Source organism: Glandiceps talaboti, chromosome 14 (genome assembly GCF_964340395.1).
Source record: "Glandiceps talaboti chromosome 14, keGlaTala1.1, whole genome shotgun sequence".
NCBI lineage: Eukaryota > Metazoa > Hemichordata > Enteropneusta > Spengelidae > Glandiceps > Glandiceps talaboti.
The window spans coordinates 13,244,961-13,317,049 of record NC_135562.1 but is presented as its reverse complement, the minus strand read 5'-3'; the positions used below and the strand labels follow the sequence as shown (position 1 = coordinate 13,317,049).

Here is a 72,089-nt window from a genome sequence, read left to right as displayed (position 1 = left end):
AGTCCAATTATGTGTACAAACAAGATCAGCTACGAACTGCACATAAGCTTATATGCGTATATGAGATAACTGACGACACCTTGGTTACATTGGTATGTATATACAAAGACAAGGCACTGTCTGTGGTACATACTGAACAGTTTATGTATAAGTCGTACTTATTCCTAATATATTATTGTAAATGATTGATTCCACATTTTTGACTGTCGATTTACTTTTGTTGTCGATAATTACCAATTAGCCAAATCCAGCTCGATGGCTAACCTCACTAGTGATACCAACTTTGCCTTTTTAGCCTCGCAACACAATATACCGCGATCCCGCAACACCTTCATTAGCTCAACTACTTTCATCTTTTCAATATCTGCAGCATCCATACTTATTATTAGTCTTGTATGGACAACTCCAAAAATCAACTCCACACTGCAGACAAAATCGAGATCTATTCGATGATAGAGGGCGCTGCGTCGCATAGCAACGAACGAAGAGAACCCGGAAATCAGCTATTTATGCCATTGAACCAGGTCGGGATTTCCCCGCCGCGACCTTCGAACATATTGTCGAATGTCGTTCCATGGTAACTATCCTTTGTTTATGTGTGGCGTAATAAACGGCGCCTTATTTGAGTTTGACGCCGACACACATAGTAGTACTCGTAGGCGAATAGCTAGTGGACATTAGGTGCGGGTTAAACACTAAAACTTAAAGGAACGCTGAATTTATAAACAATATTTTAATTGAACACGTAGATAATTGATATAAAACAAATGACAGCGTAAGTTTCATACTTTAGAAGATACTTTTTCATTAAATCATTACCAAAGTCGTAATTTTGACGGATTTGGACAGTTTCTCTGTTCATCGCCATTTTGTTTTTCAAAACGAGGCTGAGGAGCCACGGTGACCCCACGAGTATGTACAGTGTGTACCGTGTATTACTATTAGCTTAGTAACAGGTCAGGTAATCGTGACAATGAATGCCGGTCTTCAGCCCTATCAACGTGAACCAAGACGACGGGCGACAGATTCACAAGACACTTGTGAAGAAGTTGTTCTTGTTGACAATCCCGATACTCTGGAAGACAATGAATGGCGTACGGGTGACATTTCGTGGTGCCGTTGTGGGGAATGTAACCCTATGGCCACTGTTGAAGAGTGTATTTGTTGTCACGAGATCAGTAACGTCTATGCAAAGATCGATGAGGAAAACCTTGTATGTGTTGTCCAACACCATGATTTTGATTTTATTTGTTTGCATCCTGGAGTTTTAAGGACTGCAATTATCGCTCGTAGCGACATTCGTCGCAGTGAATTGTCAGAACCACTTTTGAACGAGGCATACCGCCATCAAGCCTATAGACAGTTCACTTATTGGGTACACAATCGCCTTGGAAAAGGCGTTCGTCGTGTGATCCCTGCGTGTGTCGTCCTTAGAATTCGACAAGAGTTTCCAAGCCCCGATGGCAACTATGTTGGCTTCCTTGAGTCATTTGACATCAACTGAAAGAAGTACATAAACGTGTTGTGTCTCCACTACGACCCAATCTGATTAAAATCCGATGTAGACGTCGGCTAATCGTGCATTGCTATCTTAGCATCGTTATTTAGCTTGAATTGACCTTCGTAGTACATGTTTACGTTTTTAGCCTGATCGCCTCCTCTAGAGGAGGCGATCAGGCTAAAAACGTAAACATCTACTACGAAGGTCAATTCAAGCTAAATAACGATGCTAAGATAGCAATGCACGATTAGCCGACGTCTACATCGGATTTTAATCAGATTGCACTACGACCGTAATGGCTGACACAGGTGGTCGCCATCTTGATATTGCAGAGTTCACCGAGTGTAGTCAAAACATTGACATGACCCTCGGCCCTCCACTATCTAATGTCAATACCAAACAAAAACGGCCCTTTTCAGGGCCACCACATTTTCCAAAAAGAGATATGACATGTTCCTAATTTCCACAACCACTTTAGTCTAGTTCCTTACGACCATGAACAGGCATGATTGTCAGGAACTAGCTAACACACGTACATTGGCATGCAACCCCTGTCATTTTCACACTACTCGTCATACAAATTATACGGGTCACACAACTTACATTTATAGGGTTGGAATATTGTTTCATCTTTTTTATGTGATCGATTATTGACCAGACAAGTTTATGGACTTAGTAGTCAAATTTATGGAAGTGAATTGTTTCAACTACAATTTTCCATTGATCTAACCACCACATAATACAGTTGGCAGTCAAGATGTATGGTAGTATATATGACCGTGTACTGCAAATTTCAAGCACTGGTCACCCTGAATTTTCTGTTCATTATATTTTTTCATAATATGAAAGGTATGAACTCTGCCAAATGTGCATGTTTATTATTGGCAGGTATTTTTGTTTGTTTGTTTGTCAATATTTGATTCTATTTTAAAATAAAACTACCAATTCAACAATGATTATTACAAACATTCATTGTCATATTTTATTTAAATAAGTTAGTTCCATTACAGTGGCAATAAAACATAGCCAATACATCTTAAATCCATCACCAGTAGAGACCTTCAAATGCTATGTTTCATAACCTTCATTAGTGATTACAGTAACATAAATACTACTGTAGTATATTTCCTTATATTTTTCACGTTCACTGTCATCTTGAATATTGCTACATTGTTTGAAACAAATATCGACCAACTTGAGTGGGTATGACAAAATTTGTAATGTATCTAGGCTGTAAGTGCAGATTAAATTATGAGAGTAACAAGTACATAGAGCTGTTCCTTTTTTCGATTGTTACCATTGTACAACAAAGCATAAAATACATAAATTCATGGTTTTGCATAAATGTGCTAATAGTATATAAATTATAATAGTTCTTACATTTTATCAAGGCTTGATTTCAATGCTCCAACTAGAATTTTACGGAATCAAACTGTTTTCAGGGAGAAGGTAAGTCACATAGTAAATAGCCACCTCATAATTTGGAGCACGAGTTGAGTCATTATTGTAATGTAATGTAATACATGTTTTTATTGTAGGTGTTATTTTTTGTCCTGTCTTCCCTTACAAGTGAACTTTTATTTAATGTATGTAATAGTGTTTGTTTTGTATAATGTTATTGTTGGGGCCTGTTAATGGTACTCATCAAGCAGGCTATTCTTTTAATAAATAAATAAATAACAAAATATTTTCAAATAAAATACATTCATACTGTCATTTTACTTTACTCATCAAATTTGTTATGATCAATCAATATTTTTGACAAATGGATATACTGTATATTTTTATCAGAAAATATTAGTTACAAGTCACTGCACCAATTGACTAGTACCCTCCCCCCCTTTATGAAAGAGTGCTTCCCAAAGAGTGATACATGTATATGTATGTATGCAAAACATTTAGTAGGCAAGTGCAAAATGAAATGTATCCACTATAATCAAACATAATTGTTGTCTTCAATAACATGCTTTCGGAGAATATGGTAGGTACTGGTAGAAAGGGAAGGTTTCTTAAATTAGTCAATCACATGAACAATGAACTCTTTGATTAAGAACAGAGTAATTACAATAATCAAGACAAATATGTGTGTAATAAACCGACACAATGTGTAGATGGTACAGTACAATTTCAACTTTTAGTCTGAAAGACTTTCGCCATAATTTAAAGAGTTAGTAGAACACAGATGTGGTAAAAGACTAAAATACACGTAAATTCTGTCCATTTTATGAAAAGAAATGCCTAAATATCCCATAATTTTAGATGATGAATACACTCGTACAAACTATGCCTTTCCAGTAAAAAGGTCAACCGATCAAGTCACTATAATTGTATATAATTAGACTGTATTGTAAAACATGTATCTGTACATGTATAAGACAAACCTTAAAATATCATTTTTGTTATTGAGGAGACACTTGCCAAGGAACATAACTTATTCTGAGAGACTTTAAGATACTGTATTTCCACAGTTTAGTTTTTCATAAATTAACAAAGGTTTGGGGAGAAATTAGGGGAATTGATGGGACACTGTGACATGCATCATATGTATGTTTGTAAAATGAATGATTGTGTTAATCTTTCCACATTAGTAGTACAAGGATCAAACCAATACTTGGGGTATCGACTTTCAAATATCCAACTGTAGTTTGAAGTAAACTGGCAGAAAGTCTGTAAATGGTACATAAACGAAATGTCTAAATTTGACATTTTCTATGAGCCCAAAGTATACTAAAGATTTCTGAAACTTACAAATTTATAGACCAACTTAGTAAATTTATGGATAATTGTCATTAGCAAGAGGAAACCCAGATACAAAGGAAGTAGTTCACAATCACACTACAAGACTCTTCAAAAAATCCCATCATGTTTAGTTGATGATAAGAATGAACTATTCATTTCTATTATTTACAACAAAATTCAACCAACCGTATCTCTTAGCCTATCCCAAGCTGTATTATAACTAACTACTAGCAACAACTTTCTCTATTGATCACTGTAATTTTTTTCACTCCCTATTGTTAAACTAGTGTACATCTCATCATACAAGTTTCCAGTAGAGTCTTTGGGATATGGACACTGTGGAGTTTCTAATCTGGTACAATAAACAAAATCCTAAAGTTGTGCTGTATTCTAGTTGTTAATTTAACATCAAATGCTGTTTGTTTGCCGTCTGATTGAAGCAAGTGAGAGTATGTGTGTCATTTTAACTGTGTAGTGATCAGCCAGTCTTGGTCTTATTACAACTTATTTACGATGAAACATCAGGGAGTGAAAGATTACATTGTGATCAATAAAGAAACTTGCTGCTGGTAGGTAGTTTTAGCAGAGCTTAGGACAGGCTAAGAGATGCAGTTGATCAGACATTGTTTTAGATATATTGTCCAGTACACCATTTCAAAATAAATTAACAATATTGTGTTCAAGATAATCCAGGATGTGAGAAAGAGAATATCTTCCCCTAGAAACACAGTGGATTCATTTGCATATATTTGTATTAATTTAATTCAGCCTGAATCTTGTAGTGTAATTGTCAGCTACATCCTTTGCATAAGGCCTGTCAGAATGAGCTATGTTCTTTGGCAAGTCTGGATTTGTCACATAGTGCTTCCCCAGTATGACACTGTTGTCTTCTCTGCGAGACAATATCATGTCCATTAATTGTTGTCTAAAATTATAGGTCTTGTCTTTGTACATTTTCTTGACTACCCATTCTCCCTTTCTTTTTGGGTAGGAAAGTCCAAACTGAAGAGTACCTGTCGGACAAACAAAACTACATTAATGACACAGTACAACAACTGCAATAACCAAAATGATTGTTAACTTGATCAGTAGAAACCACACAACATTAATGACACAGTACTATAACTGCAATAACCAAAATGGCTGTTAACTTGATCAGTAGAAACAAAACTTGCATCAAATGGCACATGACTTGGTTTGGTGTAAAGAGTTATTAGTGTACAGTGACACCAAAACAAGTCCCTGCTACAGACTTACCGTCTTTGGTTGTAGCCTGCTCCCTTCCCACATTCTCATTATGGTCTAGCACTGCTAACTGGAGACGTGCCCTCATTCCTTCGTAACTAAAGTGATCTCGTTTTGGACAATACTTCAAGAGCATCCCATGAAACACTTCAAGATTACCTACAGAAAGATACAAGTGAGCAAAACATTAACATACTCCATTTTAATACTCGACTACTTACAAATGATCATACATGCCCTGATGCATGCTATGAACAGTGAGCAATAGAACTCCCTGATAGAAAACAACTTTGTACATCATATAAACTGTGTCAAAACCATGCCAAAATGGACTAGTTACATTACATAAAATGACACTATAAATACTGCCAAGGTTTCTTTTTTCTATTTTTGTTAATCATAATTATAATGCTTGTACTTAGTACCTGTATGTTTAAACAATACCATCTTCTTCATGTCCTTCAGAAGTTTTTTATCCAGTATGATAGCCCGGATAGCGTTGTGAGGTGGTGAGTCTGGTTTCAGCCACGAAGTTTCTGTTTCATCTTCAAGTGACAATTTACCATGTAAACACTTATGAAACCTCTCGGCGCTGGCCCACTCATGGATATTGCACACATGGTGCAATACAGATATCCACATATCTTTCAGCATCTACAAACAAGATGAATAGGTAAACATATTAAAACACTGGCAAAATCCACCTGTTTATACTTGTATTATTTCATCAAAATTTGAGAAAGCTTACTATACCAATGAAAGCGGGGTTATATACTTTAGTGAGGTTCTGAGAATGTGTCAAAGCCAGTTCACATTATCTGTAACGCTGTGTCTTTCTTTATGAAATTATTATTTATCAATCTAATGAATTAAAGTATACTTTACATTGAATCAGGTAGTTATGATGGCTGACCTTCAACATATGACATGACTATATCAAATATTTATATTTAAACAGAGCTGATTGTAGCAATTTCAAATTCATAACACATTCCCATACTTAAAAGTTCACTCTCCTGTTTGGTTTACAATGCTACCACACCAAGACAAGTCTACTAGCACTAACAATTTTTTTCTTATCATTACACTACCACAAAGATAATGTAATACACTCACTTCATAATCACCATTACAGGAGGCACAACACCACCAAAAATGATTGACAATTGATGGTCTCCATGGGCCAACATCTTCACACCCTTTTGTTTTTGCTTTCTGTCGGAGTTTCTTGTCAACATTCTTTGCAACATGAAAAACGTCATACTCATGTGACATTGATGGATACAAAGTATTCATATCACAGCTTATTTGGGGGTGTCTATCTGTAATCATCCCATCTACCTTTACATCCTGTTCATCTAGATATGTGAGACCGCGATTGAAAGCAACCCGCTCCATATTTGTAGAAGCTTCTCCTGGTGCCTCCGTCACCTGGACCAGTTCAAAATGCAGTATGAGATCTGTCTCCTCTTCCATGAAAGAGTACGAGAGATATTTAGCACAATGGCCTGGAGAATCGCTACGGCCATCTCCACTGACAAACACGTGTTGAAATCTCAGAGCATCAATTAGTACATTGTGTTCATAATCATACAGATTTTGAATTACAGGAAAGAGATATGTTCTCTGAATGTTCATAAAATGTCTTTCTGAGAGAATGTTTAAATTGAATGTCTTGGCAATGTCAAATATTTTCTGATACGTTCCACCAGCAAACAGAATAGAACCAGACAGCTCCAAGTTGCCTAGGGGCATGTTCCTTAACATGGGTTGCGACTCCCATCTCCCAGAGTGACTATTTAGACAAGTCCAGTTATAAACAACCATTGTACCGCGATATGTTCTTTGAACATGAACAAAGCTCCCACATTCCTGACACTTTTCAAAAAGCTTGTCTAATGAAGATTTATACACAAGGAACACTGGGTTTTTTCCATCGTCACCTGTGTGCATACTTTCATCAAGATCAGTATAACAGGATTCAATACTATAACTTGATAGGTCAGCATCATATGAGGTATCATCATCATCATCATCATCACTACCAACCTCAGAATCTGTAAAAATTAAAAAAAATATCCACCTTTTACTATGTGCTGAACTTTTGTTGAAGCATTAGGAAGTGAGTTGATGTTAAATGGATAAACATTGTAATTTTTAATGAATGAAATTAATTATTATGTATCAACCTGAAAAACATAAATACACAAATAAGTAACAACATTCAGGTTTATTTGTAAAAAGTAACTGATCGATGATAATTGATGAAGTGATTCTACTTATCAATATTATGCCAAGTTAGGTTGTACATCAAATCAAGATAACCACACATCAACAATGCATATTTATCTGAGTTCATGTTACCTGTAGTATATGCATCACTTTCAGCTGTGTCACATTCAAACTCAGGTAGGAGAACACGTGCAGTCTTCTTCTTTGGGGTTGACGACATTGGCATCTGTTTTTTCCTTTTTCTTGATCCAGGTTTTGTGGGAGCAAAACTGTAACAATGGTCATGTTGCACTGTCTCTTTGTCTGGAATTGGGTCAGTCTAAAAATAAGATACATACTATTATTAGATTAAAAATAGTCCCAATGGCATTGTATCACAACGCCATACAGTTTTTAAAAATGTTTATCAATATGGCGAGTCATGCTAGGTATACATGTTCATTTGCTGAATGACTATCCATGACAGGAAACAAAGACCGTCACACGGTCTGAATCAAAATCACTGCAGTATCAGATTAGTTATGCTATGTTGAAGTTGCTTGTTGCTAGCAACCTGTATTTATGAATATATAATAAGTGATTTTTTAAAAGGATTTTGACATTGGTCTTTTTCATTGGGTTAGTCAGAATGTGATGTATCTAATTGTTCATTGCTATACTGTTGTACATATGCTAATTTTGGCTGAAAGTTATTTTGGAAAATGGATACTACTATAGGCCAGGGATTATGTATTAGCCATGTATACTACCCAATGCTACAATTATTTCAAACTAAACGTCAAGAGAAGAGTAGACTTTAAAAAAAAACATTAAAAAGTTTGTGCACAACAGGGACGTATACCTACATGGTGTCGCATCTGGCTGAAATCTTGTGATACTTACATGTACCATACTTAAGTTACTATGGAGGACTTCAAAAACTCACAAGATTTTGTGACGTCATTACATGTACCCACCATGTTGGAAATTTGTATGCAGTCGCCCTTGTCAAACTCCACAAAATACAATGGCCAACTATTAACCTATGTACTATAGTGGTCTGAGATTGTGCTTACCTGTGTGGACGTGCTCACTTTCAGTACAGTACATTTTTTGCAGTGGCATGGATTCGACTCTGACTGATTTGTGGGACCAACACCTGATACTGAATCACTATCAGACAAATCTTTTTGAGTTTCAGTTACAGGAACTTCACTTAAAGCTTGTTTGCACCCTAAGTGACGTTTTGGAGCTATATCCTGCAAAATATAAACCAAAAATAATAAATAAAAAATAGTGCAGGCAGACAAACACCACACCACATATATAGCTCACTTCTACACTTCATTAGTTCAGTTGTGCTAAAATATGTACATGTATGTAATAAATGAAAAGAAAATGATGTTACCTTACAGAAGGCTCTTATACTGAAAAGTAATGTAATTAGTTGAAATCCTAGCTCTGGATGTATATGGTATGAGGTTCGACACGTCTTCCCTCTACGCTATGGTTGCTTCCCTATTATGAATAGTGAAACTTTGAACAGATTTCATTCACACTGTTTGGGAATAAAACGAACACAAACCCTTGCTAATGACAATACAAAATACTAAGAACAAGTTTACATTGTATATCATTAAATGCAACCTATGTCTTGTCTATTCTGTCGTTTCTTGTCTTAACATTCACTAAAGCCGTAAAAAGTGCAACATGACAGAAAAGTTTGTGCATGTGTACAATATTGAGCTCATCTATTTGCTTGACTTACCATTTTCTGTTTCGTGGCTCTAGCGAACAGAAGGCAAGAATTGACAGAATACACAAAACGTAGGTTGAGTTTAATGATTTAAAGTTAATTTCTGTATTTTACATACTGATTAGCACTGGTATGCGTGGTTTTTATTATGAAAATCTATGAGAATGAAATCTCACTATCTATAATAAGGAAGAACCATAGCGGATAGGGAAGATGTGTCAAACCTTATAGCATATACATGTACATCCACATGATCCAGAGCTATTGACATCCTAATTTTTCTAAGGCAGAAAATAATAAAATTGCCGAAACATGGACACCAAAACTAAGAGTATCCATCAAAAAGTTTAAACATTGTAAGACATGACACTATGATGTTTCAATTGACAATCAAATTATATAACTGTACATAGTATATTAGTATGCAGATACAGCTGATCATTATAAAATATGCTGACTCTGCAGTTACCTGAATTGTATGCTGAGGTACTCATGGATGAAAAATATGGTATTATATTAAAACATTTGTCAAACTACCTAGTTGTAGTGACACCTACAATAATGAATTTCAAATAAACTCTTGACATGAAAAGTGTAATTTGAGGCCTCCGTTTTTTATTTTTTTCTTCTTGACACAATTCGTCAATGTAACACACTATGTACATATGGTTTGGCGCCATTTTTTCCGTCTAACACGCGATAAGTTTCATTATATAACTATCATAAACACGAACTGATGTATTACACAGGCCTCAGCTTCCGACAAAATAAAAGGTAAATATCTGAAAGATATCTACATATACAGTTCTAAACGATAAGTGATTGATAAATTTGAGCGAAATCTTGCAATGTATCTGCATGCACCGTACGGTTCGACACATGAATATTACAACTAGGTATCTTGTCAGGCTTTTGGCCAAGGTTAGAGACTAAAAATAAAATCAGTGTAGTCATGTAAACTGGTAATTGTTGGCAGTATAAGATATCATCTTGTTATACGTGTATCCGTATTCGGAATTCAACCCCGGGCAGTCAAAAGTTTGCCTCGGGCAGCTGGCAGGAATAAGTGTTGAAACGCTAATAAAAACAACGCAATTTCAGAATTAAAATACAAAATAAGCAGAAAACAAAATCAAACCATGCGACCATCGAAACTAACACTACTTTCTCTCATACTTATAACGATTTCCATGTCAATACATATTTTTTTGGATTGTAAAGTTCAAAAATGAACATCGCAGTTAGTAATAGTAACGTGAAACATACCTGCTCTTGTTCGGCTGACCGACGCTTCCACCTCTCTGTGCGGCTGTCATTTTTTTCTGCACCGTTTCCTTTGGTAGTAAATGAAAACTTTGTTGGAACTGATCCCTGTTTGAGTTGTCTTCGGTTTTGTGCGCTATTAATTCCACGGTTTTCGTCATCGTAACAATTTTCATCAAAATGGTCACTACAAACACGAGAGTGTTTGTTTACAAGTGGCTTGTCAAGCCTCATTGCAGATAACCATTTTGATAGTAAACACTTATTGTTCAGGGGAAGTCGATGAAAACTTACTACGCGTGATTGGGGAACACCTCTGTTTCTTCTGTTTGTGCGATTAGCACAACCAAAAGCCATACAAAAGCCCATTTTCCACGACTCCAAAATAAAACAGTATGCCAAGGACACGGTTGAATATGCCAAGTACCCGGATGTTGGGAACTTCCGGCCCGCCAGCCCGCCCAACTTCCGGTTTATACAGCCAAGATGTCGCCGCCCATTATGAAGGGGTATAAAACGGCATTTTATTCACACACAAAAGAAAAACTAGGGGAAAGGTATATAAAATATTTGTTCTAACAACACTAGTAACTCATAGATAAAATATTGTTTATAAATTCAGCGTTCCTTTAAAAAGTCACCAAAACAGACGAAGCGAAAACACTCTCAAAACCGCAGCAAGACGCTACAATTATTGCAGCTAGTGGACACTTCTGATGACCATAATTTTTCATGGACGTTTTCCTTTTTGGTGAAGAATGTCTCATAACCTCGACTTTCATAAGTATGTACTGAGTAATAGTTGTAGAATTTGTGGTGACAAAATCCGGTGTACTCCCATATTTCATTGTGTTGATTACTCCAAAGAGTTATTAACGTATTTTGGTGTTACTGAGTCCAGTGATAGTGATATATCCAAACATATTCTGCCACAAACAAAATGCAAGAATACCATAGGGCTACAACTTCAGGAGTCAGGACAATGTTTTAGTTCTAAACTTGTAATACAAGTAACATATTGGTGGTGTAGGCATACCGGCATCCAAGATTGGGTGGATGTGAAGTTTGCACAAAATTTAGTAAGCGTGGTAAAAAAAATTTTTTTAAAATAACCACATGCACAGCAAGGAGAATGTTTGTAGACAGTCTGCTGTGGGTGGGTTGACACAGCAGAAATTGATAGTGGTAAACCAGTGAAAGTGAAAGTGTTGTATTACTATCAGGAATAATTCAGCAAATTAATAAGCATGCTGTAAAATCAATAGCCCCGACTACACGCCACTAAAAATCCTACCTGAGGTAGTTTGAAGCCCGTGTAGACACAAACTTGTCCTGAACCTGTCCTGAAACCGTCTTGACTTAGGACACCTTTGAGAGGTTTCCTGAAACCCTCCTGAATTCGTCCTATGTACTGTGTGGACGCGTTCCGTCCTGAAAGCCTCCTGACCCCGGAAGAATAGATCTACGAGCATGTCATGTGATACGTTATCAGCTGATACAACGTGGCCAGGTTTTTACGGTTTCATCTCCTAAAAGGTTGTGTTATGACTGAAACTATCGTTCACGTCAGTAATGATGTACATTTTTTGGCATATTTCAATTCTCTGTTGTGTAAAATTTACTATAGGTGCAAAATATAATGGTAAGGGGTGGACCATTTGATATCCTGGGGGGAGGCTTGGAAGATTTCGGGGGGGGGAGATGACAAATGGAGTTGCTTGAAAAAAAAATCTGGATCTGAGTGACGTGGGTGATGGAAAAATAAGATGGACCACTGCTGCTAGAAAAAAAATGTCTTGGCAGGGAAATGATGCACAAGTTCGAGTGTACTGTTCAATCTGCTAGTACCTCTCCAACCAGGACACTTTCAAACATTTTCAAACACATGTCAGGGACCAGTCAGTTTGTTGGCCTGTGGTACATATATATATATATATATATATATATATATATATATATATATATATATATATATATATATATATATATATATATATATATATATATATATATATATATATGTGTGTGTGTGTGTGTGTGTGTGTGTATATATATATATATATATAATTATATATAGTTGTTCTTGTCTCTGTTCCTTTCATAATTTTTTTTTAAATATTCCATCATATTCAAACATAACTATACATAAAATTACACATATACATGTATTACCTAGATAACCACACTAGTTACTGTACATACCATGTAAATGTTTGTCTGTTTCAAAATCAGTGCTTCACTTATCTTAACTTGAAGGTTTTGTAATGGCAATCTTCATACTATTAGATAGTTTATAAAAGAACTTAATCTAAATTGTTCTAGTCTCTTCAGTATGAATTTGTCAGAAGGGATGAATATACTTCCTATTTTGGACACTACATGTATCGACACCACAACTCAAATTCAAGTTTCCATTGTACACTAGGTATGACCTCCTAAAGTGCTCTAACATACCCGTGACTTTACTATACATGCAATATCAATGCCCCTATACCAATGTTACAGGCCCACTTTTATAACATGGAAAACTTATTTAAGTTATATATTACTTTAGCTTTTCGAAGCTTGGCAATATTACCACATAGGCTATGAATAACGTAACAATTTCCTTTAAAATAGAAACAAAAAATCCAGATCTGCCAGGGGGGAAACCCTTTGACTCCCTCACCCCAGAGGCTACTCATTCGTTAAACAAACAATACGATTCACCAAAATTGGTTTAAAAAAATTTAAAAAAAAAAAAAAAAATGCTTCTAGGGGAGACCCCCTAGGACCCCAATAATAGGTAGACATGTCCCAGTCTGGAATCAAAGTTCTTCCCTCCACCTCTTACTGTCAAGATGCTATGAAACTTTATTTCAAAACTGTTTCAACGATATGTAGTTGCTTTTTACATGTTAGAGCTGTCTTGTAAATCTTGCAAATTATTCGCTGAAAGTGTCTGTGAATAGCCTGAAAATTGGCTGTAGGACTAAAAATCCTCCAGGGTTTCTAGGGAGAGAACCTCTAGACCCCCCCCCCCTCAATGCACACATTCACACAAAAGAGGTGGACATGTCCCAGTCTCAAAAGCTCTTCCCTCTACAGCTTACTGTCAAGATGCTATGAAACTTTATTCACAGGGTTCAGTGACTTTTTGTCAGCCCAATGGAAAAAAAACACTGCCAACCCCTATTCCCCCAAGCTGGAGAAACTGACCGGCCTGTCTGAATGTTTGAGTTCACAATCAAGTTTCCAATTTGCATTTCCAGAGTGTCATCATACCATGGCATAACAATTGTCAATGATATTTATTTAGTTGAAAATCAAACATGTATTGAAATATGTAGTTTTCTAAATATAATCTGTGTGTGATAGAACAACATCTTTTTACTCTCTGTATTACCCTGTGCGAAAACCAAATAGAAAATAGTGGCAACAAAAGTAGGTGTTCAACATAGGCGTAAAAAAAATCCGGATATCTCAAAGAAGGAAAGAAAAGAAAAGTTGCCAGCATAGGCGAAGGAGAAAAAAAATATTCACAGGCAAGCAGGTGGGAAAACAATAATGACTCTCCAGAAATCTTCAACCCCCCCTCCCCAGGATATCAAATGGTCTACCCCTAACCCGATAACATTAATGCATTTTGTGTAGATTTTTCGAACGTTGTGTGTATGTTCATGAACGATTATTTGTCAAGTTGCCGCGAAATCGTGACGTAAACGGACATTTAAGTTCGTAAATTTCTGATTTTTTTCGTTCATGGTTTTAATGATCTACATATGAACATGTTAAAAAACCCATTTCTCAAAAAAAATGTATGTGTGTACTTTGTTGTAAATGAGTTGAACGACACTTCATACAATTATTGATTTCCAAAATTATGGGTCAGAGGTCAGAGGCCTCTGTTACAGAGGTCATGCACAGAGCTCAGATACTACCTCAGACCCTAGATGATTTCGCCCAAATGATTCATTTTACAGTCTGAACCGATCGCAATCTTGATGGTCTTTCATTCTTAGTGAAAATGTAGTCAGATATTAAACATATCTCTGTATGAAGTGCACATACAGAGTATGCAATGCCGAAAATGGCGGACAATTCAAGGTTACGCTAATACTGAAACAAATAAATGAGAAACGACCTGTCTTTCAACACAGGCACCAAGTGACTCTTATATTTATAAAGTAGGTAAAGCACTGGCATCCCCGTAACTGTTAGACTAATGATGAAAATGTGTAGTATGCGTAGGAACTGGGATGCTAGGATGCATCCATGAAAATAGTCTGTAACTCGCCATCATTAGGGGTAGACCATTCGATATCCTGGGGGGGGGGCTTGGAAGATTGGTGGAGAGTCATTATTTTGTTCCCACCTGCTTGCCTGAGAATTATTTTTTTTCTCCTTCGCCTATGCTGGCAACTTTTTTTTTCTTTGCTTCTTTAAGATATCCGGATTTTTTTTACGTCAATGTTGAACACCTACATTTGTTGCCACAATTTTCTGTTTGGTTTTCGCACAGGGTAATGCAGAGAGTAAAAAGATGCTGTTCCATCACACACAGATTTTATTTAGAAAACTACATATTTCATACATGTTTGATTTTCAATTAAATAAACATAATTGACAGTTTTTATGCCATGGTATGATGACACACTGAAAATACAAATCGGAAACTTGACTGATGAGCTCAGACATTCAGTTTCTCCAGCTCGGGGGGGGGGGGGGGGGGGCAGTGTTTTTTTCCATTGGGCCAACAAAAAGTCACTGACCCTTGTGAATAAAGTTTCATTGCATCTAACAGTAAGCTGTAGAGGGAATTTTATGTATAGTTATGTTTGAACCCTTACATGAAGTAATATTTAAACCATTTATGAAAGAAACAGAGACAAGAACAAATATATATATGTACCACAGGCTAAGGGACCGGTCAGTTTCTCCAGCCTGGGGGGGGCGGTGGATTCTTAAATCGGACCGACAAAAAGTCACTGACCCCCCCCCCCCCCCCCATCTGTAAAACCAAAAACAGGCTGACCCCCCCTATCACTTAATTCTAAAACATGATGACCCCCCCCCCCCCCATATATAATATTCGCATGACAGGTATTTTTTTTATCGTGACTCAGTGTGGACTGCTTGACTGTCTTGCATCTACTTTATAAGATCCCAGGTTATCACTATCATATTTATAATTATTGACTACACAGGGTAAATATATTCGAAAAGGAGTTTAATAGCATCTTGGCAGTGAAGGGTAGGAAAGCTTGAGAAGGGAATATGTACATCTCTTATGGGGGTCTTAGGGGGTCTCCCCCTAGAAGCCCAGGAGGTTTTTAACTCTGAAAAGTCAATTTTGAGACTATTCAGGCATTTTCAGAAAATAATTTCCAAGATTTCAAGACAGCACCAACATGTAAAATGCAACTACATAAGGTTGAAATATTTTTGAAATATAGTTTGATATAGGATCTTGACAGTAAGAGAGGTAGGGGGAAGATCTTGAGACTAGGATGTGTACACCTCATGTGGGGGGGGGGTCCTAGGGGGTCTCCCCCTAGAAGCCCTGGAGGTTTTTAACTCTGAAAAGTCAATTTTGAGACTATTCAGACCCTTTCAGACAATAATTTCCAAGCCTTACAAGACAACACCAACATGTCAAAAGCAACTACTACATAGGGTTGAAATACTTTTGAAATATACTTTGATAGCATCTTGACAGTAAGAGGGGAAGAGCTTGAGACTGGGATATGTCCACCTCATGTGGGGGGTCTGAGGGGGTCTCCCTCTAGAAACCCTGGAGGATTTTTACTCTTAAAGCCAATATTTAGGCTATTCAGACCCTTTCAAGCAATAACTTAATCCATGCTTTACAAGACAGCAAGTATCAGAAACTATTCTTTATAACTTACACTAAGGGTTGAAATATGTTCTTAAAAAGTTTAAATGGCATCATTATATACATGTAGTAAAGGTCAGCACATCTATAATGGTAGTATCATTGGTAGGGGAGATTTGGAGTTTAAGGCAATTTTAGACTATCTTGGCAAACATTTCAGATCTTGAAAAGACAATATCATATCAAATTAGAATAGGGTGAAAATATTTAAGAAAAGTTTAATACCATTATGACAGTAAAAAGGTTGTTGGTGCATCTGATTGTTGGTTGAATGTATGAGTGACCTCTGGGGGTGAGGGAGTCCTTGGGGTTTTCCCCTGGCAGATCTGGAGTTTTTTGCTTGAGATACTAAGGCAATGTTTAGGTTATTCATAACCTTTGAGGTAATATTTCCAAGCTTCGAAAAGCTAACATAAAACTTTTTTAAATGTGTTTCTCATATCACATAAAATGGACACGTAACATTAGTATATAGGGGCATTAATATTGCATGTATAATAAAGTCACCGGTATGTTAGAGAACTTTAGGTGGTCATACCTAGTGTATAATAGTAACTGGAATCTGATGAGATGTGGTGATTTGTAGTGTCAATAGCATGATGAGTAGAACAATTTAGATTAACTTCATTTATAAACTATCTATGAAAATTACCATTACGAAACCTTCAAGTTCACTTTTGCCCCAAACTGCAATATAAGTGAAGCATTGATTGTGAAACAGCCAAGCATTTACATGACATGTTCTGTAACTAGTGTGATAGGTAGGTAATACCGGTACATGTATATGAATATGTATAGTTAGGTTTGAACTAATAAGTAATGTTAAAGAAATCATGTAAGAAACAGGGACAAGAACAAATATTGACATGTAGCACATTTCAGACAAGGCTATATGTCATTGTAGAAAGGATTTTTTTCTTCCATCACAATCTAAAACACAATGACCCCCCCCCTTCCACAATTTTCAAAACAGCATGACCCCCCCTACTGCCAATTTCAAAAACAGGGTGACCCCCCCTACCAATCCACCGCCCACCCCCAGGCCGAAGAAACTGACCGGTCCCTAACGAAACTGACTGGTCCCTGACATGTGTTTGAAACTGTTTGTCGTGATTTGACAAGTGTCCTGGTTGGAGAGGTACGAGCAGGTTGAACAGTATACTCGATCCTGTGCATCATTTCCCTGCCAAGATATTTTTTTCTAGCAGCAGTGGTCCATCTTTTTTTTCCCATCACACACTCATATCCGGATTTTTTTTTCAAGCAAATCCACTTGGCATATTTTTTTCCCCCGAAATCTTCCAAGCCCCCCCCCAGGATATCAAATGGTCCACCCCTTACTGCGTACACACTCAAATGGCAAGACCGAATTACTCTCATGACTATCGTCCCTAATCTGTTTATGCATGCCGAGCGGCGCAGCCGCGAGAAGCTAGAGCTAGAGAGGCAGAGAGGGACTAGTCCCGACTCTTCTCGCTGCTGAGCCGCTCGGCATACATAAACAGGTTAGGGACGATAGTCACGAGTGAATGTATCACTGCAAGTCAAACTCTGTCGTCTTCTGTCTTGTTTAACAAACGTTAATATACATGTGCTAATAAGTCTAAAATTTATTTGTAAATACGTTTTCAGTGGGGAATAACGTAGACGTGGTCACAAGTAAATGTAATAAGCATAAATATAGCGCGCTACTTTGCTCTGCGCAAATATTCTTCCGCTGTGAGGTAGGCTGAGGGCGCAGTCTCAGCGCTGATCGATAAAGTCACGATTACTACAAAATCTTTTGTAGTAACTGTGATAAAGTCAAGTTTATCAGAAATATTTTGAACGGGCATCGTGTACATCTTCATACATGGACGTTTTAACTCGTACATGATGAAAAGGTCATCAGGATAGCTTTAAACTTTACGAAATGATTGATTTGGATAATATCTTTTAAGTAATAACCTCTCAGGGTCTGATGTAGGGTCTTAGCTCTGTAGGCTCTGCGACCTCTGTGAGGGTGACCTTTTTTTTGTTTCTCATCTCCAGTGGAATAGTCAGGCGGGGCGGGCGGGCGAAATAAAAAAAAAGGTGGCAAGAAAAAAAAATGTATTTTTTGAGTTCTATTCTCTGTCCTTTCTGTCCTGTTAGTCTCTATACAACTTCTTTTCTTTTCTCTTTATTGAATTCCTTGTTACAGGTCTCTTTCCTTCATTTTAGCAAGGTTGACAAGTCCGTAGAACAACTTTGTAAGAAGATGATTGAATACTTATCATCCTGATGGGTGTATATCTGTAGCCATGAACTATTGTGTGATTTTACCAGGAGTACTAATACATTCGTCCTATTAATCAAAGTGGCATTGCCATCGCTAACAATTTTTTCAAGTTATCCAATTTGAACTTTAGTATGTAACTTTTTGAAACACGTGATTGTCATCAGTGTATAGATGAATTTTCATTTATATAAATCATTACTTCTATGAAACATTTTTCTTCAGTGTGAACTTGTCAAAATAATCCACCAGATAACATGTAAACATTTCTAGAACTCAGAACCCCTTTAGGATTTACTGTTTAAAAGTAATTAAAAATAATAATGTAAACATCGGAACGTCTTCCAAGGTCATGCATGTCATGGGTCATTTAACGCTATGGAGTCGGTCATTTCCCTGATAATACAACTGATTTAAAGCTAAAAACTGGTCAAGAAATTAGGAATGCAGTATGACTTTTACCAATTTTAAGCATAATTTTGAAAATGATGGAAATATTCTGAGCTATTATTACATTGACAGGGAGTGGGGTCAATTATTATTGTCTATGAAATATTCATATAGATTATCTCAGACCACTATAGAGATACTGTGGTCTGAGATATTCCATTACGTATAGACCATTACCTAACTACATAAAAAAATTCCATTCATAATAACAGTTCCCAGTAAGCTATTTTTTGAAAATTGTGTACTACATATTACACCTTAGAAAAAGAAGGCAATTAAGATTATGTAATTTTAAGTAATTTCTAGAGTATACTATATATTGTTTAGAAAGATTGGACAGCCAGGTAGTCACAATTTTTAATCTGAATATCAATGAATAGCAGTGCTCAAATTTATAATTCCCTTTTTTTCAGACAAGGACAAAGAACAACTTCAAAATAAGTCACAGTGAACATATGATTGAATAAAAAACTTTGAGAAATCCTAAACTTGTAACCACTTGTTTCATTATTAAAATTGTTAGTACCTGTGTTTATCATTCCCTCTTCAAATTCATGACATTTTGAAGAAAAAAAACCTGACTTTAAAAAGTACCAAATGTGAACGAAAAACTTACAAATAATACAGTCAAACAAACTTTAAAATAATTTATTTTTTTATTAATTAACCGTTACTGGCTGTGTATCATGATTTGGTCCTGCTATATCAAATGACAGCATAGTTACATACCGTAAACTTGATACGGAAAGCTGTATTAGGTGTCCTTGAAACTCAGAACTTGAATCTTTAACTAAAACTATCAACAACGTCAAAGTTGGGATGCTTTGTAAATACCACATTATTTTTTTTTCTGATTTGCACAACAAGTTCATTCTTCATGTCTGACCGGGCACACATGCATCGGCCGTTGATTCAGTGCCCAACATTCACATGTGTCACTGTCAACATCATGCAACAACACGATCCCCTAACACAGCTTTTTCGGAATCAAAATACACATGTACTCATTTAATCTAACCCATCAACAAATGAAAATCACAACCTGTCCCATAAATTTGGTTTACTAAGGCTTCTGAGCTGTGGCAGAGATGTTCTGGTAGCAAGTTCAGTGTTTCGCATACGTCAGTGAGTAGGTCAGAGGTCACGACAGTGACGGTAGACAAAACATGTGAAGAGAGACATCCATTTCAACGTCTCATCGCATCTACTCCCTCTAATGTTTCAATTTGTACATTAAGTTTATCAAAGTTGATCTTTTTGTGGCATTTTTATGTTAACAATAGAACTGCGCGTTGTCACTGTATCTTATATGATGTCACAAAACTTTCCCTTACGCAGTCAGTATACTTCTTGTGGGATTGACGTCAGAGCCTGGCCTGGTCTGGTCTGGCCGTGGACTTAGATAATTTTGATGTCTGCCATGAATGCGCCAAAGCGACGCAAGGTGGGAAAATTATTGCGTCATTTGTAATTTTAGGGGGCCAATGTCGCAAGGTCGTGGCCTCGGTAGAACTGGTCTAAAGACGCCATGAGGAACCTTACAATTTTGCTGTGCTCAGGGGTCGGTCGGAAATAAAAAAAACAACTTTTTTTTCTGATGTCGGAGCTGCAAATTAGGGTCGGTCGGGAGATGAGAAACAGAAAAATAAAAAGGACCCCCTGACAAACTGGGCCCGATGTCTGAGAATCAACTCTACTTGTAGAAATTGTTACTTTGTAACCATTCATAAACTCCTACATTTGTTGTGTACGATATGTCAAATAAATATGGCAGCTAATTTTGGAAGGGATTTTTGGACAGACAATGAAACAGCGTCGTTAATTGCTGTATGCCTCCTGATGCCGTTATACAGGAGGAATTGGAGAATACCGGTAGTTCTCGTACCGTGGGAACTTTTGAACGTATCTCTCGTCTATTGAAAGAGAGGCACGACATAAATAGAACCGGCGACCAATGTTCGACGAAAATAAGGCATCTTTAAAGAGTCATACGAACGCTAAAGATGTTCTTAGGAAGTCTGAGAGTGATCGCCACGATAAATTTTTAGAGGCCATTGACGCAACATGGTGTAAGAGGCCACAGATAGACCCGATCCATGTCATTGACACTAGTGCCAATGCTTGTTCTGACAAAAACAACAACAACAACAACAACAACAACAACAACAACAACAACAACAACAGCAGCAGCAGTAGTAGTAATGGTACTAGTAATAGTAATACTGATGGTGAAGAAGAAGCTGAACAGCCGCCCGTGCAAACAGGTATTATTTTTTATAATTTCGTCTTTGTACTTTACATTATAAAATATTTTCTCTTGTTACGTCCACAAGATACACTTATTGGCCATTTCTACCATGCCCTATTTTTTTTAATGTTCTGCAAATTAACTTTTAGCTCTAGGGCCTTAGTATGGATGACAAAGGGGTATTTATTCAATTTTTAAAATATGAAACTACTTAAATTTAATGTCTGTCCAAATTAAACTAAATTTAATATGAAACAGTAAAGTCCTTGATGATGTTGGTAATTCAATTGAAATTGCAAGATGCTAAATAAATGTAACAGTTGTACTACAAATTTCAATAACAAACAATAACAAATATTTTACGCACTTTATAATTTTTTGCAATTTATTGTTTTACTTAGTCGAGATTATTAATGGTACGTTTTTCCATATTATTTTTTCAATGTAAAAAAAATAGGAATAATGTTTAAAAAAAATAGTTATCCAAAATACTCCATTGTCAAAATGTTATCCATATATAGTTACTTTGTACATTTATTGTATTTGAAATTGAATTATTGTTTTCACTGTAGATAACATACATAGTGACTTGTTTGTTCATTCTATATACATATCTAGTAGATCCATGGTATATGGTAACTTTAATCAGGACGATTCCTATAGACTAGACAGGTAAGTGATGAGAGTCTTTGTGCTAAATAAAGGGTCCCTTTTTAATGTAATTTTTTGAATTATAAAACCAAAATACATACCCATAGCTTCCAATCTAGAGTGAACCCATGCCCACCAGCCACTCTATGGTCAGGTCAGCTGTGGAGTAGCCGGTTTGTCAGACCCCCCCCCCTTTTTTTAGCTCTGCTGTCAGCGAAAGCTGAAAGCGTAGCTTTAGGTATAGGTTGTATAGTATAGAGTGTATAGGTGAATCATACGTGTCCGTCAAACTTTTATATTTTCACTATCTTCTCTGAAAGTAACAGAATACTTCGATATTTGGTGTGCATGTTCCCTGGGGGCTATTCAGATTTGTTCATGCCAAGTTGATCTGTGCCATTTTCAATTTTTTATGATTTTTTTTCCAAAAATGACATTTTCATCAACTCCTCATATACTTCAAGTCAGATTGCTTTGATATCTGGTGTGTTGATGCACAGAGGGTAGCTTACTTAGATTTGTTAATTTCAAGTCAGCACGTCTTCTCTTCTATTTTTTATTATTTTTTTTTTGTAATTTGAAAAAAAAATGAATATGTTAATGAGTATTATGAAGGACGCCATATTGGAAATCAGTCCACGAGACTTTAGGTAAAGTGCAACTTTTCAAAAGACACTATTGACATCAAACAAGCAATGTAATATGTGCTATAGTCTTAATGCTACGCATTGTCCGCCCAAATGACAAATATTTGTTCGAAAAAGGGTTGTAAACTTCAAATCCAATTCTCCACCCCTCCTACAGAATGGTTCATTCCAGTATATGCACCTCATGATCAAGTGAGAAGTCGTACGTGCATGCTGCGCCTGAACTGAAGTGTATGAAACGATTTTTGACAGAGTCAGTCGTCAATAAAAACGATAATACTCTTTCTAAAATTACCACATTTTGAAAGAGAAAGTACTTTGTGGTTCATTTATGGAGTTTTGTTTTTGTACGATCAATATTGGTGTCAAAATTGCCGATGTGGTAATGCACAAGTGAGTTTCAGAGGATGCCGCGCCGGCCATCTTAATTTAAATCCTCTTATTTCCCGGGCAATTTTCCACAGCAAGTGACAACACAGGACGTTCTTAGTACTCACTAAAATCACACTTCAGACCCACTATAAAAGTGTGATGTTTTCAGATAACATGTAACTTGTGATTAATTCTATTTTGTCGTGCAATTTGGAGTGACAGTGAACCAGAATGAGGACAAATCGCGTAACGACCAAACTTTATTATAAATTATTGGCCGACAGTTTACATGTAAAGTTAAACAACATGAACGTGTCTTGCCATTTCCAAAATGCCAATATTTGGCAAGTAAAGATAATTAGAATAATTAGAACTTTAATTTGGCTTCAGACTTTGCGTTATGTTTTTCGTATCTTTCCCCGTTTTACATGTAATTTTAAATCCGAAAAGGTTCTCTCTGACTCTGGTCATGTCAGTGGTTACCTGCTTACATACGACAGGCGGTGGACGAGTCTATATTGCCGACTTGACTCTAAACAAATAGTAGGGACAATTTGTAAGAATCGAGTCCCGGGTTACTCCGTATGCAAGCACGACTAGTCAGTGATCATACGGGGACTGCGCCGGTCACAAGAAACTCCGTAAATTAAAATATCGGACGATGTATCATTATTAATCGCCATCTTAGTTTTCCGTACGGCCACGGCGACAATCCCAGGTACCCGGATGCACGAGGGACTAACCCGGAAGCAAGTCGTTGCCAGCCATATGTTACAGTGGTAACATCGTCCGAGAAATCGCTGCGTTCAGAGTGTCATTATTCACAGAATTGTTTTTTTTTGAGTGAAAACCCGTCTTGAATTGTATAACTCTAACAAATGAAGATATGTCAAGTTATATTTTGAAAGTTGTATCGCTAGTTTGAGACGATTTCCTCACGTACTATCGAGGCTTGGACCTCACTCCAGTTCAGCGGGAAGTTTAGCCAGTCCGATAATTCTTTCTGGTTTAGTTTACAACACTTTTGATCACGCAGATTATGTTTTTGTGATGAAAAGAAATTAAAAATAAAGATCACTTCAACCATTTCGTTGTGTTTTCTTTGTGAAAGGTAATCGAACATGAACGAGTGTTACCACTGTAACGTATGGCTGAGAATGACTCTCTTCCGGGTTACTAATGAGTCCCTTGGGATTGTCGCCGTACGGAAACTAAGATGCAGATGCTAAGATGGTGATTAATACATTTCTTCCCTATATCTACTACAAGCACAAGTTGAATGTTGTTGACTTGGTAAATTTGTTAGAAAATTGAAATTCAAATTGCCTCAAAATTTTTTTAGATCCCTAGTTTATTTCATTCATCATTAAAATTTTCCAGGGTTAAAGCTGTAAGACTGGAATTATTTATAGCCAACCTTAAAATCCTCTTTTTTTCTTTTTCTTGTGTGCATTTCCCAGTCATTTTTTTCTGAGAATTTGTGCAATTTTTCATAACAGTAGATTTTTGTTATAAAATGGTGACTATATGGGATAAAAGTACAATACATTACCAACTTTCTGTGTAAAATGTGTTTTATAGTGATACATCATATGAAAACACTAACCACTTTATTACATAGCTAAAACAAAACTGCATAGTGAAGAACTGAACCACTTCTACATGTTACCAAAATAAAAAATTAAATTAAAACAAATACAGCGGAGCTATTCTGACCGATAGGTCGCTTGTTTAATTTAGCGATCTATTCTAAATTTATTAAACACCATTTTGTACATGTTGGTTAGAAGAGTATTTTTAGTCCCCACCGGACAAAGTCCGGACGGGGACATATGGATTGGGTTCCATCCGTCCTTCTGTCCGTCTGTCTGTCTGTCTGTCTGTCCAGAGCCGTTTCTTGGAGATGCTTGGTACAGGGGCAACATACTGTGGCATACATATGCACGTCAATTCTTTTATGATACGACCCAATATGGCCACCTAGCAGCCATTTTGTTTGCGAATTTTCCATGTCCAAAGCCATTACTCAGACATGCTTGAACAGATCTCATGCATTCAAAGTTGGCATTAGGACAGTGTTCTATGACATACATGTGCATATTCATTGTTGTCGTGATACGATCCAATATGGCTGCCTGACAGACATTTTGTTTGCGAATTAATAAAATAAAAAAATAAATAATCTTTATTTATACTGGATAGTTCTTTAAGCATTTAAACACTTGTCTCCCAAGAAGTCCAGTGAGGGGCATCCCTCATGGGTTCAGTGTTAATGCAGGAGGAAACCGGAGTACCCGGGGAAAACCTGCGTTGTTCGGTAGAGTCAAACTGAATGGCACTCTTCTTACTTACAGCGTGGTAAATTTAATCGAACCCTGAATGGGGTTCGAACCCCGACCGCAGTGGTAAGAGGCAAGTGGTTTAACCACTTGGCCACCGACAACCCTTAATTCTCCATGTCCAAAGCCATAACTCAGACATGCTTGAACAGATCTCATTCAAAGTTGGTATTAGCACAGTGTTCTATGACATACATATGCATATCCATTTTCGCCGTGTTACAATCCGATATGGCTGCTTGGCAGCCATTTTGTTGCCGCAGTTTTCATGTCCAAAACCATAACTCAGACATGCTTGAACAGAGTAGTGATATCAAAAACAACCATATGAGGCCAAACACTATTAACCAGGTTTGAAAATGACACCATAAACTACCAGTTCCTTAAAACCCAATCATAGCGGGAACTATGTCATTTTGGATGACTTGTTAGTTAAAAATCTGTAATTAAAAAACTACTGAGCAGATTGGGCTGAAATTTAATGGTAATGCATCTAGGGATGTATGGACGAAGAAATATTAAGCATACAATGATTCCATGAGTGATATGCAAATTAGATGTAAACATGTTCATTTTTGGTCAAAAATTTATATCTCAAAAAGTACTTGGTCACTGGGTCTGAAACTTGGCGAGATGTTTCTGAAAGAGTTATTCTCCAGATTTTCTTCAAAACATTGTGACAAAATTGGCCCTAGCAACCATGACCACGCCCTTAGCAACAACCAAATGGCAGTATATTTTGGTCAAATAACAACATCATCTGGTAGGCAAGTGAGTAAACATTAAAAATATATATGCAAATACCCTAGCAACCATGACAACGCCCATAGCAACAGCCAAACGGTCGTGTATTTCACAAAGGTAACAACAGGGTTTAATAGACAATTGATTAACATTAAAAAAAATGTATGCAAATGTGCCTAGCAACAAGAAGACGCCCATAGCAATAGCCATATGATCACATATATTGCGAAGATAATATCAGGAACTCATATACAAGTAAACAAAAACATACACAAATGTATGCAAATATATCTAACAACATGACCATGCCCATAGCAACAGCCAAATGATACCATAATATTGTAAAGATAGTAACATGGTTGCATAGGCAACTGGATAGCCATTCATCAAATGAACACCTATTGTTAGAATGGACTAACATGTGGATAAACACTTTAAAAAACTGTACAGTTGTGCTACAACGCCATTGGCGGTATTTTATTCATCCTGAGGAATGCCTTTTTGTATAAATTCATTGATGATTTATTCAAATTATTATAAGCGAATATTGTGAGGTTAACATTTTGCAACTATGGTGTTACATATGCCTCAGTTTCAAAAGAATGGTTATGGCATGAATTATACACATTTCAAGAAAGTTTCCTAGAGCCCAATCTATAACTGTTTTATTGTTGTAAAGTGAAATCCCCAATAACTAGACAAAACTCTGAGAGTTTCATTTAAAACTTGGACGGTTCTGTATTAAAGCATGAAGTGCAACATCAATAAAATATACAAACCTATGTTTGAATATTCAATGCATTTTTTTACACAAACATGTATCCATTGGAGATATCAAAATGTTGATTGTGTAACAAAATACCCATATCAACTTACATTCTGAAATCTTCATTAAAGTATTGAATGTTACATTTGTTTGTGTTGTTGTTGTATTTTTTATTCCAGTACTGAACTCTTCTACAACACAGAATCTGAACATGTTCCTCGTTTTTGTTTCCATCATCCTTGGTAGTCTCCAGTTGACCTATATTGTCTGACTTAAAGTATGTACAATACATACATTGTATTTTCATGTATTTAAATTTACTTGTGAATGTAGTCTAAGGGTACTATAAAAAATGTTTGTAGTGAACCGAGGTGTGTAGTATAGTCTATGCACTTGAATGGTAAGTATGATCGTGATGCTATATAGAAGTAGGCTTTACAGCTGGCCAAATACCACCTGACAACTAGTCAATCACTTTGTACAATCGTGCGCTCATAACATAATGGGGGGGGGGGGGTTATACCCCTCTTTGATCACCATTCACCAGGTAGTAAAACCTTTAATTCACCGGTATCTCCAGATTCATGTTCACCCAAATATTCATGTAGTTCACCATTCACCAGTAAATCTTGTGTAAATTCACCAATATCAAGGCTAAATTCACTATTTTCATTCACGCAAAATTATGTCATTCACTATTCACGTTCGAAAATAATGATAATTACACAATATTCACAACATTTACATGTTTAAAAAAGACGCATTCACCATTTTCACAAGTTAAAATATTAACGATTCACTATTCACGCGTAAGGTATACATATACTCCCCCGATTACATTGCCTACAGACTAAACTATCTGTCTCGACTTAGTGGCTTGACAGTAGTTTAGTTGTGGCGAACATTTTCAAGCAAGTCTCTGTACTGGGTCAATTTTTACATTTCCGGACACGGTTTGTCTATAAACTGTATTGCCCATGCCAAGTGTTTTCATTTTTGTTGTATAATTTATTATTATCATCATAAAATGATGTCACTGCATATCAATTTATATACGATTCAAGAACACAGGAAAAAAGCCTTTATACCAAATTTGATAATAGACATGAAAATTATTATTTGTCATTCCCGTAATACATTTTACATCATTATACAGAATTAATAGAGTAGGCGAAACTGTCTATAATTCTGGCATCCACTGACTAGTAGTAGTAGTAATATTGCATGTTTCTGGTTAACTGTTGTAAGGTGTGTGGGTGAAGTCATGACTAGCCGATAATGCAAAACGGCTACGAGTTTTCTGTCCACATAAAGTGTCCGTACAATTATTTCAATAATTTAAAAGCGAATAAAACTGATCGGAAATGAAACTTGGATGCAAATATTGTCTCTAGTGATGTAATGAAAAAGTGTGAGTCTCTGTGGTTCGTCAGTGACACCAAAACCAATGACACTACAACGTCTCTCTCTCTCTCTCTCTCTCTCTCTCTCTCTCTCTCTCTCTCTCTCTCACACACACTATTCCATGATTTAGTGCCTGGATGACTCTGGAATGGACTATGGACATAGTAGAAGAGCTTGTGATATCACACTGTGACATGATAGGAAATATGCAATATAGCCCTGCTACATAGTCCCTAGTCTAGCTGCTTGACCTCAGGCTTTCTTCTCAACACTCTGTTTCTGAATGTGGCTTACAATCGAAGGTGAAAGCTATCGCCCTCACAAGCCTTGACAGTGAGCAGAAAAGCCTGAGGGGTAAAGCAGCAAGACTACATAGTCCCAAACCTGAAATGAAACTCCCAGGTCCTCCTTTTGTGTACAATTTGTACATGTAAACAGTTGCGCACAGGTTATTTGCATTAGCTGTAAAAAGGAAAGAAATTGTAAATGATGTGATCCATGTTAAGCTTTAGGAATTTGTTTATAACCATCCATACTGCATCAAATTCAATGGATGTTGTTTTAATTCCAAGCTTATGATACCGACAGTAGGGTGGCCTTATGGTGACTGCACGATCTTGCAGTCTATATTTTAGGGGACTTGAATGTTTACACTGATGATTATATCTGAAAAACAGAGGAACTACCATCACCCACTTCTCATACCTACCCCATCAAGGAACAATACATTTATTTTTGAGAATCGAAAACTGGGTGTTGGCAAAAGCAATTGGAACTCTTTTAAAAACCACCCCTAACCGTTCTCACAAAACATTAAGGTAACTATGTCACAGCACCAGCATGAATTCATGGAAACAATTTGACAAACATAGACAGTCATACATAGATTTCTGTTTATTCATTTTATGTTAAGAGTACAACCTTTGATACAAAAATCTTCATGACAGAGATTTTAAGTTAAAATTTAAGATGTAAGATCAAAACGTACATTGATAACTTCAAGCTCTGATTTTTAATGCATTTGATGACATTTCATCTAAAATAATCTCAATATCTTTTCCCAAGCCTCCCAATCGCTGAAACTGAAAATAATTGTTTTCATAATTTTATTATTTTTCACTTTATGCTATACTTGCTGGTCAATGCATATATGATAATCTACTCATCAAACCCTATCCATATTTCAAAAATTTACAATATTTTGACAAATTGAATAAAATGTCCATCTCACTTTCACAGTTATTATCAAGCCAGTGTAGACAGTACCATTAATGATGAATTGAATGTACATAACTCAGCCAGTCAGATATATTGAACACTTTTAACATACCAGTCTAAGGGTTGATGTATTTGTCAACACGCAAAAATCAACAGAGTACATCTAAGTTATGGCAACTGGAATTTTAATAAGCTCATTCATAAGAATCGTCCAGCAAAATAATGAACATCTATAGCTACCTTCTAAGACCACAAAAGGGGAAATCTAAAACCTGATCAAATTACATGAATTCGAAATTCATCAAATGATTTTGAATGATTACAATACCAGCACAAAAAACAAACACAGTAACAAGTCTGAGCTTTGCGATCTACATCACTCAAATACATGTACATGTAGCAGTGAGTAATCAACAGAGGAAACACAAAATCTACACACCTAGATGTCTATAGGCAGATTACAGGACATCCCTACAAAAGGCCCTGTGCAGATCTTGTAACGGGATATTAAACAAGTTGTATTACAGGGTCTCGGAATTTGATAAAGAGTTCATGTGCATGCTGGTATGTATACAAGGTTGTAAATTAATTATTAACTATATTCCAGAACCTGGCATATGATACATACAATAATTTGTTAAGGTCAACATGTGCATATACAAATATGACATTGTGAAAAAATCAGACCTGTGACACAACTATGTACAACAACCATGGGCACCAGAGTTGTGTACACACATGTACTGTCATATGCAGAAAGTACTGATCTAGACCCTGTGCTGTATATCTGTGTACATAGTGATATTGGTGTACCAGAAGTGTACCCACAGCAATATTCACAACAATGTAGTCGCACCTCAGTAACAGGTCTGTGGCTACAGTTCTGTTACAACACTGCCATCTTAGCTGACACGTGTACCTACACTGTAGAATGTTACAGGGTCTGCATAGGATCTGCTATAAGGGGAAATTTAAATGATGTGGCATACGTTCATCTTTGATTGCTTCATAAAATGGAAGCCAGGAAAGACAGACAGTTTGAGGATTCAATTTATAAAGTAATACTTTTCCACAAAAGGAGTATGTACAATCGTATAACTTTAACGCATAAACACAACCCCTTATCAATTTTGGGGGGAATATTAGGTGTGTATTAATGACCCTAGCATGAGCATCACTCTAGGGTCTACAAGTATACTAAGTATAGCAATATTCAATCTGTCTCAGCTATTTGATAACTTAAGAATAATTGACTGATTGATTAATTCATTGTCAACTGTCCACAGCTACTTTTAATGTCATGATTTACCGAAAGGTGATAAGATAGTCGGGGTAGGCCATAGCATCATTGAATACCACAAACAGTGATGGATTTCGCACATTATCAGTTACACTATCGTAGCAGTCTGTTGGATCACTTCCACTCTTTGATGGTGGTACCAACATTCCTTGTTGTCCTCTAGTAAACTCCCCTGTCAGTACTTTAGCTTGGTATACATATCTATTTCCAGTTGTTGGATCAGGTGGTGAATACGTTGTAGATGCGGAGTAACTAGAATTCACAGCAAAGTAGCTTCCTGCCCCATAAACTGTAGCTGCAAATAAATATTAAAAAATATCATTTATTTATTTATATATTTATTTATTTCCTAGGATAACCTACAGCACAAGTCCCAAAACGACAAACACCAAAACATGGCCCCTGTAATAATGATGGTACACTTGAAGACCCAGACAAGACAAATAATTTAAAATTAAATTTTCTGACATTATAGCAAAATACACCAAACACTGAAAAATAGATATATTACAATAAATAATTGTATATTTACAACATGCAATTATGATATTTCTAGAGTTCAACATACTAGCAATATTTTATAATTCCTTGCCACTAATATCTCTCTTTGTAATACTATTATAAATATGGATATGGTAATTAGTAAATACCCGTATGTGTGAAAGACAACAATCCAAATATGTGTGGATATTAATATCAAACTGAATCATTTCTTCGACATACCATTATTTGTATTTTATGTATGTGGAAAAATAATATTCCATCTATGTGAAAAACATATTCCATCAAAAATACTGTGGAAATAGAAATTGTGAAATGCTGTATTTCTCACTTTGGGATTTCCCAGAAGTTTCTCTAATACTAGTAAACCCTAAATCAAAATGCTTTGAACAAACTTCCTAGGCACCTCTTCCCTTTATCTCACGGTCCATTTATGAAATGTTATCTTGTCAATCATCTAACAAAATGATATGTTAAAGGAAAAGCGCAGTCAAATAACATTGCAATTTCTATTGATAAACTAAATGTGTGATATGATTGTACCATTTTCTGAACTCAGTTATCTTTAGTATAGCTAAAAATTGGTTTTAGCTTCCGATATAACAAGGTCATGTATGTCACCATTTTGCCCTTAAAATACAGTGCCCACCAGTGTTCACTTTGAGAAATTGTGATGTCACATCATCCTATCCCATATGGCCTAGTCAATTAAGACAGTTACATGTATCACACTTTGGCAAACAGCCTTGAAGCTTAGTGGCTCATGATATCAGCAGATTTTACCCCAAAAATACATAAAATCTGTTTCTTACCATTCTTTCCTGCAAAACTCCTGTTGAATCCACCATGATTTATTTTATCAACACTGTCTACACCTGTACCATGATACAGTAACTTTTCATTATTAATTCCTTTCTTGTTCTTCCTATCCATGTTCTGTTTCAGTACCATATACTGTCTGTATAGTTTTGGATTCTGGATACGTTCAATTTGCTATAGAAAAGAACAGAAAATCTTCTATTTTATAACCTATTTCCATTGCAATCAGTGATTTTGCTTCACTGTCCCACTAACCACTTGTATTGTTGTCAACCGCAACTGATTAATGTAACCACACACCAATGTCAGTTATCAGTATGCCTGTTTGTAGATATTTACATAAAATTTGCTAGACGTAAATTAGCTTTGCAATATAAAAACATTTCTTTTATTAGTGGTTTGTAGTTTCCTTATATAAAACTGCATACATGTAAACAGCTCGATACATACTTTTCCATCATTTAATAAAAAATAGAATTTCACCAAAATATAATAAAGACAAAAGAAGCAACTAAAGTACACATGGAAGTATTGACATCGCACATGATGCATCTTGGAACCATGTATTGACAATTACCAAGGCAAGCTCACCTGTACAACATTGTGTGGTTGAAGAGACTGCATAAAGGTGGTGGCAACAGTTGTATATTCAGTTGAAGTGGCATCCAGTTTTACTCTTTTCAACTGATCATCATCTGCCATTTTTCGCCAGTGATTTGGAAGAGAAAACCCACCTATGAAGATGAAATCACAATAAATTTAAATCCAAATCAATATTAATTACCAGCTTTCTCACAAAGAAGTAATAATGTTTCCTTTTTATTCAGATGGTTTAATATGCTGTGTCATTCTATGAATTAGCATAATTGTTCAATGTCAAAGTCATTTCAACACCTTTTATCAGATGACTATATTTAATTGGATGCAAACAGAACTAGATGCAGAAGGGTAGGAAAGGTTATATCCATGAAGTGGTGGGCCCACATGCAAGGACATCCCAACAGTATATCTTACAGCATACATGACTCTCATCTTAATTGTACAGGACAGGATTATGACAAAGGTTCTCTCATATCATAATTTCTTCAATGAACAAATGTATAAATATCAGGGCACCTAATACTTTATTTTTAAATTAATGAAAGAAAACATTGGTATTATTATAAAATTTACTGGTTACTATATGGTGAAACAAGGAGGCCAATCTTACTCTCTTTCAGTTCTCTCCTCACAGATACTGTAGATCTATCATCCAAGTCCATCTCTGTCATATTAGTGAAGTCAATCTTATAATTCCCACCCTCTATAATCACTGTTATAGCTTTTTTATCTTCCAAATAGGCTTTTTCAATGAGTCCCATCACTTCATCTTCATACTCTTCATAAGTCTCTTGATCATTCAAGTAGAGCCACTTCACATTCCTTGCAAGCATTTTGGCTTCGCTGATTCTTCTCTCCTCCTCACTTATTCGATCAAGAAGTGTATCTACTTCTTTTTGGACTTTCATGACAGACTGTGGAGCTCCTTGAAGTCGCAGTCTTGCTACACTTCCTGTGTCTACCTTGTCAAGTTTCACCTATAGACAAAATTACACAAATTAAAATATTTATCCTCAGAACATAAAAGATATTGCAAATGGCAATTTCAATGTCCGAAATACACATGCAATGAAAGAAACATACTTCAAACATGAAAACACGCCTACAGGATAATGGAACATCCCAAGGACTTTAGCCAAGTGATTACGTAACATAATATACCTTATAGACTTCCACTGATTGACTATTTCGATAGGAAATTACTCTTTTGGACGTAACTTGAAAACCACTAATCAGATCACTTTCATTTGAATAACATTTCATCGAAACACCCAAAGTAATGTCTCCATTAAATTTTTGAAGGCAATCTGTCATTTGGATTTTGACTTTACATACAAATATCTGCACACACACAGCCATTTCACTATGCCATTAGCACTACCAAACCTCAGTTCAGTCATGCGAAAAGTGGCCATATGGATGAGGATTGGGTATTTATTTTGGATTTTCAATTATAAAATAATTTTATCATGGCATTCTACTTGAAAAATCAATGTGAAACAACATTGACAAAGTCTGTGTTTGTGACTCGATACATTGCAAAAAGCTAAAAATTGTGTACAAATGTTTGTTATTGTTCGTACAATAGCTAACTTTGTACACATTTTTTTTGTGGGTTCATGAGTTCACGAGCTATGTCTTCAAATGAAAGAAAACTTATATTCTCCAATGGTCATTTGATGGTATTGGAAGTGTAAATCAAATGTAACTGTAAAACTCACATGTAATCTCTCTGCCCGCATAGCTAGGTCAGCCACTTCTTCATCAGAGACTTTGCCAACACTTTCTTTATCAATAACCTGTAAATATGCAAAATATTTTAATTTCATCAAATATTACTAATCATTAACATATATTGTGACCAAGCATACAAGTATACATTTTGTTTACATTTTGCTAGCAATATACAATACAGTTACAAATATACTGCATTTTTTAGGTGCAATCACGGCCAATGTATGAATACATGTACTTAAGAAAAATTGAAGTTTTAGAATAAAAATATGACAGAACCTAATGACGTGCGTGTGCAAGTGTGGTGTACTCGGGGTATTTGTATAAGTGTTGCAATGTTCTCTGTGGCCTTACTTTCACAAACAAAACAAGTGAATGTGCTGCAGAAATCACTGTAGTGTAAGCACGAGTATAAATTCCCCTGTACTCGCACTGGAACTCACACAGAATTGGGTTCTTATATCCGAAACTGCAAATTGCCATAAAATGACACTGCAGGCTTTCATGTACAATGAACAATTACAGTCTCATTTACATATCATTTGTATGCAGGCATACAATTAAAATAATGGTTTTGGTATTGCACTGCACTGCACTGCACTGAATATTTCTGGAACATATGTAATACATTAGGTAGCTTATTTACATGAAAGTTTGGTAGAAAGTAGACACAGCAGTTATAAAATAGTGCATTGATAACAATATTATATCAGTAAATTTCATTTGTTAGAGAAAATTTCATTGTACAAAGTACATGACATATTTCTGTCATTATAAGTAGTTGAATTTGTGATAATCTTTCTGTTGGCTGGCAGACAATAAACAGGTCATACTTTAAATGAACAGACACATAATGTCCACTAACAATAAACAATGCATATCGCATATAACCTCTTATTCTTTAGGCTTTGATACTTGCTAAATCTTTGGACTAATACTTTATCCTTATTAAAGTGGCGACATAAATGAGACTTGGGTATTCATTTTGGATTTTTAAAATTTATAAAACAATTTTGTCATGGCTTCCTACTTCAAGAATCAATGTAAAACAACAAAATGACCAAGTCTGTGTGTGTACCTTGATACATTGTAAAATGCTATTAAAAAAATGTGTAAAAAGTTTGTTATTGTACGTACAATAACAAACATTTATCAGTCTTTTGTAATGTATCGAGTTACAAACAAGGGCTTGGCATGTGTTGTTCACCTTGATTATTCAAGTACGAAGCCATGATAAAAACTTTTTATAAATTAAAAATCCAAAATAAATACCCAATCCTCATCCATATGACCACTTTAATTCCAAAGGCAAGAATTTTTAATATATCAAGAAATCTCCATACTGATAGCTCTTACTGACCTCTGCTGGGAAAGGACATTCGATATTAAAATAATGAAGTCAACTTTATAAAATGATCACTTGGCATTGAATCAAGTTTATTTATCGTAGTGGAATATAACAACTTAGAGCAGGAACAGTTTTAACTCACAAGATCAATGAACTCATCTTCAATCAGTTTCTCTATTCTTGATATTGCGCCTTCTATGTCACTTACAGATCCAGCAAATATGTATAGAACAACTTTATCTGTTGATGTTTTACCATCTCCTTTCCCAGATGTATAGCTTCCAAAATAACTTGAGATTGCTGTTCCCACAGAACTCATAGCACCTGGTAGATTAAAAACAAGCAAGATTATTACATAATTGTGTACCAATAATTAACTGCATTGGTGTGTGCATGATATTTGCACTACATCGCAATGTCAAAAACATCACTGCAGAACTATATGCATGAGCTCACTAGCATTCCAAGTAAATGAATTGACTTGATATTTTCATGAAATTTAATATTTCAGATAGATGACAGCGAGTACTAGTGTGGATACGAAATTGGTGTATTACCCTTTGAATTTACCTTGAAAATTATATGCACACGTGAAACACAGAATTTGAGTAGTTTTACTGTACTACTTTATATAAATTAAACTTGACCCACCTATAAACTTGCTTAAACCTCCTTTTGTATTTTTCATTGGCATGCTAAGCACATTCTCCATCGCTTGTTGAAAATCACTGACCAGGCCAGGTTGAAAAATTGTAACTTTGACAAGGTTCAAAGACTTTGGGTTATACGTCTGGAAGAAGTCACCGATGACTTTAAGTGTTGTTGCAGCAAATACTTTGGAGCTCACACCAAGTCCACCTATAGTATTGAAGATTAAGAGTATGCATTATAAGCTACCTGTAATTAGACCACAGCCTCTCATACAGATTTCACAAACGTCATATCACATGCCATTTATCAGAATAACTATAGAAAGTAACACATCAGAAGTTTAGTAAAGGAAATATCACTGAGTTGTACTTTTTACTAATACCATGACGCTCTTTACTTTGTTGTGATGACTTTATGATGTACAACAGCATCCTCCTTTCTAATTTTCACATAATCATACACTTGCACTCACATTTAAATCATGTCATAGTGGTCAGACCTTGGATTAATAGAATTAATGGAATTAATAGAATAACCTGTTGCAGGGAATATTTACATGAAAGTATAACCTATGCCAACAAGAAGCATTTTATGATGTCTTGTCTGCCTATCACAAAAAGGGGTTGGAGAATGCATGTGCCAAAGACCAGGACAGTATCATTATTTTGATGATGAAAAGCACTTTTTAATGGTTACAGAAATACAACACACGTAGAAAGTATCAAATCAAGACAGTTTAACATACCTGTTCCAATTGCTGGCAAGGCAATGCTTCTAATACCATTCTGTTCAGCAACTTGTAAGATATTCATGATGTCATCCTTGATGTTTTTCGGGGAGGAAACCAAATGAAGGATTTTTCGACATTTCAGCTTTCCAGATGATGTTACAACCACACTTCCAAATGGCTGCGGTGCTATTAAATAGAACGTTGAATATTTAATGATGGAAAAACTTAGGATGAGTGAAATTCCTATTTTGTTTATAGGATTAGTCCATGTGCAGTTTACCATGCTTTGAATGCCACCACCAATGCATATTTGGAACTGATATTTTTGCAACATACATGGTCCAAATTCAAACAAGAAAATTATTATGTTTTGGACCCTTAACATCCACCTTTTAAAATTAATTGCACCTCAGTATGACATCATGATTAATTCCTTTCATGCTTGTTCACTTGGCAAACATATCACATCTAAAAGATTAAGGTTTTAGGCCCAAACAGTCAGTTTTCCTAAATCCTTCTTCTGCCCATCCAGATCAGAGTAAATCATTTTACCTCCTAGGCACATCAAAAAAATACCAATAACAATCATTAAACTTCTTGTTGACAATGTGTCTTTCATTCCATGTGCTACGCAGGCATTACCATACAATGTAGGCATGTTGGAATAAGTTGACCTTCTTGTTCTTTTTTTTTTAACCCTCTATCATGAGGTAAAATGTTGTTACTGCAGGTACCAAGAATTGTGTCATTAAAGCACCTACCATAACGCTTGCAATCTGTCTGAATACGGTTCCCTCCTTTTTGTAAAATTGCTTTAGACACTCCACCTACAGAGATATAGGAATAACATCACATAATCATTGATGGAAACACATTCTGTATACAGGTAGGTTTGTATGTTTTTTCTCTTAAATCATGCACACTTCTGATTTTCTTATCTTCTCATGCTTTGTTATCTCACTGTTTATTATTCTTTCACTAACTCTTTTTTTAAATTTCTTTTGCTTGGTAGGTACATGAACTGTAAAAGAATGTAGACAAAAGCTTGTAAAGGAATGGAAATAATATTTTTAATATATATAGTATATAGTATACACATACATCTGTATGTGTAACCATGGCTTGAAGTAACTATTGGGATCATTCTATTCCATTTTTATAATATACCGATAAAGTCTGTGTGTGTGTCACGATTTCCGGAAAAACGGCTGCATCAATTCAAACGAAATTTCATATGTTTTCATATGTTTCATAGGGTAATGGCCAGAACTGATTAGGTTTTGATAATAATCTGATGAATATTAATGACCAATTTGAGTAATTAATCGATCGAACGAGTATAAAGTTGGCGTCAGATTCAGATTCAGATTCAGGTAGCATTATCTTATGAAAGTTATATTGAGCGTCAGATGGCCTCAGATCCGAAGACACCCGACTGACTCAAACCTGAAATAATACCGTTGCGACTACAGGGAAGGATTCTGCTTCACTGCCGTCAGGTGCATTCGGATCTGAGACTATCTGATGCTCAATATAATGCTACCTGAATCTGAATCTGATGCCAACTTTATACTCGTCCTCTACATAGCTCTACACTGAGAAAGACTCTGTTTTCAGGGGTTTCGAACATGCCAACCTTACTTTGTGTTTCCCTTGGATTAACACTCTGCATTGGCTGGACAAACACGAGAAAAAAGAAGACTCCAAGGCAGGGTATTTATTAATAAGTGATTCAAACTCACAAGAAAACAATTTTTTTTCTTGGCCTTAAAATAGGTTAAAATGAGCGCGGAGTTCACAAACAGGTGAAATATTTATCATCGTTTCAATTTCGTCAAATATGGACTTATCATTTTCAAATTTCACACACTAATGCGCAGATGAATAAAGAGAAATCATGTCATTTTAGATTTTCGATTAGAGGTTTAGGAAGTATTATATTGACCGCGAACTGTCTCCTTTTTACCGTGTTCTTTCCGATTTCTCTCGATAACAAACTACCGCTGTTTGTTGCAAGGCTTGTACATAATCATTTATCTAGCTCTGTATCTCAGGGTATAAATACATTCACATAATTATCAAGTGTAATAATCTATTATTTATACCCAAATCATGTGTGTGGGCAAAATATGGGAAATAGACCAAGCCTCGCCTAGCCTGCGAAGAAAATTTCGCGACAATGTATCAATATTATGGTGACCTATACATTGACCTCTATATAATAGTGTACAGTGAGGGCGCCACTCAACAAAATCTTGACAATTTTCTGTAAACTCGTGGTGGGACAGAAGGAAGTTCAACACGCACATGCCATATCCTGGGAATCACGAAAGCCGAGTGAAGTCGAGGATGGCAAGCTTTCCTGTTCTGAGAATAGGAGGCGTGGCGGGCATTTCAACAACATTTTTGACAACTATTAACTTTCATTGGGATTTGACGAATCACAGATATAGAGCTAAATTTCTTGCATAAATCATGAAATTCCTTATGGAAGGCATTCAGTTTAAATCTGGTCTTCTTGTTTTAATTTCTGGTGTGAACCGTATAATAAAAGAATACACACCCATATTAAGATTGAGTTCTTCATTGGTACTGTTAACAATGGCATCTGTAGTCTCAACTGTGATGTCACCTTGCTGTAGTTGAACCTTGATACCACCAACCATTATCTGCCAACTTGATTTACCCTTCTTCAGATCAGTATATAAAGAATCACCATCAGCTTGAAAGAAAGAAAGAAAGTGAATTTATCAATTTCCAATATAAGCAATTTTTTTTAATGTGACAGTCATAACACACATTCAGCTCAGTGAATGGAAATACATGTAAATAGACTGTCTTTGTATCAATTTCATCAGAATTACAGTAAGTTTTGAAAGGAAGTACAGATGCAAATGTAGTAAGAATTATTAAATATAGTATTTAGTCTTGCAATCGTACTTGTGCATACCAGTGTATTTGAACTGCAGTGCAATATTGAAAACATTATTGTATACCTGTATACAAATGATATGCAAACAAGTGTGGAATTATTCCTTGTACACAAAATTGGCAAAATGTGTAATCTCACAATATGATTTTTAAGAATATTTGGCTTTTAGGATAACATATATCAATAACACAACCCTATGTCGGTCGGTTGCCAGTGTGGGTAATCAGTTTTCTATTTCATTTTAACTCACCATGCCTGTGACAGTACAACTGCAGAGAACATGACCAGCATGCATGCTAACACGCTGAGCATACCACACCTACATTTACATGTCATGGTGTTCTGTCATAGTATTTTACATCAATGATAACAACCCAATGAAATTTAAAATACTGTACATGTACACTCTGGTAATATAGGCATATTATGAATTGTAACACACACAAATAAATATTTCCTTTTTTGCATTTTTTTAAAACTGCGCACAAGATCATAATGAACCAGATGTAATTTTAATGCCCTGGGTTAGGACAAAGCCTTTAGAGTGCCCACACACATTGTCAGAATGCACAATTCTTAAGATATAGATAATCATATGGTACATGATGTACCCATTAAAATTGGCCAATTAATTTTACCAAGATATTGGAAATTTGAAACTTTGCAAATTTAGAATGTTGCCCAATTACCAATACATCATCAAAAGCAAATGAATCATTAAAGATTATAAGATACAATAAAAAGTGTATGAGACACATGCACTTTCTCACTGTATGCACCACGTTATATTGAATTTGAAGCTTGCATTCTTAAGATATAGCCTAATTACCAAAAGTCATTAACTTTGCAAATTAATAATCTATAGTATAAGCTAGTAAACAAGCTTTATGAGACATCGTGATTTGTTATAGTTGATGTACCTCCGAAGTTATATGGAATGTGATGTGTGAATTCTGAAGATTTATAATTATAATATTTATTGATATTTAATTTGACTAAACATCATTAAGTATACAAATGACTCCTCATATTTACAGGATGTTTACCAAAACTTAATCAGTTCTTACAATTAGCATAAAGAAGATGTGAGGCAAGCTTTATCAAGAGATATACTGCAATAAATTTTTAGATATGTGTTTTCACACACACACACACACACACACAGAGGCAGACAGACAGACAGACAGACAGACAGACAGACAAAATCATATGTCTTTCCCTTATGGTAGGTAAAACATTAACTACCAGGAGAAAGGATAAGTTTTATCCTGCTGTATATGTTATCATACCCCACAAGTAAAATCTTCACATACACCCCAAAAAATGACCTTACATACATCACTATTTTTCAGGTATATTCACCTTCTGGCTATATTATATCTCCTGCAAGATAACCTAGATCCCTTCATAACCCCTAAATATATCTAATAGATAAAACATAATACTAGTAAGTGAAATCATCAGAACTATGATTCAAGCACATAATACATACAGGGGTACGAAGCAGAGGAATCTGCTGCTGCTGCTCCTCCTCCTCCATAATGTTGAGAATGAGAGTGACTTTCAGAGTAATTTGGCTGCATCTTTTTATGACGTTTGGTACTTGACATTCTTGTTCCACTCAGTTTGGATATTTCATCTTCAAATGCCTAGATTTAAAAAAAATTGTTGTAAAGATGTGATGAATATAAGTTAGCTATGCTGAAGTGTACAGAGAACACACCATAATAAAACTATTAACTTAATATTCTTCATTGAATATCATCTGGCTAGATTTACTTCACAATATTTTTGACCCAATATGTCCAACAAAGGAAATTCCAATAGATATACCCATGAGAATGTATGCATAATTGCCTAAACATGATCAATTTCACCATAACATTACATAATTCTTATTCTGTTTGTATAGTTGTATAGAGCTCTTAGATTACTTTCACATGCTCATTTGATGTCACAACCTTATAAATTTCAAACAATATGCTATATTTGTCTTAGTCCAACACTGCAACTATGGCAACTAGAGAAATTCCTACACATGATATCTAAGTATGAATGTGAAAAAATAAACTACAGCTTTTGAGACGATTGCACAATGTCACAAGCTCAACAATGAGCATCATTCATTTAGGTCAAAACCTCCTCTGCCCAAAGGAACATTTACAAGTGCGACATCAAACATCAAACATTTATATATGATGTAAACTATGATGAAACTGTAGCGGTCACATCACTAAAATCGATGTAATATAAAAACATTATTGTAAACACTAAACATTAAAAAATATACTACCAAAACGATTTACCATATCTCACATTAGAAATAAATTTTTATCAACTTATCAATATCTCAATATCAATACAGAAGCTGTTATCATTGAAAGCGTGAACAGTTTCAAAATTTGGATAAAAGTGCGAAAATGAAGCTCAGCAATCGCATTGTCACCAGAACCCCACCCCCTGAACAAATGAAGTTTGTTTAATATTGAGCTTGTGTGACATTGTGCGACCGTCCCTTATTGAGTTAAGATATGGAAACACACCTTAATTGTAGGCATATCTTTGTCATACACTACAAATCTGATATCAGATACTGAGCCTCTAGGGTTCTTTCTACTGAAAGCCATAGCTTCTTCGTACATAACTCTTGCCGTGAAATTTCTTGGGAAACCAAGTCCTCCAGTTCCAACAGCCGGGAAAACAATTGAAGTCACATGTCCTTGATCTGCTGTGTCAAAACATTTCCTCATGATACCTCTCAATAGCTATTGGTAAAATAAAAAAATTGTCGTTGAATACATGATGCACTAACTAAAGTTCATGAGTAAAAGGACTGCATTTTAGTGTCAAAATATAGCACCAGTGGTGTTGTATCATAAATCATTTATATTAAATTTTATATTTTAATTCATCAAGTGTTTTTTATCTACTCTTACTGTACTTCTTTTTTGTTACTAGATTCAGAGAGCATCCATATATTTATCTAATTTTGCCACAACATATATTTATCTCATTAATTACAAAAGATGTATTTTTGTTGTTAATGCGTAAGTTGTACTGCGAAATTAACGAATACCTGGTCCATGGACTTTGATTAGTTCCTAGGTAACTACCGGTATATCCATGGCCCTCACCAGAAATGTTTTTCCTGTTGCTTTTAAAGATTGTGTAGATTATATATATTTCACTTTCTTTTGAAATAATTCAATTCAATTTCACTTCAAGTTTTCCCAAACACAGTTATATACCTGCTGAATTACAGACCAATCTGCCCAAGATTTTTCCTAGATTCACATTGTTAGACCCAACTTGCACATAGCAATTGAGTCACTATGTCATGAAAAATTCCTTATCTCTATACCCCTAGGAATATTCCTCCCAAACTTCAGACCCGTCTGTCTAGCAGTTTTCAAGTTAAAAGAGTTCTGTCCAAACCTCACATTTTTAGACTTAATTTGTATATCACGAATGAGGTAATCTTCAAGTGCTAACAAAAATTACTGATTTTATTCAAATGTCATGTGTTATGTTAGTCTCGGTTACCCAGACTCTCACTGTTTTGGGGCTCTACTATGAGACCAGGGCACCCAGATGAGAGTCTGGGGAAACATAATCCAACCTTGCCCACACCGGATCTCTTTCCCAGAGCAGTGCATGCTGGGGAATACTTCATGTCTAACATTGCAGGATGAATAATCCAAGTACCTTCGCAACAAGTTATCATGTAACAAATGACTGATACATCTTAATTACAACAAACAGGCCTTGTAAGCCCATTTCCATAGCTTCAAAGAAATGTAGTGTGTGACTTCCAGTACAGGCAACGTACTTTCCCATAGACTCTCATCTTAGTGGTCACATAGTAGAGCCCCAGCAGTGAGAGTCTGGGTAACCGAGACTAGTGTTATATTAATATTGCTAAACAGTTGTAATCTTTACTGAAGAAAAGATTGTTGCGCTAGTAACTACATGTACAGAATTATCATTTTGTTCTTGGAAATGAATAAAACTATTCTAAGAATTAACTGATCTTACCTGTTCAGATTTCCTTCCACCATCCCACTTGCAACATAACACATGGTAAACCTTAACACATTGTAAACCGCCTCCTCCAGTAATAACAATGTCACCTTCGTTGGTACTCACTCTTGTTTTCTGTAAATTGACTTCCTGTTGCAGCTGTTGACCTGCCACTTTGAGTAGAGCCATCGACACACCACCAGTATTCAAATCTAAGGTTGTCTGGGTGGTATTGACAATAACATTAGCCTAGAAAATTAAGAGTAAGGGATGTTATTACTTTACAAACACATTACCTGTGTTGATTAAACTGTAGATCCCAATTCTACAGCCTCAAGATCAAGGCTCAAGCACTGTTACACCATCATCTGAAAGGTGATTGATTTTTTCACTTATTCAATTTTTCTATTTTAGTAAATTAGGAGTCTGAACCAGCCATATAATAGTATTTACTTAATTTAAATATTGAGCTGGTTTATGAGATAGGACCTGCTCATTTCACATGAAATTTTAAACAATTTATGGTAAACATATGCTTTTTGACATCACATCTGAAATCACTCAGAGTATATCAGATCCAGTGACTATTATTCATCTATCTACACACACACAAACAAATTACACACATACATACATACATCCATCCATCCATCCATCCATCCATACATACACACACACACATACATACATACCAGTACATACACATACATACACACACACATACATGTACATGCATGCATACGCATGTATGTACATGCATGCATACACATACATACATACACACACACATACATACATACATACATACATACATACATACATACATACACTTTGTATTATAAGATATAAAGAAAGTGTAATATACATTATACACGTGTGTAGAGTCAATTAAAATATTATGACATATTACTAAAGAAATGTCAACTATTTTGAAACTGACACATACGTACTGGTCAGAATCAAATATTGAAAAACATACCCTTTGATGAGCTATGCTTCCCTTTACTAGCCTTATTTTCTTTTGTTCTGGAGTAATGATTTCCAGATGATCACTGGACAAAGTTACACCTCCTGTTGCACCTACAGGATCTCCCACTTCTTCAGAAGTAATATGATGTGCTCCTCTTCTATGTCTTCTACTAGAAGTGGACACAGTGTGCCATTCTTCTATGAAGAGAACAACACATAAAATAACTAGTGAGGGGTGGGTGGGAGTTGTCCTAGTACCAATGATACTGCCAAACCAGAGTGACTATAGAGTTTGAATTAGGCAACATGATGTTTTTATATGTCTCTTTTTTTCACAAATTACGTAAAACACAATGCAGACACGATAACACGCAAGCACATAAACTGATACATTTTATCCCACCGTGAACACAAATCAACATCATTGTCAGATGAAACACGAAAGAATTATTACAGGTAGTGTACCCCTCTTGAAAACAATGACCACAAATTGCTGACGTCTGCTGTGAGGGTGGCTGTACTTAATTTTTTGTTTCTCTTGACCTGACTGACTCTGTATTTTTTCAATGTGGCGAAATTTAAAGAAAAAAGGTCAACGGCAAAGTTAGACATCACTGGGTGTCAGATCGCAACCCCAAAGGCACATATGTATCTGAATGACAATTATTGTTTTCACTGAAATTCAGGAAATTTAATTAAACAAAGTTTCCTTCTGACTTTAATTGCCATTACTAAGTCATTGAAAATGTTAAAAGTACAATTATGAGTTAAAAGTATCACCATAAACTTATTTTTTCTAGTTATTTTTAACTGACTGACCAACTCATCAGTTTTAAGGTGTTACAATGGGAAACATAAAATTTAGTATGGACACCCTAAGAACAAAAAAGAGGCTCCTAACATTGTTATTTCCCATAATACCTTGCTCCAGTGTACAGGTGTTTTCTCAGCCAGATTTGCTGATTTTCAAACAACTCTATTTAAAAAGGAAGCACAATGCAGAGTTGATGAAACTCACTTTTCTAAGTCCACTAAGTATACAGAAATGTAGTTAAAATAAAAAGGTTTGTCTCTTTTCCCCATACAGGTACAATGTACAATTTAATTGTCATGCTATTCATTACCTTGTGGTGGTAGTGCACCTTTATCTTCCCCTCTTGTAACAGTGACCTTCTTCTCACCAAAGTGTTGAACCATTGCATCTTTGAATTTGTTACAAGTATTAACAGAGTTGTCCACTAATCGAATCTCCATAATTGACTGAGGTCGTGTATTGCCACAGTATCTATCAATGGCATCCACAATGGTTTTAACGCACAGATCTAGTGGAAAGCCAAATGCTCCTGAACCGATTGCTGGAAAAGCAATGGAAGTATGTCCCATTCTTTCTGCAAGCTTAAGACTATTGATGACAACATCAGCTAGGAGTCTTTCTTCTTGGGATCTAGGCTGACCATACACCTCACTGTGATCGCCATACTTTTTATTCCATCTTGGCGCAACTGCATGAATGATCATCTTGCAAGGAAGATTTCCTGGTCCAGTGTAAACTGCCTGGCCTTCAAAAATTCTTCCGCCACTCTTTTTAATTAGCTCTGCTGTCTCCTTTTGTATACTCCGACCACCTAAAAATCAAATCAATAATGTACAGGAAATTGGGAACACCTGAAAAAGGCTAAAACTAGATGTTTCCAGTGACATTGTTCCTGGTATATCTTAGAAGCACACTATACTAAGCTTAGCTTCTAGTGAAGATAATGGAGATGCTAGAAGGTTCACAGTAGCATCATTTTAATCAATACTGCATCTTCCTTGAACATCTTCAATGATAACCATCAATTTAATTTCTGCCCAAAGGATGAATAAAGGATTCTAGTGAAGACATATCTTTTCTTTTTCCCATTGAGGTCTGAAGTTGTATAGTTTTGCTCATAAAATATCACATTGTAATTACTGTGACACACGTAAAACTAAATTTAGTGCCAAAAATATATATCATAATATCTACAATGTATGTATGCTTTCTCAGAAAATATCCCATATAGGACCGAGAGTTCAAAAGTATTACATATTATGATAATGATATGGAAACTGTCTGATACTCAGATACAGTGTGTACACTAATATGTTACTTGTAATTAGTAATGGTGATTTAGTTAAAAGTGTACAGGTTAAAATGTATGTACATGTCAAACAATATACTTTAATTACACAATAGATGTAGATTAGATTAGATTAGATTAGATTGGATTGGGTTACATAATATTGTATTGCATTCCTGAAAGGGTAATTTTTCTGAAGTACTGTACCTGCATCTGAAATCGCTGTTGTCAATCCACCAGTCGAGTGATTGAGAGTTTGGTTGGCAGAATTAACAATAGCATCAACATGCATTTTGGTCAGGTCACCTTTTCCAACAACAATTCTTCGTCCATCCCCTAACGTATGGAAACATAGAATGTCATATGTTATTGGTGGAGCGGTTGGCTCAACGTCTTCAAAATCGTCATCTTCAGGTTCACTAGTCATGATTATTTCTGATGGATCATTTACATCAATCCTACAATTATGGCTGCCCTCTACCATTCTCAAGTAGTTTTGTCCTTTATCCTCTCGGAACAACTTTGCCATCCCAGGCTTCTCTACAATATGTGGTCGTCCAAAAACACTCTCTGACAGTTTATGTAGCTGTTGGAGGCCAGCCTTCACATCATCTTCTGCCCCTTTCACAACCATCATTACGGAGGGTCCCTTTTGAAGATGTGTAATTTTCAACGGCATTCGTGAAGCTTGTTGCTGTATATTGTCAACATCATGCTTTCGAAAGTCAAAGATGTACTTTGCTTTACCACTTTCCATTTTTATTGAATGTTCTACAATGGTGTTCACCTTGATAAAATCTTCAACTTCTGTCATAATGGTAGATATGGACCTCTTAAAACCTGTCACAAGCACAGACAGCTTGCCATGTTGATGGACTAGTCCTATGCTCACTGTATGTTCTTCTTGTAATTGTGTCACCAAGTCATTCCATTCTGTCTTACCAATAGCTTCTTCACATTGCAGTTGAATGGGAAGACTATCTTCGACAACGTTGCTCCTCATAATTTCTACAGCTTTCTGCACATCTTTACTGCTGACAGCAGAACACTTAATCTCTTCTTCTTCAACTAGATACGTCGCCTGGACTTGCTGTTGCTTGAACATATCATGAATTGCACTACAGACTGAAGGAGTCTTCAAAAATTCATGGATATGTTTTGATGAGGCTCTGTACTTTAGTATGGGCACTTGATCTAAGGTTTCATACATTAAACACTTTGCTTCAGTGATGTCACGAGGAAGTCCTTCGAAAATCACTTGGCTTGATTTTGGTATGATTTTCATATCAAAGTCTTTGAACTTGTCCTCTACAGTTCTGGAGAATTTAATCATCAAAAGCTGTTTGATTTTAAATTTATCCATGTGTGTACTTTCTTTTATCATTAGTTTTGCCTTTTGCATGTCATCTTTGATATCTTTTATTAAACTCTGAAGCTTGGCTTGAACTATATTCACATTCTCTATTCTCCCAGTGACTTGGATCACTGAGGGCGACGACAAATCATCTTCTAGGACATCAACATCTTCAGTCACCCATCCACTCTTTTGACTGATAACTTGTAGCCATATACCTTCTGCAACTGGTACTTCTCCAGTTATGAAGTTTCCAAGATAACCGTCTAATGCTTCTTTCACTGTTTTAGACCAATATCTTACTACTTGGTACTGGTTTTCCATTTCTTGTGGAATGTTAGGGATAACCAAAATAGTATCATCTTCTTTTCCTTCACAAGGCCATTTGAGCTTAGCATAAGCCGTCATGGCTATCTGATCTAGTGTACCCTTGAGATTCTGCTTAGACTCGATGAAATGCATAACATTTGGAATCACACTGAAAGTGAAAGGATCTGGTATTCTGGCTGTAGGTTCTTCTCTGCTGACTACATGACCAAGACATTCCATGTAAGGCTGTACCTCTACTTCAGTTTTGTTTATAAGATGCTTTCTTTTCAACACTGCATCAACAACTGCAAGTAAATAAAATATTATACACTATCAAAAGTAGGGAGAAACAGTCAAAATATCACACACAGGTTGTAAGTAAACATGAGAATGATGCCATAATCTGCAATCTCAGCATTCTGATATCAATACCACCAGTAAAAGCGAACTCCTACAAGTGACTCTGAAATGTAACTTGTAAGGATATCATGTAATGAAAGAAGAATTAGAATGACAGTAAGTCAATTATTGGCTAATTAACAAAGTAACTAATTATTATAACATTACAACATATTCATATAAATGTGCAATGGGTATTGATTTATTTACACTCACTGTAGGATAGTGTCTCGGATAGCAATTTTGTCTAAAGTGACCACAAAATAAACCTTATTCAGCATTCAGACTATCTTAATTAAATTATATCCACACACCCATGGTACTGCTATCACCCACTTGAATAATTACCACATGCAACACCAATAGTTTTAGTTTGTATCTATCTTATTCTTAGTTTGCTGATAGCTTGCTTTCAAAGGTAGTATTGGTATTCAGTCTTCCTGAACTGAACAGCATATTTGCTTGAGAAAAAATAATTTCTTTGCTTTCTTTTCCTTGATTATTTAATGATGGTACATCCACAACACACTATCTACCGGTAATTTATAAAACATTTCAGCACTCTCTCAAATATTTCTGAATAATTTTTTAGTTTCAAAAAAAGTTAATCTAAATATTCATCCAGCTTCAATAACACATGGAAAATTTTCAGTCATGAGAACAATCATGTCACAGTCTTGCAGCAGGACTGAAAATTCAGTGCTGCTGCAGCCCTGCACTTCCACAGAACAGTAAAAGGTTGGCTGTGTATACTATTTAATGTTATGGTATCAGTCTATAACATCAATACAATAAAGGACACGATAATTAAATTATATTCCTTAACTTATTTTCCTCACCTGTATAATCTTTGAAGAACACGAAAGCAGCCTTTCTTTCCATGTCTATTTCTACATCTTGGACTTCACCTCCACCACTCCTCTTGGTGCTCTCAAAATATAGTTGTACAGTGTCTTCAGAGACATGTTTGGGTAGATTTGACACTATGATACAGTTTGTCAGATAAACTGGTTCAGCTGTAAGCATTACCTTGTTTAACTTTTTCTTGCTCATTTTTTCAAAAATCTTGCCGAAATCTGAAAAAATGGGATATGACCAATTATTCACATCATGGATTTCTGGTTAGAAAATTCATCAGTTGGGCACCAGGAGAAGCCATTTTCCCTGAACTATGCAAATTTTAGGTAAGTGCTGGCATTGTTATTATGGCCTTTAATTCAGGATATTACAAGTACCTTGACCATTTTTCCAGGTTTGATGACATGTTTGTGAGCGTTCAAGGTAAAAAATCAATTATTTTAAGTACTGGTAAGATCCAATCGTTCTTGAGGACGTTTAACACAAAATAGCACTTCAGCAAGGGGACATTAAATGTCATGATATTCACGTTAAATGTCATCAGAAAAAGGCTTTCTGATTGGGCAAGACAGAGCGATACTGTTCATACTAGTATAAAACAAACAAAAATGACGGCAAACCTTCAAAGCTGATTTTATCATGTATTGCTACAAAACTGTGACATCTTTCAAAACAAGGAAATTTTGACGAAAATATCCATACCCAACTGATACTATTTAGAATTGTACATTAAACATTTCACCAAAGCAGATTAACATGGTCAGCAGACTGCACGTGAACATCACATGACAATAGAGTCAAGGGACGCATGGAGCACAAAAGCACACATAGCAGGTTAGGGCCGTTTATTTTTTGTGTATTCTTTTTGAAATTCCTAAGCATAGGAATATGATAAATCGGTTTATCCAATATCAGCTCTTCATTCGTCATATTATCATTTGTGCCATTTCCGCACCGTGACACTTCATATTTCAGAAACACCACTAATGGCAATACAATAAATGAAGAGGTGATATCGTGTAATAACCTCATATTATGACAACAATAATAAATTACAAATTAACACACAAGCATAATGTTTTTATTTAAAATATCTTGTAATTACTGATTCACTGAATCTCAAAATCTTATTAAACAGTGTTGATTTATAGTACTACCAAGGTCAAATATGCAAAATACGTGTAAATTACATGTAAAGGCAAACTTGGTGATTATTGACACTTTAAGCATTATACAACTTCAGTGAGAGGAATATTTGCCCAGCTTTCCTTCACAAATACCACTATGACAATACAGTTGCACACATACCTTGAATTTCTTCAGAATATTTCACCATTACTGTACCAGGCTCTTCACCAAAGAAAAGTTCAGGAGTTTGATTATCAATTCCAGTACAATTCTCCAAATACAACTCAAGATTTTCTCTGCTGGTTCCATCTGCCAAACCTTTTAATAGAAAACTTGTCATATCTCTTGGTAGTTTAGGTTTCCTTTTCTTCTTTGCTGGTTCTCTAACAGATAAAGTTGTACCACCAACCGCAAGCTTTGTTTTCTGCAAAACTCTTTCACAAACTGGACAAATAATATACAATAGACATAGTCAATTATTATGTAGATGTGATGAGTTGTCTTCTCATTGTAATGTAACTAATAACAAAAATTCTAAACTCTAATGATGGTGAAAATAAAACCCTGTGTCACCCTTTTGAATTTCTTGGTTTATATTCTAAAATAATATGGTGTGACTGATAATATGCCAGAACCCCAGGACACCACTGCAGTTGTGTCATACTTGGGATATTTGCATAATTGCTTGTGGTATTCTTGTGGTCATACTTCATGAGCATAGTGGGTGGGCGGCGGGTGGGTGGGTGAGTGAGTGCAGTGTGTGAGTGAGTAATAATTAAAACTTATAAATACAAAACAAGAAGTCACTTAAAATACTCACCGTCCCGGGTTTCAAATGTCACAGTGAAGACACCATTGTTCAGTTTTGATTCTACAATTGGACCACCACCAGATTTCTTACTTTCAAAGTACAGTTCCAATGTGTCTGTACTTGTGTCTGGCTTGAAACCTGTCACTTCTATGGTACAGTTAGATTCTTCCTCCTCAGAATCACTTTGCTTTCCTACTTTAAAAATATGGGAGAAAATGTCTCTGTGGCTATTTCTTTTTAAGAAATAATGTCTTGCACACAATGTACATTTGTATCAAGCTATACATACAGGATTCATGCAACAGTATTTTCAATCTTAAAAAAAAATACAAGATTTCAAAGGTTCAAGGCAGGTAGGTACCAATGTTTTGATGTCTGCATTTCATATCTGCGTAGTGGCATGTTTAGTTCATTTCATTTAGACAAAATGTTGCAAGAAATGTTATTCATTCAATTTTACTACCTTAAGTAAGTGTAGTTTCTTAATTAGTTTCTGATTGGTTATATCAACAAAGCCAGTGACTGGTAACTTGTAACAGGCTGTACAATGTAGTTGATGCATGACTCACTCTATTCTAGAAGCACTCAAGAGAATATCTGGTTACAACAAAAATCAACGACTCATATATGTGTGACCACTGTCATCACATAAGTTAAATTTGAAAATTTTGAAATACATTTGGTATATACTATACCTTCGTCAGCCATATATTGTTCCTTTTTCCCTACATCATATCTGAACTGTTTCACAGTCAAACTGGCCTCATTTAATACATGTTTCTTCTGTCTAAGAACATTTTCTGCAGCTGATAATCATAAGACAAGAAACTTAGTATTACATTTAAGCTGCAATATATGAAAATGCTTACAAGAAAATGGACAGTTATGGAGATTTGCATTATATATTATTAGGACAGTGTTCTGTGACATATGTGTATAATTTCATGCTGCCTGATGCTATAAATATAATTCCATGCTGTCTGGGGGTAATTAAATATTTTGTTTGGTGAATGGTATGACTAAGGTTTGTGTTAAAAGTCCATTTAGGACATAACAGAGCATTGTAAAAGCTGTACATACATTAAAATGATACAACACTTTTTTGTGTCCCTTCATTCCTGGAATATATTCCCAAATTATCAATTTTGGATTTGAGTTGTGCAATTTCATGTCTTATCTCATAGAAAAGAAGCATCAGGAAAGTTTTGATCATCCATAACAATGGTAACATCCATATATAATCTACAAGGATGGAATGAATAATATTGACTTTGCCCATTCGAGGCAATCAGAAAAGAGACTCATACAAAGACATAATTATACAGTTAGTAACTGTTCAAAGCAAAAACACTACGAGTACTAACCAAATGTGTTACTAATAATTGAGATGTCAACTGACTGTTCAGCTTACTATTTAGAAGCAGACAATTTATTTGGTGAATAAATTATCTACTAGAGATGTATAAAACAAGCTACATCAATCTTCATAAGCAAAGTCCACTGTTGTCTTTGTATCAGTAAACTTGTTGTGTTTACTAATGTTATCTTTGAATGAAGTCTTTCCTTAGCTCACTTCACACAGGCAAAGTCATTTCACAGTATTAAAGTCTGATGACCAAACATACATGTAGAAAGAGGGGTTGGTAGATACCATGAGCTTTTCACAGAAAGACAATAAACCAGTTAGTTTGTTGTGTTTATTGAATTAAATTTCAACTTTGCATAAAGTCTTGAAGCTCCAGCACACTTCATACACTCAAGCAAAGTCAACATAATTCAGTCCAGAGTTTTATATGTTAATAGACATCTAATGATATCACACGCCATACCTTCTACTTTCTCAAAGGTAACAATGGCAGTCTTTTCATTTGCCATCTTACACAACTTCACTGCTCCACCGTTGGATCTCTTCTTACTTTCAAAATACATTTCTAATGTGTCCACAGCAGTACCTGGTTTGAAACCAGTAACTTCAATACTAAATGGGTCATATTGTGGTAAATCTGTAATAACAAATAAAGGAACATTAGCCACTAGATGTCAAAGTAGCATATCCTTTTAAAAAAATTCTATTTGTATATGAAGCTACCTACAATAAAGTCAATTAAACCATACTCAAGCCAAGTTATTGTCTTTGTAAAGAAAATATGGATTATATACCCTGGTCATTCTAGTCAATAACTGTTCTGTTTGACATAAAGATATATATATATTTATCTTAGGTTGTGTGGATTTAAATACATTGTACATACAGTGTTTTTGGGTTTTTTCCATAACTGAAGAAAAAAACACACAGAACAAAAATTACTATCAATTAGTTATTTGATGTGTTATACCGATCTAAATGTCAGTTGTATCATAGACACTCCATCAAGTGGTGGAGGGTCTATGGATGTATGTATATCTCTTTCTAGAAACGATTAGTAGATGTTACCTTTTTCTATAGATGTGACTTACCATGACTAAACGGAAGCTGTTTGCTGTGCTTTACAGGAAGCTTGCATGGTTTCACTGTTAATTTGGTGCCATTTAAAATATGATCCTTCTGACTGAGTACTGACGCCACATCTTAGTACAAACAAAAAATATCAAGAATCAAAGGAATTTAACTCACAGTGAATTTAATTCTCCTATATTCTATACTCTGTATTATATTTTTTGATTCAATTCTGTTGTATTCTTATTTAAGTTAATACCAAGCAACAATACAAATATGTATGGCTCTAGAATATATCTCTGGCTTGGAATTGGGATAATTCAGTGCTGGAATGGCACTAACACCCCACTAGCATGTGTTAGCAAATTGCAACTGGAAAGGTTAATGCCTGCACCAGTCATATGTTAACACAAGACTAGCTCAGTGCAAACACTAGGCTGGTACAAACACATCATTGACAGTATGGGTGAAACAAATGGAAAGGTTAATACTTGCAACTGCCCTGTTAACACCAGACTAGCTCAGTCCTAACACCAGGGACTGGCACTAACACCTCACCAGCCTGTGTTAACAAATGGAAGGATTAATGCCAGGACCAGCCATATGTTAAAATCAGGCTAGTTCAGTGCTAACACCTTACCAGCATGTGTGAGCACAAATGGAAGAATTCACATCTGCACAGACTCTATGTTACCACACTGCTAGCCTATAACATCCGACATATGCCACTCTAGCAAATCATAAAGGATATCTCGAGCTGTAATGTAATCATACAAAATATGATGGACCAGGTATATACTGTTACAGTTACCTTCTGCATTTTCAAAAGTAACGACAAATGTCTTGTCATCTTTCATCTTATGTTTTTTCACTGGGCCACCTTTAGATTTCTTCTTGCTTTCAAAATATAGTTCTAAGGTGTCCAATCCAGTACCGGGTGTAAATCCAGTGACTTCCAGAGTAAACGGATCATACTTTGGTGACTCTACAAATATTGATGAAAATATCTTATATTATACCATGCACGAGCCAGGTTCAACAAAAAATATGGAATATATACTCTGGTCTACAACATGCACCTATGTCACCACAATGTGTGACCATGTCATTGGTTCTGCTGTATTCAAAATATGAGACAAAATGCTCAAACTTGCCATTACTTTCCCTGATTTTTTAATGGTATAATTATATTATTCCCTCTAATATTTTTTTCCCACTCGGCCGGAAAATACTTGTGACCTAATGGTTGTCACTATGAGTCGCTAGACAAGTAGTGACAACCCTTACATGTAGGTCACTCGTTTTTCTTTGGCAAAACTAAGTTTAGGAATAATATCTAAATTCTCATCTATGAGGGTTGTGATCTATTACATATATGTAATGACTAGAAAAAAATTCACATAATTATGTTTCCTAATCACAGTATATAAAATGTTGTATACGGTAATAAAAGATAGCATCAAAAATGCTTTTTTTAAATGTCTGATAGATGGGAATATACTTAACTCATTTCTATTATCACATGGCTCATAATAGACAATAATAATAAAATTATTAATAAATAATTCTGAAGACCAACAATGAAATTTGATCATAGCAAAGTCATGAAATACAGGATCACTGAAGGATTATTTTTATAATATCTGTTAGAAAATTCTTTTGTGACCAATATATACATTAATTGGATTAAAATTCTAAATTGTAATAAGTGTGCTTTTACCTTCACTTGGACCAGGTGGCAGTGGCTGTTTTGCTTTCATTGGAGCCATGTATGGTGTCACAGTTAGACATGCACCATTCAATACATGACTTTGATAGTTAAGCACTGACCTTGCAACTGAAAATGAATATAAGCTTGACATATCAAGGATACATGTGACTTTAGAAGATGATGTTGCAAAACAGCATTGCTACATCATGCAGAAAAAATTCTAAAACATATTTGAATTTTCTGTCTCATTAACCAGTACATAACTATAACTGGATAAGCTGAACACTTTTGATGTATTCTTAAAGTCTTGTTCACACTACGATAGATAATCACAGAGAATGTACTCTTATGAGTCAGAGTACATCTTCCACTCGTGTGACAAAAACCTCTCATCATCTTGCATAGTGTTGTAAAGAGACCATGAGGGTTTCACAACATGGGAATGTTCATGGAAGCCATACATTTAAGGGAAAAAATAATTTCTTTCATCTCCATCCATATCAAAGCCATACAACACATTACTCTGAAGTGGAAATTGTAACTCAAACTCTATCTTGCAAATTTGGTCTAACTCTAAACACACATACATGTATGTAAGAATATTTGAGTGTGTGGTGTTTTTATTAAGGGTGGTAAGTAGGTAAAATCTACCTGAGTTCCCCTGTAATTTTTTTACCATGGTTAAATATCAATATTATGCTAAGAGAAACTATGCCAGTATTGTCAGATTTCCCCTTCGTGTTACTTTAAATTTAGCAGGATATTATGTTTCTATTATTATTTGTCATTATTTTTTCTTTTAAAAATATATCATTCTTTACAAGATGTTACAAATTAACACATTGAACTCTAACAATATATCATTAACTAAAGATGTTTATAACATTTGGTACCATGTTGCTCATTACATAAACAACAAATCACTGTGATCTGGTTTGCAAGTGAATGTAAATTAGTATATATGTAAAATATGAGATGTGGTAGATGTGTATTTAATACATTGTACATTGTCAATTCATCATCATTAAGAGAGGTGTATATGAGTATGAAATACAACTCAGGTGCTAACACACCTTGTTCTTGTATTTCCTGTAGAAGTTTTAATACTTATGTACAAATTAATAACAGATTTCTATTACATACCTTCTGTATCCTCAAAAGTCACAATAAATGTCTTGTTATCTTTCATTCCGAAGCCTTTGACTACACCACCTTTAGATTTTTTCTTGCTTTCAAAATACATCGACAAGGTTTCTAAACTTGTACCAGGTTTGAATCCAGTAACCTCCAATGAATGTACTTGAGTGTAAGTTGTAGCTGTAAGTATATTAAAGGTAACCTATATATGCAGAAAATACGCATTTGTACATCTATCAACAAGCAGACTTTCGTCCAAAGTAATTTAAAAGAAAATACAGAAATTCATACCTTTACTTTTTATTTTTATTTAATTTTCACCCTTCCAGTGAAAAAAATACATAGAAAAATATCATTTAGCATGGCAAACACTAGATTTTAATTCAGTGCTTGCAGCAATTATAGTGTATGAAAACATATATCACTGGAGTACATGCGAATTACTTCACTTTTTTTGAACAAATGAGTGTGCCGAAATTAACAAAGGGAATTTTTTTATTCTCGGGATGACAAGTACCATCTTGTTTCTTGGTGTGTGGTTGAAATTAAAGTAATCTCACACTTGAAATCTTTGGTATACCTTCAAGGAAATGTGTTATATTTGATGACCTATGTAATCTCATTCCATAAATGTAAAACACCGCTAAAATGTTATGCACATTGGTAATGTAATTTTTGAACTACATCAATGTATTATTTAACATATAACTCAAAATACAATACAGAATACAATACAGAGACCAATATGATGTATATAATCTTGCACATTCCCACTCTTTGTGTCAAATCAGTTTTATGATGAAGTAAGATTATGTTGTTGTTTTTTGTTTTTTTGTTTTTTTGAAATGTTGAAATAGAGTGCCTATTAGTAAAATGTTTTTTTAATTTAAATTATGATTGCAAGTCTACAAAAATTGAATCACAGTTATTGAAGAGATGCTTTCTATCTGCTTCTGGTACAATTTATTACATACAATGTACTAGATAACAATAATATGACAGAACCCCATGAGGTGTGAGTGCAAGTGTGGTGTACTCAGGGTATTTTTTATGGGTGTTGCATGCCTGTGCCCATTCTTTCATGAGCGTAGGGAGTGAAAGTACAGCAGAAAACACTGCAAGCATGAGTGCAAACACTCCTGAGTACCCACACTGGAACTCACATAGAATGGGGTACTGTAACAGTTGTTATTACATGTTTATCTGAAACAGAAAATTTCAATACAAATCAAATCATACAGTGCAAGATCACGTGATTTAATGTGTTGTGAACAATCACATCCTCATTTGCATATCATTTGCATGCGATATGCAATTGTTTTCATTATTGCACTGCAGTGAAAATACCACTAGTATGTGCACGCACCAGTGTAAGTCATCTTTGGTACATATGATATAGACTACCATATCTTTTTTACCTTGAGTGTTAGAACTGCTGTTTTCAATTTCAGTGAGAAATTATATAGGTAACATATCAGATTAAATCACAAAGGCCTACTAGTACTACATATAATCTTCAGAACTGCAAAATAAAGGTATTTGCATAAATTTTGGGTTCTGGAAAGTAATTTCATGATTCCACATCACCGTTTATATGACAGAAATAAGCTCTTCGGAGTCATGAATATTCAATGTGCATCTAGCAAATATTCATGTATACTAAGGCCCACGATGCAATGGTGTACCACTGAAAGAACATAGAGTTGAAAATGAGTTTCAATGTGGTGGTTTTTGGCAACTGAGAGAAATTTATGTGAAGCGAAATCATGAAACAACTCTCCAGAACCCAAAGCTTATGAAAACACCTCTATCTCCTGCCATGGTATTCCCCTTCAATTTTCTCAACAATGGATAAAGATTTTGTATGCAATGCAAGTCTTTTGTCTTACCTTCATTTGGTGCAGTAGGCAATTGACGTTTTGACTTTACTGGAATAATAAATGGCTTGACAGTTAGTTTTGCGCCATTATACACGTGACTTCGATGGTCGAGTACTGATTTTGCATCTGAAATTGAACAGAAGGTGAAATTTAAGATGTGCATATTTCTGGGATGTGTTCACTGGGAGGAATGTCAAGTAATAAGATTAATATGCAAAAAAATTCTGAAAAGTAAAAATAAAAGATTATTGGCATGGCAATCTAAATATAATGGAATGCTAACGTTGCACTACAATTGTAGTTCATATTTCATATTTCATATTTATTTCACCCAGCTGGAAATATAAAGAAACATACATAACAAATAAATAAACAAAATATATAAATTAAGTCAAAGAATATTCAATCAAATACATCTGTAATTCCATGGACCTGATGGGGGTCATGGTTCAATAATTCATTGAAATGTTGACTAAATAACTTGCCAATGATGTTAATCAGTAGAATGTGAATATAATGCAAACTGATATAAACTACTTTCGAGGTTACATTCAATGTTTGTTTGTTTGTTTGTCTGTTTGTTTGTTTGTTTGTTTGTTTGTTTAAGAAGAGGTTTTTTAAAGAGAGCTAGGGGACAACAGTCAGTACGAAATATAAAGAAACTGTACAACAATTTGTTTGCAAATCCACAAAGCTTTGGAGACATCACTTACCTTCTGTATTCTCAAAAGTTACAACAAATGTCTTGTCATCTGTCATCCTAATGTTTTCCACTGGACCACCTTTAGATTTCTTCTTACTTTCAAAATATAATACCAAACTGTCCCCAGGTGTTCCAGGATTGAACCCAGTGACTTTCAGTGAACAGTTAGGGTCTATATGTGTATTACCTGCAAATACATTCAAAAGGTAAACCAAGAAATGCATGGATAAATTACAGTATTCATTGGTTGGTTGCTTGCTTGCTTGCTTGCTTGCTTGATTGGTTGTGAAAATAATTAACAAGTTTTTTGAGACATACAACTAATGCAGTAACATTAACCCATTAATGACTCTTGGTTTCTGTAACTCTATGGAATTACACCCTAAATATAGGGTGTCATGCTTTAATGGGTTTAACTTGATATATCAACAATTCCGTAAACATTTAAACAACAGCTGTATTTGATTTGATTTGAATTTATTTGGCAATAAAATATAGTAAAAACGTACATTTAAAAGTATTGCCGGGGATAACACAACAAAGCAATTAATACTTATTTACATTGTGGTCCTTGAAGCTGTGCACTTGGTAAACTCATATTAGCTAGGCAGAATAGGTAATAAGAATGTGTCTCATTGGACTTCTTGGGATTGGAGACAAGCATGCACTGAATGCTTGAAGAACTATGAAAAAACAAAGTCAACACTATGGACTTACCTTTTTCTGGGATGGGCTGTATATGGGGTTCCACTTTCACTGGCTTAATACTCTGTGTCACAGATAGCTTTACACCATTCAAAACATGGTCATGATGATTCAGTACTGATTCTGCATCTGAAGGCGAAAAAAAAAATTATCATGCACATACATGTCAACTTCCCTGATGCTTCAATAGGTGACATAATAAAGTCAGTGCAACATAGCTACTGTAACTTTGGAATGGTAAATTAAAAACGAATACAACTTTTTGAATCCATTTATCACGAACGTTTGTTATCCTAGCCTGTTGATACTAGACTAAGTAGGTTCTTTAAATCAGATGCTGAGGAGGCATTTAGACTCCCAATATATGACTACAATCCGGGTCACAATCTAAACATGAGCAATTATTTTCATTGGTACAATGAAAGTACAGACAATACTAACAGTGAGGAAGATACCATTGCACCAAATCAACAATATACAATGATTGTGAGGCAAAAAGTATAGCTTTGAGCCTTTGTTGCTTTTTTACATGTGATGTAGCTAAATTATTTTATATCACAAATTTCTGGATATAACCAGTTGTATGACCATATCATAGACACAGCAAAGATAAAATGATATTTTGATTTAACTTCCATTCACTAATTTTTCATCACTTTATCAAAAATAGAGCTCTCAGTGACACAGGAAATTTTTCCAATTTTTTTCGCTGTACAGTACAAATGATGATGAACTCCTTGCCAGTCCTGCATCATTGTTAAAGAATTGCTATTTTCCATTCTAAAAATGTCTTTCATAAGAGGCGAAATTACAAATTAGAACATGGTGTATCAGATGTAACTTTATACAAAAAAACTGAGAACAACATATATTGTATGTACATACCCCCAGCCTCCTCAAAAGTCACAAAGAAAGTTCCATCTTTCAATTCATGACTATCCACTGGACCCCCTCTTGATTTCTTCTTACTTTCAAAATATAGTACTAAATTCTCTGCAGTTGTTCCAGGTTTGAACCCTGTGACTTTCAGTGAGCAAGGATCTAAATGTGTTTTACCTGTAAAATCACAACAACAACAAATTTCATTACATTATCAAGTTTAGTTGATGGTACACAAACATTGAAACTGTTTTTGGAAATAATGGTAAGTTGACAATCATTGATGAAACAATAAACTTTAGTGGGAAAATTTGAAGCCACTGTAAATTTCATTTCTTCACATTTTGCTTGTGATTTCTTGTTCTAGTAATGTGTTATCATTGCCAGTTGCAGGTTGACTCTGTATCAGTTCTCACCACCCTCAAAGCCAATTGCACAGTAATTCCTTGAAAAGATCTAGAATCAAAATATGTTCCCCTATCCCTAACCAACGAAAAGAAAAATCAAGAAATCTGTGATTTTACCTTCTTAAAGCATAAGAAATAATTTTAAATTTGGTAAAGGGCACTTTTTTGTCTAGCCAACAATTTTATACTTCTGAACACGAGTACATTGTACATTAAATTTTGTGTATTAAAACTATTATCATTTAGTAATGAAAATGGTTTTAAGGCATGGATACACCAGAACGTTAAAATCTTTACAACATATTAAAATTTACTGTACATGCTATATCTCAGAGTCTATGAAAATACTTCTTTGGTAATCTTGGTCTTGGTTCCAGGTTTACCACAATACATGTATACACAAACTATAGCTACAGTTGTTTGATGTATCGATAGTACATTCAATGATTGTACACACAAGTGGGTGATATAATATAGTTAGCAATGCCTCTATTGTATGATATAATACCCCTGTAATAAAGATATAGTACTGTACACACTGGAAGTTTTCAAAGCATACTCTGCAAGATCATAATTCAAACACGCCACCCCTACTGTGAGTACAAATTACTCAATAAGCTGAGTACAAATTGCTCAATAAGCTAAAAAAGCTACACTCACTATACCTTTGTCAGTAATTTGTGATTGTTTCCAATTCATTATATCATCACCATCATCATCGTCCAAAGGCATTTTTCTCCTGACATCCAGTGGAATATCCCGAGGTTGTTGTGTGTGATCCTGGACTTGATCACCGCTAAATTTAACTGTAGATTCAGCTGAGACAGGGTATTGCTTTGCTGGAGTCTTTACCGTCGGGTCTTGCCCTTGTGTAGATGTACTTGGCCATGCCTGTGAAGACTGGGGTAGCTGGGACCACACACCGGGTTGCGCATCATACATGGGCATATTTTGGTTGGCTGGATCACACCATGTTCCTGTGCTTTGTTCATATGTTGGGGGAGCCTGATCTGGATAAAAGCTTGGTTTGTGTGATGGTTGCTGGGATTGCCATTGCTGTCCCTTCTGCTGAAGACTTTGTTGATATTGTACATAATACATGTACATTTCCCATTGTTGTTGTTTCCATTGAAGTTGTTGTTGTTGTTGTTCCCATTCATGTTGTTTTTGTCGTTGCAAATTAAGCTGAGATTGTGGCATATTTCCAAATTGTGCTTGTGGGTCAGTTGTAGAAGGAAACTCCATTAACTTCCTATCTGGTTCTACATATCCATGTTGTACTGGTACTGCTTTACCTGGACTAGGACGACCAATGGGTGCTGGCTGTTGACTAGGTAAGGTAGTGTCTTCATAATTTCCTCTCAATGGCATTGCTTCCATTGGACTATCATCCATTGTTAAAGTTTTTGCGTCAGTACTTTCATAAGTGCTGAAGAGAGAGTAATTTGCTGCATTGAAATCACTGTGGCATGGTTGATACTCACCTCTTTCATCATTACCTGGCTGGTGTCCTTGACTTTCATTTATGCCAGAAGTTTGTCTATACTGAGAGTCTGATGAAACTCTACCATGAAACTCCTAGAAGAAAGAATTGATGTCAATAAATTCCCTCATGTACATACACATAATGCAACAGAAGTGATCAAACAGAAATCTTACCCCTTTAGACAATTCTCAACAACAGTTGCTTTCCTTGTTTTGGAGTTTCATGTTCCTTCGAATGAAACATGACAAAGACATACAACCTAGTATGTATTTTATTACTTATAAATTTATGGGGGAATTGTATAATTTTTTGGAAATATTTGTGCTGCATATGATACATACAAAATATCAAATTGCCCACCATAATATCTTTTACATCAGGTTGCACATCAATAATTATACAGTCACTGGAAATCCATTAATTCCATGTAAAAATGTCATGTCATTTCTGAGAATCATCCAACTTTACTTTCACTTTGTCTTCATGAAATTTAAATGACACTCTTCAATATAAAAATCAAAATTTTCATATATTTTGAGATCATCAAAAATTTCCCATTAATCTATGAATACTCAGTTCAATTGATATGTAAACATGGCATTACACATATTGTGATAAACATGTACATGTATGTATACGCATATTCACTTTCATTTTAAAAACAACAATTAACATGCAGAACTGTGATTTCTTAGAAATACATGTGCATGTACACAAACGGTTACTTTCACTTTGAAAACATAGTTCCAAGTACATGTATATGACTACAGTGCTACAGATGAAAATTGTAAAATCTTCATAGACCAATCCCGCTTGCAAGATGCATCACACATTTCCCCATACAACACCATATATTGTGTGTGTGGGGGGGGGGGGAGAGAAGGTTTCAGGGAGATGGTTGTCACCAGACTGTAACATGCATGGGTTTACAAGTAAAATCTTTCTCAGTCATTGATGGCATTTGTTCTAAACTTCTATAGTATAAAATCACTCATAATCAAAGAGGTCAACATGTCTTTCTATCATTTCACAATGAAAGTGTTATTTTACAAAACTGTAATAAAGACAAAACATGCCTAAATGTAACAACATAAGTCTCACACAATGCAGCTAATATACTATTATGTCTTGTAAAAATTTTCCTTATCACTAAAATATCTAAACACACAATACTGTACGATGCATTGTAACATCTACTAAAACATAATAATTACTGTTTATTGTTTATGATGTTACTATCATTTGTATAAGCCATATATCGTTTTACTAAAATCATATTGATAAATTAATCCTTTGCCTTAGAATATATGAATATAATTTTTAATATCTGTACATGCATGTCGTATTAACTTTTTCCATTTAATTAGACACACACACACACACACACAAAAACATAGACTGTCAACAGTCATTCATGCCTTTTTTGCTATGTTTCATCTAAAACAAAGTCGTCGCCTCACTCCATAGCACTGAATACTAACACGTACTGATAGGAACAGCAAGTGCCGAAGGCTCGTGCCTACATTGTATCGCTATTGCTATCATTATGCGGTTATAGTATTGCTCTGGATCAGAGCAAGGCAACAACTTTAGTTTAAGATAAAATGTAGCAAAAAAGGTACGAACGACTGTCGACAGTCTAACACACACACACATCTAGTAAAATGAAAAGACATCTATATAATTTACATAAAATTATGTAATCAGAGATTAAGGATCAAAAGGCAACACATCAAATTGAATTTCGATTTGTTCAGAATTAAGATTACCCTTGGGCAAATGTAAAACTGATTTATAGTTAACTTTTCATATTTGGAATAAACTTATTTTCATGGGAATCATATTAACCATAGAAATTATTTCCCTAACCTCAGTCATCAACCCTATACACGTATCTGTGTACATGTATGTCCAAATTGTTCATTAGCTGCAGGGACAATACTTGTTATCAGGACCAAAGTTTACAATTGCAAATACAATGACTCATACATTTCTTTCTACCTCGCCTGACTGCATATTATCATAGGGGTATTTTTTGTCTAAAGTGAAAGAACTTTACGAGTAAATCTGTACTGAGAAATGGTTATCTCCTATATTTAGACACAGAGAGGCATTCTTTCTATTGTTAGATTCACATAATTATGTTAATATATATTTTTCCCCATTTTAATTGATGTTCTGGCTAATAGCCATAGAGTGCATTGTTATAATTGTTAAATGGGGGGGGGGGGGGGGTTTGAAGTCAACTTCATTGTTCTGTGTATGAATCAAGATAGCAGTCTGAGAACAGCTATTTCCAGGAGTATTAAAAGAATTTGAATTTTCATATACATCTATTCCATAGTATAGGTAACAGTATGTTTGTCCTTGACAATGCCACATTTTTCAGATTTTCCTTCAACTGACTGACTGACATTTAATTTTAAAGGCCAATGTTTCAATCCTAGTCGCTCAGGCTAATCTTATCTTATCAGTGCACCATAATGATTGTCAAGGCTCATTCTTTTGTTTAGGACTAACTTTTTTCTATAGCTCTGTCAGACAACTTTTTCAAACTTACATTTTAATCCAAATCTGAACTTGGCCTTTAAAATAGACATACACAATTTATAGACCACCCTTGACTTGTTGCTGTAGCCTCCCACTATTTCAATTTCTTATCTCTGCTACCAAGGTATAATCTTTTTCATCAATATCAACAAATACCTTTGTACTCCTATCACTAACAACCTTGCCAACCAGAACATAAACTGACATGACTGTATAAAATGTCTACTTATTTATAGTCTAAGCTTGCAGTACCAGACATATATTTGCAACACAATAGCAGTGTATGTCATGAAAGGTTAAAGGTTATCTACTTAACAACACAAATATGTTTGGCATGATTTGAACTGGATACCAACAACATATACATCATGTGAGCGAACAATGAACAAAATACATTGCATGACGTCTACACTAAAACTTACTCATGCAAGCAAATCTACAGTCATGTCTATTGATACATTATGTTCTCTGAGACAGTAATATCCCACAGGAGTACTTGTACATACATGCCTATAACTTTAAAACTGTTTGGAAGGGGGAGTGGAAGTCAGGGCCACTCATTGTCTTAGCCTGCACTTCTGTACTTTAAGAATGTCCCTGTATTGTCCTGTGACACTCCTGTTTTAGACAGACATACTTTTTATGAAGGTGGCACATTTACAGTCTGACTGAGAATTTTACATTTCTCCATAACACAAAAGAAAGAAAAATTGATGTCAAGTATGACTGTGATATTGTCAGGGGAACATAACCCTAGAAAATAGAGACATTTCCATGAACTTTGTGTTCTGGAGAGTCATTTCATAATTTTACATCACCTACAATGACTTGCGATTTCAGAGAAGCATTAAGTTGATCTTGTGCTTTTATGGGACATCTTTCCTATGGGCTACTGCATCATGGGAGTCAGCAGAAATAATATTATTTAAGTTGCACACTGAATATTCATGACTTTCAAATGTTTATTCCCTTCAGTGCAAAATATCCTTCATGTGAAATCACAAGTAATTAATAATATGATACCAAATCATGACATGACTCTCCAGAACTCATACCCCGGTAGTTTTTGAAAGCGTTTCTATTTTCTGGAGTGGTGTTCCCCTTTAATAGTTAATTGGATTTTCAAGTTTCAGTCTGCAACTGTGGCCACATTGTCATATACAAAGTGTACAAAATACATAATACATCAAAATCAAATCAGAGCTGACTCAGTCTGTACACTAGAAATTATTAAATGCACACCAAGAGGTTTGGAAACTAGACTTAAAGTAACCATATGGATGAGGATTGTTTATTTATTTGGAATTTATAAAACAATTTTATTATGGCATCCTACTTCCTAATCAATGTAATATTACTTTGGTAATAAAGGCTTTGGTTTAAGATAGACACAAACTAAAAGTATTGTTACAACATGTTGATACAACAGTGATAAGCTATTGAATGGACGTTGGTTTAATTGTAGTCTCAGTAGGGAGTTCAAGTTCCATAAACTTACAGTATACTGTTTTGAGATTTCCAATATTTACATTATTTTGATCACAGAGTGATTAGATTCACACAACAGCGGAACCACTATCACCCAGTAAGTGAAGGGGCCTTTTATAGCTACCATTCCGGTTTAAGTAATCTATCACGATGAACAACAACAGTTTTAGTCTGTGTGTATCTTAGTAAACTGAAACCTCTTATTACTGGCGTCGTAATTTGATATTACCTGTTGTCCAGCCATTTGTTGTCTTCCTACACCACTATCATCTCCCAGGTATGATTCAGATGTTTCCTCTGGCCAATACAGCTGCACCCTAACTTGTACCTTATCACCAGATTCATCAAATTGAATCTGGTGAATTTTTTCATCCTTTTCAAGTATTCGTGCTGCAACATCTATAAATTATGAAAGTAACAAGGATTATATAATGACAAAATAAAGTCAGTAAATTCATATATGTACACTACATGTACATTGCTGTGATGAAAGGAACTGAATTAATGTTGGAGACCTAATTTAAAACCAATGATTTTACAACCTGTTGCAAGTTACCATTCACAGGCTTGTATGCAGAAACTAATAAGAAACTGCACATTCTACAATATAGCAAGATCATAATTTCTTGCTACCTTGTGTGTTTTATCTATCATAAAAAAAGAGGTTTCAAATATACTGCAAATAGATACAGACACAGGGACACCAGTCTTTTGACGTCTCTACTTAATGTCTGCATATGGCGACACTTTAGTTCATTTCATTTCAGACAAAATGTTGCAAGAAACTGTATCCACTCTCAATCTTGTTCAAAGTGTAGCAAGTACAGGTTTCTTTATGGTTATTACACAGTGGCAGTGAACGGTAACTTGAAATGCGCAGTACTATTGATAAATTCGCTACTGAATAATAATGTCAGTTTTATACATTACTAAATCATAGATTTTCGTTTAGGGTTTATGACTAAATGCACTCCCACTTAGGCCTAACATAAAATATTGTGTGGTTCCAATCACGCTCAATTTTAAAATAGGTGGGGTAGGTAGATTTTTTCTAGTTCAGGTAGTTATGTTTTCCGTTGTTTTCCATATGGTCTCTGAGTTATAGGTTTCTTCTCATCAGATGTACAGCCATTACAGATTGGAAGAACAGTTTTATTTTGTCTTTTTCAAGTTGATGTCAGTTTTATACACATCCACTATTCCTTGCAAGACTTCACAATTTTTGCGATTTTAATATTTTTTTCTTGAATACATAAAAAAAAAAGTTTAGGGTGGGCATGAAAAATTAGGTGGGGCGGGTAACTGGAACCAAACAATTTTTTTTATCAAGTCTTAGCCAAGGATCTACAGAATGTAAAATGGTGCATCCATCCCTTTGTACTTCAACTCCCCTGGGGAACATAGTTGATTTTCAAAGATGTATTGAGCAAGAGGGTGACTTTTATGTTGTTATAGTTAGGCTTGTTTTGTCTTTATTACATTTGAAATAACATTTTTATCAGGAAACAATGGAAAGACATGTTGACCTCTATTTTATATAACAAAGACTAAACGCCATCAATGACAGAGAGGGATTTTACAGGTGAACCCAGGGTACGGTCAGGTGACAACTATCCCCCAGAGTAGCATGTACAAAGCTCTAAGTGCGTACACAACACATGGAGAGACATATGGAGAGACATATGGAAAGATGTGCAATGCATCTTGGAACCAGCAACAGGTCTAATTGCAACCTCTAAGCACACAGGTTTAAAGTATTCACATTGCAACATCTATCCTACCAGGTACCTATTTACACAGCTGGGTTGACTGAGGCACAATCTTGTTAAATAAATCAAGTTACTTATTTGCCTCATTTGAATAATTAACTAATTACAAAATTAATTTGCAATATTGTACATTGTATTTATAGCGATTATAATTTTTAAATTAAAATTTAATACAATGACTTGTTGCAAATTTTTATACTCTGGGGGTAAACAATATTTAAAAAATGAAAATAACAATCACTTCCATCAAGGTTGTAATGTCAATAATTAATTAGTTCCCTTTTCTACTCGATTTTCTTGGAAATACATCATGCAGTTTACTTGCACACCTTCTTTCACTTTTGAAATAGGTGTTGTGCTGTCCTTTCTGTTTCTTATACTCTGAACAATGTAATGACTGATGAGCCATTATGAAGAGCTAATATAAAGGCAGCGTATTTTTCTAATTTTACACTCGGGTATAGGGTATAGCATGACAGATTGCTCTAGTTCACTAATTTGAACAATGTGGCCCATGTTGGTGTGTTCCTTTGCCTTCCATTTGTTTACCTATAAACTTTGGTTGATAGACGCCATTTTGCAGAAATCAGTTATATTTATAAATATGACATTATAACTCAAACACTCGCATGACGGGCGTAGCTACACCGTGACTGCTTTTTCAATCAATGTATACGATATATGCATTGCATTGATATGATAAATACATTTGAAGTGTGAATGTGACGTTGAGATACTTACTGTTTCCAGGTTCAAAACTGACGATAAACGACCCTGCTACTACCGCATCCGGACGTATAGACTCTACTCTTGTGCCGCCTGAAACATCGTGACGTTGAAAATGGGTTGATAATTTTGCCTGAACAACGTTGTTCGGGGTGGTGGTCGGGATGTCAAAGACTACGAGAGAATTAAACTCTCTATGGCGGTCCATTACGACCCATCGAGCTGTGGAGGCCGTTGCATATGGCGACAATGGTGCATATTCCCTAAAGGTGACTTCGGGTGAAATGGTTGATGACTCAGTTCGGGGAAATCCCCAACAAACTCGTCTCGTGATTGGCCAACTGTTGTGTACGGTAGCATAAGCCAATCAGCTTAGTCGGAATATATGCACCAGGTCTAGTCTGATAACAGTGGATGTTGGACATTGATTGTCTGTCTCGCGTTGAAATTTCGATCTGGAAACTTAAATATTGCAAGAAGTAGGCGTTGGACGTGTGTTCCACTCAGTGTAAATTGGACTCCGATTTTGATTCGTCGTATCACGTTTTCGCAGACGATATACCAAGACACCAAGAACTACATACTCCAATAGGTATGTGCATAGACGTCAGAGAGAGAATGTCAACGATTTATTCTCGCTGCTATCATTTTCATTTTGTGAATTTTGTGAAAAACACGCTCTATACAAATAATCCTTGAATCTAATCTCTACTTAGTTAGTTAGTTAGTTAGTTAGTTAGTTAGTTAGTTAGTTAGCTGCAATAATTAATAACTGTAGTGTTAGGCCAGGAAAAAACTGTTCAACTATGGCAAACCGTTCAGGCCAAAACCCAAACGTATTATTTTAAACGTTATGTGTAGTGTGTCGATGGAATGCATAGTTATTCCATGATAAATTATTTAATTCAAACAAATTTTCATTTATTTAAGCTTGTTGTTTTACATGCCTTATTTTGATTTAGTTTCAGAATTTTTTTAAAACAGAATTGAATGATTATATATAAACAAAAGTCAAAATAATTTTTTTAAAGTTTTTTAAAAGTTTTTTTTTGAATTTAACAAATTCAATTCAGTGTGTAAACGTTCAATCTACTATTGGTCTTTTTCTGCCCCAGTCAACAGAGGGGAAATGGCAGGAGTCGGCCTGGTGAAATTCTCCGGGGGTGTGTGTGTGTGTGGGGGGGGGGGGGTGATGATGAATTTTTCCATAAGGCCAGCAAAAAGACTCTGAACTGGGCATGTGATGTCCTCCCTGTGAAAACCAAATCAGGATGATCCCTATCAGTGATGTAAATTTTGCAGCTTAGAGCAGTTATCTAATTTAAAGGGCACAAGTTGAAAGTTAGGGCTTCTTATCTGCTGCATATTACCACTGTAGGCACTCACAGTATTCTACATGTATTTACGGATTTATTCATTTAGGTATTTAATTTTTCCTCTCAAAAATAAAAATGTTAAGACCTGCCAAATGAAACTCCAGAAATATTTTAGCCACACTTTCTTCCCCTACACAACAGTGGAGATATAAAATTATAACATGCAATGATGGATTAAAATAACAGTGATAACCAACTACCGGTACAATAAAAGTCCAAACAAGATTACAAAATATTGCATTTGCTCCCCCCTTACAGACCTTCAGAATTCTGACCTAACACATCATTAAATTATGTAAATATGTGTTTTTAGATTTCACCCCATCATGAATTTTAATGTTAATTGTAAGATCACTTCATATGAATTCAAAGGCTGTACATTAGCTCGGATGAGGTTTTGATTGTTGGTCAAACGGGTTGGCCGCATGATGCAGACATCACATACCAGAGCTCAGGCTACTGGTAACATACACCTCCTCACCCATACCATACATGCCACCACCCCTACCCCTCTCGTATCACCCACCCATGCATCCCTGTACATGTTACCCCTCCGTCATAATGAGCTTGCCCTAATTAAAGCT

The 72,089-nt window shown here is 35.3% G+C and overlaps 3 protein-coding genes across 4 annotated transcripts; 1 reads left to right on the top strand and 2 right to left on the bottom strand.

The window, feature by feature from the left end:
* The first annotated feature begins 973 nt into the window (after window positions 1-973).
* Window positions 974-1,504, top strand: LOC144445285 (uncharacterized). The gene has a single exon (XM_078134827.1). It carries the CDS (start codon window positions 974-976, stop codon window positions 1,502-1,504), a length of 531 nt encoding a protein of 176 aa, XP_077990953.1.
* A 980-nt stretch (window positions 1,505-2,484) lies between these two features.
* LOC144445284 (uncharacterized) lies at window positions 2,485-12,187 on the bottom strand. The gene is made up of 8 exons (XM_078134825.1): window positions 12,010-12,187; window positions 10,719-10,786; window positions 8,773-8,955; window positions 7,850-8,036; window positions 6,602-7,542; window positions 5,911-6,139; window positions 5,498-5,644; window positions 2,485-5,253 (listed from the first exon to the last, which is right to left on the bottom strand). Exons 1-8 carry the CDS (start codon window positions 12,185-12,187, stop codon window positions 5,000-5,002), a joined length of 2,187 nt encoding a protein of 728 aa, XP_077990951.1. The 3' UTR covers window positions 2,485-4,999.
* A 17,179-nt stretch (window positions 12,188-29,366) lies between these two features.
* Window positions 29,367-70,362, bottom strand: LOC144445470 (protein mono-ADP-ribosyltransferase PARP14-like). 2 transcript variants are annotated; one of them, XM_078135033.1, is made up of 32 exons: window positions 70,145-70,362; window positions 67,864-68,033; window positions 62,776-63,688; window positions 61,710-61,880; window positions 60,837-60,953; window positions 60,130-60,306; window positions 59,426-59,542; window positions 57,543-57,716; window positions 56,409-56,525; window positions 55,500-55,673; window positions 54,709-54,819; window positions 54,081-54,254; window positions 52,947-53,057; window positions 52,261-52,446; window positions 51,621-51,884; window positions 50,294-50,530; window positions 47,600-49,360; window positions 46,415-46,915; window positions 45,301-45,488; window positions 44,337-44,570; window positions 42,845-43,066; window positions 41,794-41,950; window positions 39,933-40,091; window positions 38,131-38,196; window positions 37,385-37,555; window positions 36,640-36,846; window positions 36,131-36,312; window positions 34,628-34,705; window positions 33,517-33,883; window positions 32,898-33,040; window positions 32,300-32,480; window positions 29,367-31,281 (listed from the first exon to the last, which is right to left on the bottom strand). In XM_078135033.1, exons 1-32 carry the CDS (start codon window positions 70,335-70,337, stop codon window positions 30,992-30,994), a joined length of 8,313 nt encoding a protein of 2,770 aa, XP_077991159.1. In that variant the 5' UTR covers window positions 70,338-70,362; the 3' UTR covers window positions 29,367-30,991. The 2 variants fall into 2 exon arrangements, with proteins under 2 accessions (XP_077991159.1, XP_077991160.1); XM_078135034.1 differs by having other exon boundaries at window positions 52,261-52,443.
* Window positions 70,363-72,089: the final 1,727 nt, after the last annotated feature.

Bases quoted from the DNA above. Each gene is read 5' to 3' on its own strand.
- LOC144445470 (XM_078135033.1), bottom strand. From the start codon at position 70,337: ATGGACCGCCATAGAGAGTTTAATTCTCTCGTAGTCTTTGACATCCCG. The intron at 43,067-44,336 runs GTAAGATCAGTT...TTTTACCAATAG, and splicing joins GTGGAAGGAAATCTGAACAG to CTATTGAGAGGTATCATGAG. The intron at 32,481-32,897 runs GTGAGCTTGCCT...TCTTTTCTATAG, and splicing joins AACCACACAATGTTGTACAG to CAAATTGAACGTATCCAGAA.
- LOC144445285 (XM_078134827.1), top strand. From the start codon at position 974: ATGAATGCCGGTCTTCAGCCCTATCAACGTGAACCAAGACGACGGGCG.
- LOC144445284 (XM_078134825.1), bottom strand. From the start codon at position 12,187: ATGCTCGTAGATCTATTCTTCCGGGGTCAGGAGGCTTTCAGGACGGAA. The intron at 6,140-6,601 runs GTGAGTGTATTA...TCTTGTTTGTAG, and splicing joins CCTGTAATGGTGATTATGAA to ATGCTGAAAGATATGTGGAT. The intron at 5,645-5,910 runs GTACTAAGTACA...ATCTTTCTGTAG, and splicing joins GGTATTGTTTAAACATACAG to GTAATCTTGAAGTGTTTCAT.